The sequence below is a fragment of the Diceros bicornis genome, chromosome 23 (assembly GCF_020826845.1).
Source record: "Diceros bicornis minor isolate mBicDic1 chromosome 23, mDicBic1.mat.cur, whole genome shotgun sequence".
Classification (NCBI taxonomy): Eukaryota; Metazoa; Chordata; class Mammalia; order Perissodactyla; family Rhinocerotidae; genus Diceros; species Diceros bicornis.
The window spans coordinates 31,384,704-31,456,792 of NC_080762.1; the positions used below are offsets into that span (position 1 = coordinate 31,384,704).

The 72,089-nt window shown below is 34.9% G+C and overlaps 1 pseudogene; it reads left to right on the forward strand.

Moving 5' to 3' along the window:
* The first annotated feature begins 29,051 nt into the window (after positions 1–29,051).
* LOC131420617 (zona pellucida sperm-binding protein 4-like) lies at positions 29,052–29,911 on the forward strand (annotated as a pseudogene).
* Positions 29,912–72,089: the final 42,178 nt, after the last annotated feature.

The following is a 72,089-nucleotide window of genomic DNA, read 5'->3' on the forward strand; positions in this document are numbered from 1 at the left end:
TTCTTTTTTAAATACACATTCAATATTATAGATTTCCCTCTAAGCACTGCTTTTACTATATCCTACAGTTTTTGATTATTTGTATTTCCATTTTTATTTAACTCAAAATATTGTTTATTAATTTTGTCTTGAAACTTCTTTGATGCATGTGTTATTTCAAAGTGTCTTGTTTAATCTACAAATATTTTGGGATTTTCCAGATATCTTTCCATAACTGATGGAATTCCATTGTGATTTAATTCCATTGTGACCTGAGAGTATACTTTGTATGATTTCTATTCTAAAATTTGATAATATATTTTTTTTGGATCACCATGTGGTCTATCTTGGTGAATAGTCCATGTGAGCTTAAGAATAAGGTGCAATCTGCAGTTATTTGGACAAAGTACTCTATAGATGTCAATTATTTCCTGTTGATTGATGGCTTTGCTGATTTCAATTATGGCCTTAATGATTTTCTGCCTGCTGTATCTGTGCATTTCTGATAGAGACATGTTGAAATCTATAACTGTATTAGAGAATTTATCCATTAATCCTTGCAGTTCTATCAGTTTTTGCCTCACATATTTTGATCTCTGTTCTTAGGCACATACATGTTATGGATCATTATGTTTCCTTGCAGAATTGGTCACTTTGTCATTAAGTAGTGAAGCTTTTTATTCCTGATAACTCTCCTTACTCTGAAGTCTGCTCTGTCTGAAATTAACATAGCTTCTCCTGCTTTCTTTTGATTAGTATTAGTATGGTATATTTTTCTCCATCCATTTACTTTTAATCTATAAGTGTTTATATTTAAAGTGAGTTTCTTGTAGACAGTGTATAATTGTGTCATGTTTTTTGATCCACTTTAACAATCTCTGTTTTCTAAATCTGCGTTTACCATTGATGTTCAAAGAAATTATTGCCCAAGTTGGATTAATATCTACCCTATTTATTTCTGTTTTCTATTTGATGCCTTTGTTCTTTGTTTCTATTTTTGTCTTCCACTCTTTTTCTGCCTTTTGTGGTTTTGTTTTTTAATTTTTTTGTGTGTGTGTGTGAGGAAGATCAGCCCTGAGCTAACATCCATACCAATCCTCCTCTTTTTTTGCTGAGGAAGACTGGCCCTGGGCTAACATCTGTGCCCTCTTCCTCCACTTTATATGGGACGCTGCCACAGCATGGCCTGACATGCAGTGTGTCAGTGCGCACCTGGGATCCAAACCCCGGGCTGCCAACAGTGGAGCTGCGCACTTAACCGCAATGCCACAGGGCCAGCCCCTGCCTTTTGTGGTTTTAATTGAGCATTTTACATGATTCCATTTTCTCTCTTTTCTTAGTACATCAGTTATACTTCTTTTGTTACTTTTTTTAGTGTTTGCTCTAGATTTTGCAATGTACATTTACAACAAATTCCAGTCCACTTTCAAATAACACTATACTGCTTTAAAGGTAGGGTGAGTACCTTGTAATAACAAAATATAATATATTCATAATTCCTCCCTCCCATCCCTTGACATTTCTGTCATTCATTTCACTTATACGTAAGTGTGCAAGATATATATGTATATATAGAAATATATATATCATAGAAATGAATACCGGGTTGCTATTATTATTTTGAAGAAAGTGATATCTGTTGGGTCAATTAAGCATAGGACAAATAAAAGTTTTTATTTTACTTCACTTATTCCTTCTTTAGTATTCTTCCTCTTTTGTATAGATCTGATTTTGTGACATATCTTTTTCCATCTCTCCAAAGAACTTTTTTTAATTAACATTTTTTGCAAGTCACGTCTACTGGCAATAATTGTCTCAAGTTTTGTTTGTTGGAGAAAGTCTTTATTTCTCCTTCACTTTCAAAGATAATTTTACAGGATGCAGAATTCTAAGTTGGTGGGTTTTTTTCTCTCAACACTTTAAATAATTCACTCCACCCTCTTCTTGCTTGTGTAGTTTCTGAGGAGAAGTCATATGTAATTCTTAGCTTTCCTCCTCTATTAGGAAAGTGTTTTCTTCCTCTGACTTCTTTCAGGATTTTTTTCTTTATCTTTGATTTTCTATAATTTGATAATAATACGCCTAAGTGTAATTTTTTTTGGTATTCATCCTGCTTGGTGTTCTCTGAGCTTTCTGACCTGTGGTTTGGTGTCTGACATTAATTTGGGAGCAATTCTTGCTTATTATTGTTTCCACTATTTCTTCTCTTCCTTTCTCTCCTCCTCCTAATATTTCCACTACACATACATCACACCTTTGTAGTTGCCCCACAATTCTTAAATACTCTGTTCAGTTTTCTTTGTTTTTCAGTTTTAGTGGTTTCTATAAGATATCCTAGGACTCAGAGATTCTTTCTTCAGCCCTATCCAGTCTACTAATAAGCCCGTTAAAGGCATTCTTTATTTCTGTTATAATATTTTTTTTATTTCTAGTATTTTTTGGTTGTTCCTTTGAATTTCCATCTTTCCGTTTACATTGCCCATCTGTTCTTGCATGTCATCTACTTTATTCGTTAAAACTCTTAGCATATTAATCATAGTTGTTTTAAATTCCCAGTCTAATAATTACAATATCCTTGCCATATCTGAGTCTGGTTCTGATGTTTGCTCTGTCTCTTCCATTTGTTTTTTTTTGCCTTTCAGTATTCTTGTAATTTTTTACTTGATACAGGGCATTACATTCTGGGTAAAAGGAACTGCTGTAAGTAGGCCTTTAGTAATGTGGTAGTGAATGAGGCAGTATTTTATAGTTCTATGATTAAGTTCAAATCTTTTAGTGAGCATATTCCTCTAGGCTGTGACCTTCACACATGCTTTCCCCAACCCCACACCTTAGGTAGGACAGGATGGATAGAGTGGGCTAGAGCCGGGTATTTTCCCTCACCCACAGTAAGGCTAGAGCTGACTGGAGTTGGGTACTTCCCTTCCCTCAGCTCAGTGAGGTCTAATAAAACCACAGGTTTATTAGAGCAGGTTATACTCTGGTTAAATAGTTTTTCTTAAGGGCAGACCTTGTTAAGAAGAATAGAATGCTCTAGAATATTACAAAATTGTTCCTTTTCCACTCTCCCTTCTGGAAACACTAAAGAATTTTTCTCCAATATTCACTTTGAGGACTTAGTAGAGATCCAGGAGATAAAACTTAGAAAACTGTGACTTCAGTATATCTATTCATGAATGTGACTTTATCTAGAAACAGAGACTTTGTATATGTATCAAGTTAATATGAGGTCCTACTGATTTTGAGTGGATTCTAAGCCAGTGACTGGTGTCTTTATAGTAGAAAAGAAAGAGAATTTGGGCAGAGACACAAAGGCGACACACACAGAGGGATGAATTTCATGTGACAATAGAGACAGAGATTGGAGTGATACAGCTACAAGCCAAGAAACACCATGGATTGCTGGCAACCACCAAAAGCCAGGGGAGGGAAGAATTATGGAGCAGTTTCTCTGGAGCTCTCAGGCTCCAGAAGTAACCAATGTGTCAATGATTTTTTTTATTTTTTATTTTTTGTGAGGAAAATTGGCTTTGAGCTAACATCTGTGCCAATCTTCCTCCACTTTATATATGAGATACCACCACAGCCTGGCTTGATGAGCAGTGTGTAGGTCCATGCCCAGGATCCGAATCTGTGAACCCCGGGCCACTGAAGTGGAGTGCGTGAACTTAAACACTACACCATCAGGCTGGCCCCAATGCTTTGATTTTTTAATTCTAGTCTCCATGACTCTTAGAGAATAAATCTCTGTTGTTTTCAGTCACATAGTTTCTGGTATTTTGTTATTGCAACTCTTGGAAACTAATACAATGACTCACAGAAATGTCTATTTCCCCTTGTTATGAGTGTTGACATATTTTTTTCTTTTTTTCTTCTGTTCATAGAGTAGACATAAATTCTTATACGTGAAGGTTGTTTCCTTTATTAAACCTATTGTTACATGTTTCCATATTTCTATGTATTGCCACATTAAGTCCACTTCTGAAAAGTATGAGACATACTCATAGGAGAAAGAGACAATTACTTGGTAGTGGCCCACTATAGCCATGCAGTGAGAATGTCTAATAGTGTGGTACACAATGATAGGTTAGCCACCTACCATAAAAGAGACACTGAACGGAAATTTTTTCTTAACTTCTGGGATAGAGATGACCACATGAACTATAGTGAGATGTAAAGGGCACACTGAAGTGAATCCCAAACTGAGGTAAGGTACTCTAGCCAGGACTTCTTGATGGTCAAGTCACTTGAGGGCAAAGGCACTAGAGAATGAGTTCAAAATAGAGAAGAAGGGAATCAAATTTTCACTGTCTTTGAATCAGAATTGGTTAGTTAAAGGCTCCCTTAAAGAACAAAGGCTCTCATGTGGGAATAAAGTGTAACTATTCTTTAGTATATCAATTCTGGTCTGTTCTTATTGGAGTCTTCCAAACAACACCATGACTCCCATGACTCTCCATGGCAGGGAGAAAGTCCCGGCTGAAGTATTTGGTACTAGGGTTATGAAGGCATGCAGTTTTAATAGCTTGGCTCTAGATTAATAAGGACAGGCAAACTTAGGAAGCAAAAAAACTTCATTCCTTAGTTTGAATGCTGGTATATGTTCTGCTACATGGCTAGCTGGGTTACACATAAGGAGAGAACTGTTCTTTTGATTCAGAAAACTCCTTACTTGTAAATTTGCAATTAAGATGAGAAAACAAAGAAAAAGCAAAGTTCTTCTGCCAAATAAATTAACAGAAATGTTAGAGTTTTTCCAGAAGATAAAAGAGAATGCCCATAGAGGAAGAAATTCTAGTGATTTGGAGGGAACCAATGAGAACTTTTCTGTAGAGGAAATAATTCAAGAATGTGTATTCCCTGGTGTCTAATGCTGAATTTTAAGTCGGATACTATTCTGAGCTTTAGTCACCCTCCATTATCCACAAAACTTCAGTAAAATTATGTCATCCTCCAAAACACTACATTACTTGTAACTGGATGAATAAAGGCAGAGAAGAAAGCATTGCCTTAAGCAGACTTCAGGAGATGAGATAATAAGATGGGAACAATAATTAAAGATGTATCAGAAATTTAGATGTTGGTTGACAAGAACAATATTTTTAAATACTCACCACACCACTAATAACTAAGCACTGCATTTACTTGGAAATATTAAGGGGAGGAAGATTCCGGAATGTGGACACTACAATTTTTATTGGATATTAAAGGAAAGGATGCCTTCAGAATACAGGAATATTTGAAGGAAACCAAGTAACTATCTTTTATATAATGATTGTCATGAATTTCAGAGACACAATGGATTTTTAGTATTTTTCAGAATAGCTATTGGCACATAACTGTTAGAAATTTTAGTCCAACACAAGAGAATGATAAATACATAATTTACAATAGTTCAATGTGAAGTATAAAAATATATTTGGGAGAAGAATGATACATTCAATTTTGAATATTTCTGTGTGACTCAGGATACGTGTGCAGTAAAACTATATTGTATTGGACAAATAAACATTGCCGAACCGGGGAAAATTCCAATTAGGGATGACTAGGGCAGGTTTAACATGGAATAGTTATCAAAAGAAAGGATGGGATTAAAAAGGAAAATTTTTCTAATCATCTGAAGATCTTTGTTGAAAAATAGATGTGAATGAAATTTCTAAGAGAAAGAGAAAGGAGATATGATCTGATGACAGATCATCTCCCTTGGAGAAAGCCCATGCCAATCATTGGCAGAGCTACCAAAGTAGAGCTACCAAAAGAAATGAAATCTTGACCCTTAACATGTCAGAGAATCAATATGGTGTTGTTATAAAGCTAAAGAGGGTAAAGTTTAAAGATGATGAGAGTAATCAATCATGATGAAGTTCTGGAAGAACCCAAGGATACAAAAGATTGAGAGTGTGAAGATATGAAGGTAGCAAGTGTGTAAAATTTTTAAAGAAGATGATGCTATTGAAAACACATAGAAATAATAGTATCTTGCAGGGGAAATGGGATCTAGTCTAGGTGTTTCTCTTTGGATTGGTTAAATCTGTATATAATTTTGGGTTCACATGTAAAAGCTAATGCAGAGTTAGAAAATAAAGCAAGAGCTTTCAAATCCCTCTCTGAAGGTTTGAAGTTTGCCAATTCTCTCACTTGGTTTCACTTGAATTTTGTGCCATTCGATAGAATTTTATATGTGTGAGTGTGAGTGTGTATGTGTATATATGTATAGACTAAAGAATAGTATGAAAACTTGAATCAACTGTAGAAGAGGAAAAGCACAAGAATTATTAATGATTTAAAACATAACTTTTGAAAAATGATATTTTTAGATTTGTCCACAACAGTGATAAAAAAAAAATGAGTCATGGTTATCTCTGGGTAAAATGTATCACAATTCTATAAATCACCCTCAAACTCTACCTGCAGATAAAAGTCTTAGGTGACACTTTAGTTTACTTTGCCCTTGACAGTCACTATAAACTTAGGATTTTCAGTCTAGTTTTTGAAGTAACAACATGAGACTTTGCCTATTTTAGGCCTAATAAGAACTATTTATGACTAATTTGTACCTTTGCAAATTGTTCTTTATTATGATGGATTTTTTGACAGTCTAAAGCAGTTTAAAGCAAAAAATATATAGATCAGGCTTTATTCAATAAAAAAGAAGGTATTTGTCATATGCTTTGCTTTTATTCTCTTTGTGGATGTCATAGAGGTCAGGAAAACTAATTAGTGAAAGGTTAGTTCAGTTTTTCACATGGTGGTTTTTCATTAATCTCTTCTAAGCACTCAGATTACTCAATCAAAAGTGTAAAAAAGGTTGTTTTTGAATTCCAGCAATCTAAAACTCTGAGATTAATGGGAATGATTACATCTTAGTTTTCTCTATGCTTTGATTAACAACTACAACACAAAAGGTGTGCCGAAATGCTCAAGTTCTCCTTTCATTCACGTTAATTTTACTGGAAAAGACAAAAGCTACAGGCAGAAAATAAGTTTTTAAGTTTCATAAGAAAATTATAATCAGAATTGTTACATTACGCTTTGGTCTCCTTTTTATCATTGAATTAATACTGATAACTTCTCAAAAAGGCTTTGGAATTTGTGAGGCGGTTTCTATGAAGCTCTAATTCCAATAAATTTCAGAGAGTATGGTAAGAAAATGCTGCACATTTTAAAACCCACTTCTGTATTTTTTCTCGTTCAGATAATTGGAAGTTTATAAGCAGTGTTACTTAGAGTGATAAAGAGTGCTAGCAAAAAGATAAGAAATTTTGTAGTCTATTTTTCCTTTTCCTCATGATATACTTTAAGCAAAGTCATGCAAAATGGCTTCAACTTCTACGGAATCTTCTCTATGTATTAGAAACTATATTTAGAATAACTTCTTGCATTCAATTTTTAAATTTGGCTACATTTCATTGGACTTAATTATTTGTACAAAATTTTCATTTTTTTCTGGAATACATGTAGAGTGTTGTATGTTTATGTATATAAAATAAAAATGCAATAAACAGCAAATGTAATCTAAATACAAGACTTCTTGTTTTATAATCACCCTTGAACAACTGAATTGCTTTCACTACATAGATAATAAAGGACTTTATTCAATGAAACTCTGATTTGAACTGTAAAGTCCATTCTGTACCACACTACTGACTCACATACGCCTATTGAAAAATGGACCCAGATTTCCCACTAAGGGGCATCTTGGAGAAACCTCCTCATTAGGTAAAGTAGAACTTTCCCTCCCCAGGTGTATGAATGTAGGATCATGCTGATTTAAATGAACAGGAATTATAACAAATAACATTGACAAATTAATGGAATTATAACAAATAACATTGACAATAATTCAGATACAAAATAAATGTCACTGAGGTCAGACGCTCCAAGAGGAGCATTGTCAAAATATTTATGAGACTTATTTCCATTTTAATTGGAGTCTGGGATGCATTTCTAGGCAACAGTAGCTGCTGTGTCTGATGGTGGCCCCAGCTGGTGTCTACTCAGTAGCACAGGTCTCCTGTCCCACTGCCTCTGACCTGTGCATTTAACATATAATGAATCTTCTTTATGGATTTGACAAAATCAAAACATTAGAATCTAAATCTATTATTTTTTAAAAGAGGAAATTTTATTACTTTGAACCAAAAAGATGCTTGCTACAATAGGGACACTACACATTTGACGCAGCCAACTGTCAGGCTCTGGCCAGCACTGATCTCTCTTTATTGCTGAAAACTGTTTATGGTCTGCCAACTGCATAACTTTGAGAATACAGAGGTGTGGCCTGAATGTAAGTTGACATATTGGGTATGTAGTCTTAATCATCATGATTCCATTAATTTCTTTCTTCAGGTCATTGCCAGGTATTTTGCAGAATTGAAGCTAATTATCACCCAAGACAGCTCCCAGCTACTTGTTATAGTTCAGTACGATCATGAGATACATTTCTCCCTCCTATTATTAGCAACTGAGTGAGTATGATAATGGTTAGCAACTGACTCACCTTCAGATTAGAGTCAAATTCTAGAATAGCTTATTAGTGTCTCCCAGGAGTATGGAAGCAGAGAACAAAGTCACACCCAAATAACTGCAGGAGAACGATTCATCTCCTTTTAATCTTTCTAAGACATCTCCTCCCTGTCATACAGGGAATTCAGAGAGGCCATTCTAAACATTTAAAGGAAAATATGCCCCATTTGTATATGGATAAACGTGCGTGTACGAATGTATTTCCTAAACAGATAAACTACTAGAAGTGTCTTTTCAAAAGACACTGTCTTGCCTCCCCTTTACTGGAATATTTCCTGGAAAAATAAATGTTTGCATTCAGTCATTCACCAAACATCGACCGAGTTCCAACTTGGTCATCCACACTGTTCTAGGCACTTAAGGATATATCGGTGAATAAAACAGAACAACTTTTTGCTCCCATGCTGCACACATTCTAGTGAGTTGGGGATGGGGTGTGATGGGGACACAGAAAATAACCTAATAAATGAATAAATGCCTGGTGTTTTACATGCTGAAAGTTCTCTGGAGGAAAATAAAATAGAAAAGGGGATTATGGTGTGCACAGGCAGTATTAGAGTGAGTGAATGGGAGATCTCTAACTAGGAGATGAAGTTAGGGGACACGGAGCGTCTTATAAGCTTTAGTCTTTACTTGAGAGAAATGAAAAGTCATTAGAGGGTTTTGAGCACAAAAATATTATTCTATTTTAAGACAACCACTTTAGCTGCTTTGTTGAAATGCACTACAAAAAGGTAAAGAGTAAATCAAATTGTTCAGTTGGAAAATTATTGTGGGTAATTTAGGTCAGAGAGGATGGTAGTTTGGCGGCAATGGAGGTGTTGTGAATCAATCTTATCCTGGATATGCTTTGCAGCATGACAACAGCAGTTTCTTATGCTTTGTTTCAATTTCTCTAGTCACTACAGACTAGTACATTTGTTTTTCTAGTAGAGATCTATGATTGCCTCTACTACTCTCTGTGTTAGTTTTTTATTGCTACAAAACAAATTGTCACAAACTTAGCAACTTAAAACAACACAATTTATTATTTCACAGTTTCTGTAAGTCAGGAGGACCCAAAGTCGGCTAGCTGGCTCTTCTGTTCAAGGTCTCATCAGGCTGAAATCAAAGTGTTGGCCAGCGAGGATTCATCTGGAGGCTTAAAGAGGGAGAGATCTGCTTCTTAGCTCCCTCAAGTTGATGGACAAATTTAGTTTCTGCAGTTGTAGAACTGAAGTCCTTGTTTTCCTGTTGGCTGTCAGCTAAGGACCACTCTTAGCCCTGGGGACCACTGTCAGGTCATTGCCACGTGGTACTCTCCATAGGCAGTTTACAGCATGGATATCTGCTTCTTCAAGGCCAGATGGAAAAGTTTCTCTTTCTTCAAATCTTTCCCTTTAGGAAGGGCTGAGTCCCTTTTAGGTATTTACTTGATTAGGATAGGCCTACCCAGGATAATCTTCCTTTTGAATAACACAAAGACAATGGATTTGGGATATTAGTTACATTTGCAAAACATTTTGTCTTTATTATAAAACATAAACTAATCACAGGCATGAATTATGTCATAGTCATAGTCTCACCCATATTCAAGGGGACTTGTAAACCAGGTGGTGGTAATCTTGGGGCTATCTTAGAATTATGCCTACCACTCTTTCCAAAACAAAAAGCAACCAGTCTCTGAGTATAAATGATGCTATATTACATGATTTCTCCTACTTGGCTTAGGACTTTCAGTTTTTTCGAGATCACTTCCCTTGAATTTATTTCTAATGCTCCCTGTTGCATATATAAATCTATTAATTATTGTTGGGCGTTATTCATAGCCACCAATGTTTAGGAGGGTAGAGATTTAGGAGGCCCAGGCAGGTCCAAACTCTGTCTACACTGCTGCCCAATGCCCCCAAGGGTGTGATACATCAGTGCAGTTATGTAACAGATGTATCCTGGTATTTCTGGCCTTGAGCACTCAAGTGGCAGTGATGTGCTACCATCATCACAGCCACAATTTCTAACTAATGCGGTGATCTCTGGACAAGCTAAGCCCACGTGATATGCCTCTTGGGCCTCAGCAGACATTTAGAAACATGCAACAGAAATGTCTGAACCTACATTATGAGCATGGTTGAAAGTTTTTCTTTTTTTTTGCTTTTAGAAAAATAATTTTATTTGGAATGAAAATATAGAGCACATCCCTTCCGCTTCCTCCGGGGAGAGAGCAGGGGGCTTGGAAGGGGTGGGGAGATGGTCCCTCAGAGTATAAGCTTGCCTTCCTCAAAAATCCTCCACAGTAACAATGACAGAAGCCAAGCAGTGGCTCCAGCCTGGGCCCACAGGATCCAGGCCTGTGGAGGATCTGGGCCACTTGCAAATCAGAAGTCAGTCATGTCTCTCAGTGTCTCTGATTCTTTGACTTTCATCTCTTTCACAAAGTGAATTTATGCCCTGACTACAAGGACACAGATTTATAACAACTGAAATTAAGCTATTTTCTTTTCCTGAAAAAGAAAAACAAAAAGCAATTTATCTCAAAGACAATCTTCACCATCATAACCTGTGATCAAAATCAATATAGTCAAGGTTTATTGGATGATAATGCTAAATAGTTTTGAATTTTATGAAAGGCTATATCAGTCAACATTTTTATTCTTTTACATATTTTCCTCATTTTAGAAGCTTTTCTCCATGTCATTAATATATGCTTCTCTTTATTATACTGTCTAAAGTAGCAGATGTAATGCAAATATAATTCCAGGCCAATTGTCTAAGGAGTAAGATCTGGATTTTAAAAGGACCTCACGAGCTTTCAGATTCACTATATACATAATAGTATACTTTCATGTATACTGTTGCATAGAATACAATTTTCTGGTCACTGGCCTAAAGGCTTAATCAATATGATTTAATTCAATGGCATTTAGTAGTCAAAAAAAATTTTTGTTGTGAGGAAAATTAGCCTTGAGCTAACATTTGTTGCCAATCCTCCTCTTTATTGCTGAGGAAGATTGGCCCTGGGCTAACGACCATGCCCATCTTCCTCTACTTTAGGTGGCGCGCCTGCCACAGTGTGGCTTGATGAGCAGTGTGTATGTCCATGCCCAGGATCCGAAGCTGTGAACCCCGGGCCGCTGAAGCAGAGCGTGTGAACTTAACCACTATGCCACCGGGCCAGCCTCCCTCAAAAATTTTTTGAGAAAGATACTCTTATTAACCTGATTTTACAGATGTAGAAAGAAGGCACATGAAGAATAAATTACCTGGTAAGCCATACATGTAGCTTTTTTTGGAGCAGGGGTGTATGATCCTGATCATTGTACTCTGGTGTTTCTCTGGTCATTGAGAGAATAAGCAACAAACCAGGAGCACTGGATTTAGCAACTCCTGGATTCAAGACACTGTGGGATTAATACTAAGAAGGAGTGAAGGTAGGGCATGAAAAGTCTACAGGAAAAGGGGGAAAACAAAAGCAAAATCCCCTACTGCGTCACTTTTTTGAGGGGGAGGATCTCCCAGAAGCCCTTCTCATCCTTGTTGGGTAGTGTTTCACTTTGTGCTATAAAGAGTTTTCAATAGCCTCTGAGAAAACACAGTGATGGAGATCAGCTCATGCCTTACTTTTTTCTTTATGTATTCGTGATTCCTTAACTACTTTGACCAGAAAATCCCTGGCTGTGACAGGACAAATTTCATTCCAAGAGATAAGTTGAGATATTTTCGCAAGAAAATGTGTTAACTCCTCACATTTTATAAGTTTGTTTTTCTGCTCAGATATTTTTTGTTATTGCTATTTATTGATTTATTTACTATAGGCATGGGTAATATAAAGAAAACAGTTCTATCTGCTTTGTCCCCTGTATGTCTGTGTTATGGTTTTCATTTTGTAGGGCAATAGTAATTACAACTGCCTTATCAACAATTCAATTCAAAGAAACAGACTGTTGTCCACAGGATTCTTATTCTAATCTAGATTCATTATCTTTTTCCCCTCTGGTACAAACCAATTTGTAGTCAGAAGTGATCCTAGAATAATGGTGGAGAGAATCAATAGGAAGTTACAGAACGCTCAAGAAATCTGCTTCCCGGTGTCTTTTGGCAGGATTCAAATGCAGAAAGTTAATAGGAAATAGGAAAATGAGTCTATACTGCTTAATTATTACTTTGTAAAGTAATAAAGTTAGAATTACATTTGTATTCAGTGTGGCTTACTGGTGAGAGTAGTAAGACTAAAAGTATAATCCAGTGACAAAGACCTGAGTACCTAGAAATTCCAATTACCGTTGACTTGCTATGCTTTTCATAGGATGTCACACCACCCCATGATGATGGACGTCTATTGTTTTCTGTGCTTATACGTCATCTTCAGAAATTTCTTTTATTTTATTTAAAAATTTGTTTTTTATTTTTTATTTTTCTTTTTGTGAAAAGACTGGCCCTAAGCTAATATCCATTGCCAATCTTTCTCTTTTTGCTGAGGAAGATTAGCTCTGAGTTAACATCTGTGCCAATCTTGCATCTATATTGTATATGGGATGCAACCACAGCATGGCTTGATGTGTGGTGCGTAGGTCTGCACCCGGGATCTGAACCTGTGAACCCCGGGCTGCAGAAGTGGAGTGCACAAACTTACCCACTATGTCACTGGGCCAGCACAGAAATTTCTTTTTATCAGTTATTCTTCAAATTTTGAGATGGGAAAGTAAGAATTCTACTTTGTATCACCTCGAAATTGCAAAAGCATAGTTAAATAAAGATTAATAATAAAAGCTGAGGTAATTTGAAAAACATGTAGAGCATGGCATGACTAAGTCTATATCTTCTTGTTGTTAAATATATTTTACAGTTTAATTTCACCACATCCCAACCAGTTATTTGCAAATAGTGACCGAACTGCAGTGACAGCCTGATTGATGAAAGATGAGTAACATCAAGACAACACCTTCTGATTTAAAGGTAAATTAAAAGTTGTAGGCACACAGACAGAGGAACAGAACACTATTCCACAACCGATCTTTTCAAAGAGTTCTTGCATTTGTTATATAAATTGTTTTTTAAAGTATACCTCTGAGGTCAAAAAGAAAATAATTATGTTTATCCTCATTTCTCAGAAGAAAAATAAAAGACTGAAACTCAGACAGGTTATAATGCTTATCCAAGATGGCATAAATGTTAAAACTGTGACAAGAGTCCATGTATTCTGATTCCATATCAAGTGCTGATTACACTATACTATGCTTTCACAAATAGGTTAAATTATTCATATGATAGTATACTCAATAAATCATTAAGACATTCAATAAATACTTACTGAATATATGCCAGGGACACTTATAGGTTTTGTGCTTACACAAAAGATATAAGAAACTCCTTACTCTCATGGAACTAACATTCTTCTGGGGGAGATAGGTAATGAACAACTTAAAGTATCTATAACAAAATAGCATGAATTTGTACATGCTAAGATGAAAATAGAACATCACACGAATTGGTTATTATATTTCATACTTTAAAAAACTCCTTTAGCTCATCTCCACTTCTGGCCAGATTCCACTTTTGCTCATTTTTACAGAAAATCTCCCGAAAGTGTTGAATATTGATAGTGGGAAATGATTTTTTCTCATGCCTGATGTTTCTTCTTCTGAAAGGAGCTTTGCTAGTGTAGTTTCTGGATTCTCTCTGCCCTTGTTACTCCACTTCAGGAGAGGTGTTCTGATTGATCTTATTTGGCAAGTACACTCACCATAACTACACTTTTCTTCTACTTGGAGATGAGTGGTGTGCAAGATGCTTATATTCCACTGGTCCTTCAGGATAAGGCCTTCTAGAACAACCTAGGACTGAGTCTGTGTATGATTCTGAGATTCAGTGGGGAAAGTCATCAGGCCAACAGATATAAAACCACATGGTCCACTTTAGCTTTTAGAATTAATGAATATGCTATTTTGGTTCTGTATCCATTATCTCCTTTGTTTTATTTCTCGACTTATTCAAAATCCAAGTGGGAAGGAGAATGCTATTTAGGGGGTCCTAAGAGACCTCAGTGTCTATTTAGTTGTCTTTGTTTCCTTTCATCCCATTCTCTCCATCCTATTCCATTATGGCTTTCATTATCATCAACCCACTAACACTGCTCACAAAACAAAGTCCATGTTGCATTCTAACACGTAATCTTACTCATTGTCTTAGCTTCATGAAACAAGGTTGCTTACTTCCTACCTCTTAAAATACTGTCTCTTTATTTAATTTCTTGGATGCCACATTTACCTGGTTTTCCTTCTACCTCGCTGGACACTATTTCTCAATTTCCTTTGCTGAGCCTTCTTATTCTCTTATTTGAGGTATGGAGTGCACTAGGACTCAGTCTTTGATCATCTTCTCTTCTCTAGATTTACTTTGCAAGCAATGCCATACAGTCACAAGGCTTTAAATACCAACTTTATATGCTGATTACTTCAAATTACCATATTTGACACTGAATCCCTTCTGCATTCTAAAGATGAATCCAAACGTTACTTGATATCCCCATTTGTATCTCTACTATACATCCCAAAGGTAACAAGTTGAAACCCTAACTCTTCCCCACCTCTGCTATTCAAAGCTGATTATACTTTAATGGTTCAATCTCAGTAAATGGCAGACCATCTGCCCAATTGTTTAGACAAAAACCTCTCTTTATATTAAGCCTACATCCAAAAAGCGGAACATATTACCAACTCCACTTTCACAATGCATCCAAACTCTGACCACTTTTCATCACCTCTACTCTGCTATCCTGCTTCCAAGGAACAGCTATCCCTCCATCATTCAACTTTTATTATAGCCTCATCAGTGGTCCATTCTTGCTTCATCAGAGGCTATTCTCCGCACAGTAGCAAGACTAAACCTTCAGAACTATAAACCAAATTACGTCACTTCCCTGTTCAGAGCTTCCCTTGGCTTCCCTTTGTACTCAGAACATCACCAAGACCTTGGCGTCGTCTGTAAGCTGCCATGGCGAACTTTGTGATCTTGTCCCAGGATTACTCTCTGACTGCTTTCTTATGGTCTTGACATTTTTCACTGCTCTCTAGCCACACCGGCCTCCTTTTAGTTTCCTGATTAGGCCAAACATGCCCCATCTCAGGGCCTCTGCAGAGGAGAATGCTCCTTCAGCTTAAAGATTATTCTTTCACTTCACTCAAAGTCTGCTCAGATGTACCTGCCAAAGAAAGATCTATCGATCGATCGATCTATCTATCTATCTATCTATCTATCTATCTATCTATGTATCTATCTATGTATGTATGTATGTATGTATGTATCTATCTATCTATCTATCTATCTATCTATCTATCTATCTATCTATGTATGTATCTATCTATCTATCCATCCATCTATTTGTATCTCCCACTAGAATATAAAATCTGTGCAGGCAAGTGCTTTGTGTTTATTCCTTTCTGTATACCCAGGCTCTAAAACAGTGACTGGCACATAGTAGGTATACAACAAATACTTCTTGAATAAATAAATAAGGGAAATCTCTAATCATGTGAACCATAAAGAAAGTGAAAAGGAATAATAATACAGAAAAAAATGAAAAATAGCCAATTAACAAAGAATAGATTACAGAACTAGTTTTCAAATATTGAAAGCCCAATGTACTATTATATTTAGACACAGAGTGTCAGGAGATTTTTTAGTTTATTCGCAATGATTTGAATTCCATAACGTTTCTACTCTTTTGCTTCTTGCTATAGAGGAAAATACCACTCCCTAAGCTCAGTCCCAAAAGGTTGCCACAACTATCTGCATTGATATAGTTTCTCAACAATTGAAGAGAGAACCTAGATATGCTTATTCCAAGCCTGTGCTCCCTTCAAAGTCTGACCGGTAGTTCTCTGCATCTCATAATAATATAATTTCATCTAATTATTAGACAGTCCTATTAAGAACATTTTACTTACAAGCTATTCAAAGAAATACAAACATCAGAGTAGGGTTAGGTTGAAAATATTATTATAAGGTACTGACGTAATGATAAAACAACAACAACAGAATAACGATAATAGTAATGAGACATAGGGAAGATACTGAGAGAACAAACGTGCTCTGCTTTGTGACCATTGTAATACTGCTAACAAACCAGGTAGTGGAGGGTTTTCTCCTCTTCCATAAAATGACAATATTGCCATCAGGATTGGAGTACACGGTGGCCAGTACTTGAGGCCAAACCTGCCTAAATATGGAAGAGAGCAGAAAACTACGTGGAATTAAGGATAGTGAGGCAGTTTTAGCAACATGGCAGATTGACCAGTGATAAACTTTATGTGGCAAACTCACCTGATGGCCAAGAGGACTGCAAATAGAGGGCGCACATGGCTCTTTGCTTTCTAAAGTATTTTAGAAAGATTTAGGAAGAGGATGAGCTTAAAAACACACATTTGTGAGTATGTTAACACTATTGAATCCTAATATTAGTTGATTGGTTGAGAAAACTTGCATTCAATAACATTGGGTCTTAAGTAGGTTGCCATACTTGCATACATACACATATTGTTTTTTCTTTAACTCTTCACATGTTTTTGGTAAGGTTTCCTTATTCTTCAGATATTCCCACTGTATATGTCAGTCTTCATCCAGCTTCATACTATACCTCAAAATTTATGCTCTGGATGTGTTTACAGTATTATTTGAGAATATTTTGTTTTGCTATAAAAAATAAGAAAAGCAAACATACTAAGATGATAGATGAAACTAGGTACAGAAGAAGCTTGAGAGATGTGCTAGACATAAGTAATGCAAGTAGGGTATATATGTATTGACAATTGACAGAAAGGGATAAAAAGACCAAGAAATAACAAATATTCATGGTACACTTACATGGGGCACATGGAGGACAAGATGATAGCGATGCAGTAAAACACGTGAGTCATATAAGACACTCAATTTATGTCCTTCATTTGTGACCCCCATTCTGGCCACATTGACTCTGGCCCCAAGTGTCCTTTACCCTACAAAAGCCGTAGCTGATCAGCAGGTATGTTTTTGCCCTTGTGTCTCACTCATATAGAAAGTGAGTATTGGCTCCAGGCACCTTCTGTCTGCTAAGCCCTCATTTCAACCTCACCATCAAAGGAGATAGTTGAAGTGTGAGAGAGAGACAGGACATATGAACATGGCTGGTGGAACAAGGATCCAGTAGCAAGCTGCTTCTACCACATGTGTACCCTGTTCTTGGTGTGATAACTTATCCTTTCTCTTTTCCCCTGAATTTTTGCTATACCTTTTTAGTTTATTCAATAAATCTTGTGATTCATGCATCTTAATTTGCTCAGCGAGTCTTTTGTTCCATGACCTCTGGGATAGCCTGGTTGGAAGCAAATGTGGAGGCTACCATTGCATCAGTGTAATTACTCACACGACAGACCCCCTCATATGATAATCAACCAAAATATCTCCTATCATTTGTCATCGTAATATAATAGATTTGTTACTGCGACTTTGATGGTGCCCTCCACAGAACAAGAGTATAAGAAAAATAATGTTAATAGAATGAAATTGATCATTTCAATCACCTAGTAAATTGGTCCAAGGAAGTATTTTTCTTGCAAAAATGAAATGTTTTTGCTTGGACAAGTATATATTTTCTTTGCAATTAAATAACATTCATATTAGAGCATATTTTTATTTAATAGGTTGACTCAAGATCTAGGAAAACTAATAAATCTAGCAGAAGGATAGATTAAGGCATATTGTGAGAGAAAGGCAATCACAAATGGCCCGAGGCCCTCACTACACTAACTGAAGTTACCAACCAACAACAGCTTTTTAAAATACAGAGAGGAAAAGCTTTTGTTCTATCTTGATCTTTGCAAAAAGAAGTTGGAATGACAAAAAAATTCTAAGCGTGCCTGTGTGCATACACATATACATGTGTGCTGCACTCGTATCTATAAATTTTAGCAAAGATTTAGACTAACATTACCCAAAACTACCTATTACTATTTAGCTAAACAAGGTTGAGGGCAGATTGGGAGGATGAATGGTAGTAGTTAGAAAGGGTAGAAATGCCAATTTGATGATAAGAAAGAAGGGAGAACATTTTAGATTGTGATATGCAGATGATTTAAAATACCTAAAAACAGATGGAGATTTTTCTCAATTAATGGCTAGAATTTAAAAAAAAAAAAAAGAAGAAGAAAGAAGAGAACAAGAAAGGATAGGAAAATGGAAAGAAGGAAGGGAAGGAGGATTCAAGCGGCAAGGCACTTCCATCACATGTGTACTATGAGGAAGGAGGAGGAAGGGAGGGAAGGAGGAAAGGAGAGAAGGTGGAGGAAAGGCAAGTAGGAAGGGAAAGACTGAAGCTGCTGTAGACCTCACAGTGACTGCTTTTGACTCTAAGAGTCTGGAGAGAACCGTGGACACATGTTTATTCTTGCTTGAGTGATTAACAAAAGTCTAGCTTGACTCCCTATAAATCATACTTCAATTTATGTTTTTAGCTCAGGCGATAAGATCCAGATAATGTCAAAAACTATTGTATTTTGAATGTTTAAGGGGCTGATTTTGGGGTTAGATTACCCAGGTTCCCTGCTTCTTTCCCTCCTGCCTCTTGCTGTCTGCCTTTGGGCCATTTCACTGCTCATTAACACCTCTACGTCCTGGGTAAGGTGCTAGGGAAGGAGATTAAACCAAAATCCTTCTGTGCCTTGGATAAAAGGAAGAATAGAATAGAAGTTACTAGTAGAAAATTAAATTTGAGGAATAAACGTGAAGTTCAATTATCCTGACTTACTCTTTCTCTATTTCTTTGAGCCACTGAGAAATTCTTGCTTTGCTACTTTATTCAATTTCCTACATGTTTTCTCTAAAACGGATCATCTTAGTAGGGGGACTGAGCATGGGTTAGCAGTTAGACCAAACTGGACTGCCTTCACTGCTTCACTGCTATCAAGTATAAGATGTGTGACCTTGGCAAGTTATATGAACATTCTGATTCTCGGTATTCCCTGTAAAATGCAGACCTGAACATACTGTAGAAAACTAGTTGTCATTTTAACAGCTCTACTAAAGAGATTGAAATATATTAGGACTCAAAACATGTTAGAAACTTGCCTTCCTCTCTTTCCTTCTTTGTCTAAGTAGAAAGAATGAAATTTAATATTTTACTTGTCATTACTTTATTACCTATAAAAAAATTTTTAAGGATAAGATTGTATTTTTGGGACTGCTAGTACTCTATGCTGATATAGCAACTTGAATAAATCTGTGGCATAATCCACCTAAAGGTCTTTTTAAACAAACTACTTTTTGAAGTTCTGTATCATGGGTCAAGGCTGTTTTACACAAGAGACAATGTAAAAGGAAGTTTTCTTTCCAAAGACTAGATAAAAAATGTATTTTCTGTTAAAGAGAAGAAAATGGTTTATGAGTAGCTGGAAAAAATACAATGTATTGTATAAATATTCTATTGAAAAAAATCGTTCAAATTCCGATGCATATTTTTATGGCTGTGTTATATTTATTTTAATTTTGTTAAACAGCAGTTTTGTTCTCTAGTGTTTTAACAACATTATTTAAAACTATTGACCACAAATAAATTTTTATTTGTCATATATAATATTTCTTAGGCAGTTAAATTTATTTTTTCTTGCTGCCATGACAGATTACCATAAACTAAACAGCTTAAAACAACACAAATTATTATTTTACAGTAAGTCAGAAGTCCTACACTTGCTGTCACTGAGCTAAAATTAAGGTTTAATCAGGGCTGCATTCCTTTCTGGACACTCTAGAGGTGAATCAGTTTCCTCAGTCATTCAAGGCATTGGCAGAACACAGTTCCTTGTGGCTGAAGGACTGAGGTTCCTATTAACCTTGCTGGCTGTCAGCTAGAGACTGAGTGCCAACATGCTTAAGCTTCAGAGTGACGCTCCTGCAGGAGTCCTTCTCATGTGTGTTCCTATGGTTATAGCTTTCTGAAAAAAATAATTTGTCATGGCTTCTTTTCTAATTTTAAATAAAATTTCACCTATATACGGAATTTGTATTCATAATTTTATAAATTTTTTATTAAAGAATGCCTAAAAATTGTGTCAAAAATTATGCAACTTTGGAAAGAAAGAAAATAATCTCAAAGTTTTCCTAACTAAAGGAGGATATACCCCTGCCATAATTCATTTGAATTTACATGGCTCTTCTTGTGAGTAAAATAGAAATGCATTGTTGAGATCATTTTTATCAACAATTAAATATTGACTAATCACATAAGGTTATACTGACTATTAAAAATGATGCTATATAAATTATAAATTACTTATAAATTATGTGTCTCCTGATAAACTCTACAGGAATATGCATAATAACTAACTGAAAAATAATAGCTTACTTAATAATTTAATACCATAGCAAAATCTCATTATAAGTAAAAGAAAAGTGGATTGGTGTATGTGCATGTATATTTTCTTCTGTTTAGTGAGAGAAATGAACAATGATTTACAGTTTATATTCCTAAAGCGTACCTCTCTTTTCTGGGTAGAATTACTTTCTTTGTTTCCCTTTTAATGCACAAATAAGGATAGTAATCCAAAGTATTTTAGAAGAAGGGGAAATTACTTTAGAGATTCCACCTTGACTATGTTCCTTGCTTAGTCTGGTAAAGCTGTATCTATCAGGACCTTCCATTTGGAGTTTTATTTTTTTCTTTTCAGAAGGGTTGAAGGTTGATTGTAAACCATTCCACATATTTTCTGTCATTTATTTAAAAAGCACCAACTTAGAATAAGCATACTTTTTATTCTGGGAGAAGAGTATAACCATACGTTTTTTTAATTTTATTGAGGTCATAATAATTTATAACATTGTGAAATTTCAGGTTTATTATTATTTGTCAGTCACCATATATATGTGCCCCTGTACCCCTTATGCCCACCCCCACCCTCTTCCCCTCTGGTCCACTAATCTATTCACTTTGTCCATGTGTTTGTTTATTTTCCACATATGAGTGAAATCATATGGTGTTTGTCTTTGTCTGGCTTATTTCTCTTAACATAATACCCTCAAGGTCCATCCATGTTGTTGCAACTGGGACAAATTTGTCTTTTTTATGGCTGAGTAGTATTCCACTGTATACATATACCACGTTTTCTCTAGCCAGGCATCAGTCGAGGGACACTTGGGTTGCTTCCACTTCTTGGCTATAGCGAATAATGCTGCAATGAACATAGGGGTGCATAAGTCTCTTTGGATTGTTGATTTCAAGTTCTTTGGATAAATACCCAGAAGTGGGATAGCTGGATCATAAAGTATTTCTATTTTTTTTTTTTGAGAAATCTCCATACTGTTTTCCATAGTGGCTGCACCAGTTTGCATTCCCACCAGCAGTGTATGAGAGTTCCCTTCTCTCCACATCCTCTCCAACATTTGTTGTTTTTTGTCTTGATAATTATAGCCATTCTAATGGGTATAAGGTGATATCTCATTGTAGTTTTGATTTGCATTTCCCTAATGATTAGTGATGCTGAATATCTTTTCACTTGCCTGTTGGCCATCTGTCTGTCTTCTTTGGAAAACTGTCTGTTCATATCCTCTGCCCATTTTTTGATCAGATTGGTTGTTTTTTGGTTGTCAAGTTGTACGAGTTCTTTATACTTTTTGAAGATTAACCGCTTGTTGGATATATGATTTGCATTTGTTTTCTCCCAGTTAGCGGATTGTCTATTCATTTTGTTCATGGTTTCCTTTGCTTTGCAGAAGCTGTTTAGTCTGACGTAGTCCCATCTGTTTATTTTTTCTTCTGTTTCCCTTGCCCAAGCAGACATTGTATTTGAAAAAATCCTTCTAAGACCTGTGTCCAAGAGTGTACTGCCTGTATTTTCTTCTAGGAGTTTTATTTTTTCAAGTCTTTGATCCATTTTGAGTTAATTTTTGTGTATGGAGAAAGATAATGGTCTATTTTCGTTCTTTTGCATGTTGTTGTCCAGTTTTCCCAATACCATTTATTGAAGAGATTTTCCTTTATCCGTTGTATATTCTTGGCTCCTTTGTCAAAGATTAGCTGTCTGCAGATGTGAACCATACTTTTTTTCCCCTTCTGGTTGTTGTTGTTTTTGTATTTAGAGGTTTAACTCCTTCATCTCTGGAGGTGATTTGATCACCTGGGAGAAAGAGTGGGAGAGCTAACTCTGGGTTAGTAGATATTGTGACTGGTTATGGCCCAGCACCTCTGAGAGGTCCTTGTATCCTGGGAAATAACTGTCCTACAAAGTAAAACAGCTGGTTTGTTAAAACCTGTCATATTGGAGTAAGGCCCATTTAGATACAAAGTTCCTATACTGAATGTAACTTTAAGATAGTTCCTCCCCTTAAAGTGTACTCCTCCCACCCCCATAGCAGTGGACAGATGAAAAGAGCTCGTCTCACTTGTCATGCTTCAGACCTGACCTTCTTGAGAAGGAGAAGTGGAAGGTAACAGTGATTCATCCCCAAGGACACTGCAATATTTGCTGAGGAGATAAAGCTGTCCCATATCCCTCAGACTGCCCATTCCCCAAAATCAGTGCTTTGGTGCTCAGCTGTATATCCATAATGCCCTCAAATCTATCTCTTCACATTGTGAGGTGACAGGGAATTATGATTTAACACATAAGATTCTGGATATCTTGAGAATCCTTCATGTGAGTGTAACTTTCATGAGTAAGCAGGTCAGAGCAATTCTGAAAATACGCTGTCTGAGGGCTCCAAATATCCTAGCAATAGTAGGTCCTAAGACCTAGCAATTTTGCCCAGAATTGGATGATTTTCAAGGACACAGTATGGAGAGTATCAAGCATCTCTTTGCCATATTAAGCAGAGACAATGTAGGAAACATTTGGAAGAATAATAGAATAACAGGTTGACATTTGGGTGAGTAATTTACCCTTTAAATGATGCAGAGTAGCACATCATATATGTGCACATATGTATATACACATACACACATATATAAATTTAGTTTGAGTTTTACTGTTTTAAAAGAAATGGTTTTCACCTATGGCAAATCATTAAGCAAAATTCGTATAGGATACAACTCAATTTTATTCCACATTATTATAATGGAAATATATAAAATGTCTTTAGACTTTCTCACATGCCATTCTGAAGTTCTTAGTTGACTTTGAATTACTGTGGCATCTTTCTTTGATCACAACTTAAAAATCAACCCAGATTTCCCCCAATGTGATGTAATAGATTACATTTTTCTTCTTGTAACTCATGACCTCAATCACTTAATCATAATTTTAAAATGATATTAGGGGTTATTTTAATACCTGTTTCAAAGATCACCATGAATTTTATTATTATTTAAGAAAAGTTAGCATAATTAAATTGTATAAACCTATATTCATATCAAAATATAGTATGCAGTATTTCAGTTTTCTGTGCTTAAATATGGATTATGAGGCAATAGAAAGCTGGATTCAAGGGAAATATAAAAATATCTTTTTCTCCTTGTTATGTCTACTTTTTATAAAATATTGTGACAACAGAAACATGCTCTATATCAATTCTTTTTTTAAAAAAACTATCTAATTATAATATGCCATGGTGACTGACATGCATTATGTTCAATATTCAGAAAAGCACTGCTATTCCAATAAAAAAAATTATACAGTGCTACCTACCATGACCTTGCAGAATATACTAATAACAGTTTTCTCTTCCAAAATATTTCCACGTGTGACAATTCCTATTTCCTGTGGCATTATAAGAAAAGCTGTCCAATTAGCCATAAATATATCAGTCTACCTATAAAAGTTCACTACCCACATGGCAATTCCATTTGCAATTTTCCTTGGTAAATAGATATTGAATATTCGAAGGAGGAGGTTGTTTCAAAAGTCTAGAAGATGAAAAAAACATTCCTGTTAGGATTCCTTATATTCTGGTGGGCAACCAAATTGTTATTTGGAAAGTTACATTGATATTGTGGTAGTGTCCAAGTACATTACCAAGCAGATTATCCCAGAGACGGTCACAAACCAAATTAAGGAGCAAAGATCTCATGGCTTATTGTATTCCTTTAAAACACAGCAAGCAACAAAGGTGAGGATAAGGGCTTGGCTAACACCTAGAACAGGGTGAAAATGGGGTAGAAAGAACACTTATCTTAATCCTGTATTAACCAATGTTCTTATATTCTGTATCTCTTTCTGCCACATCACACTTCCGCTCTGATCATATGTATACAAGACCAGAGTTATGGATGAACAAGGGGGTTCATCAGACAAAAGACACATAGAGCAGACACATATTCACTTTATCAGAGTGCCTTGGCCAACTCCTCCTTGTCACAGATATATCTCCCCAGATAGCCTGACGAACAGTCATGGTTTTTATTTGTTTCTGGGGAATAATACGTATGGAGCCAGCATGAGATCATACCAGTTGTCATTAGTGGAGGGGAGGGTACCATTTAAGAGTGACATAAGCTACCAACCTGGAGGTAACATGATCTGCCCCTTATATTGAGGTCTTTCCATCCCTTCCCATCTATATATAACATTCTTATTTGCTCTATCCCTTTAATCATATATTCCATTTATTCTATCTTTAATGAGTCTTATAAGTTTCTGACTTACTCTCTGTATTTCATATATCTTACTAATTCTGCCTATATATCACAAGCTACTAAATCATTTAATATCTATAATTAGCATTTTTGGAAGTTTAATGTCACTTTTTGTTTTATTTGTTTTGCTTTTGCCCTGTACAGCATAATTCAATATTTCCAAATAGTACTGCAAGATGTATTATGAAAAAAAATTAGTCTTCAAGAATTACTCGTTAATATCTTGCCAATTGATTCAAACAGTCATTCTAAGCAAACATGACCTTGCATCTGCGACAGCTTAGAAGTAATCTGACCTATGTGGAACAATATCATCCAGGTAGTAACAAATTATTGAACTGGCATAAGATGATTACTGTAAGTATTTCATTACCATGTTAAAAATGTGTGGAGTGCATGAGGCACCAGATTCTGTTCGGGCTGCTTTTTGTTCTGTGTTATAATTTGATGGAAGGATAGCAGAGAAGTGTGCTTTGGGCTTCACTCAACTTCTTCAATAATGACTTTCTCCCTAAGTAAAATGAGCCTATATACAATAGTTGGATTGATTCCCTACAAGCTTCTCTAATGGAATAACAGAAAAAAATATATGTTGCGGTATTAAAGTAAAAAAAAAAAAGGACATCTAAAAGTTGTTAAGTTTGGTTTGGTTCTACTATGTAAGTACTTCAACCCCAATCTTTTTGGCAGTGGACAAACCACTAAATTCTGGACTTATGACCGTGGTCCAAACTTCACCCTATACTAAAGTGCTCAGAATTCCTGACTTATATCATGACTGCTATGATGACTGACCATTTCTCTTACTTTGAATATATGGTTTATCATATGTCACTGTTATCCCAGCTAAAATATTTGAATCTTCTAGAAAAGTCAGTTATTCCTCCAATGATATTACCTAGGTGTTTCCAGGAATTCCCTCTTTTGTTTTGTTTTTCCTCAATCCCATGTTCTTTTCCCTAAGCAGACTCATAATATAATTACCCAACATACTCCAGTCATACAAGAGGAAATTAAGAAAAATTAGATTTAGTCCACATACAGTGACTTATCCATTTAGCTAACTTTAACATTTACAAGATATTGACTCCTCAGAAATACTTTTCTTTCCAAAATTTCTGTTTCTGGATATAGAAATAAATTTGTAGATGATGAAAATTGGAACTTGTTGCTGAGATGATCATTGCTGACTCTAAAGCAGTCTCCAAATTTCAATTACTGGCAGCTGAGAACATATGCTCCTCAATGTATCTCAAGCAACTATCAAATAGAAGAGCAGGAGAATATTTCTCTTTCTAATCATTTTTTCCAGAATTTTATCATTTTTCTTTTAGGATTTGGCCACCATGGAAGATGATTACTTTAATGTGGTAAAGTGGTAACACAGCTATCTAAGGGGTAATCATCAGAACATGCTGGTTGAAAAGCTTGAAATATTTCATGCTAAAAATATATATTTCACGATTGACATTAGATAGAAGATGTCAATAGGTATAATCTTATCTTATCTTATCTGTTCTTGTGTGTTTAATTTTGAGATTGATTTTACAGAAATTCAAAGAAAAGCATGAGCAATCACTTTCATAGAATTATAACTTTTTTTTTGGTGAGGCATATTGTCCCTAGCTAACATCCATTGCCAATCCTCCTCTTTCTGCTTGAGGAAGATTGTCCCTGAGCTAACATCTGTGCCAATCTTATTCTATGTTTTTGTACATAGGACGCCATCACAGCATGGGTTGATGAGCACCGGATCTGAACCTGCGAACCCCAGGCAGCTGAAGGGAGTGTATGAACTTAACCATTATGCCACCGGGCCAGCCTCTATAACTTTTAAATTTGAAAAAGCATTATCTACATTTTGCTAAGTTATTATGTTTTTTAAAAATCTTACCATTCAATTTATTAGCATTTTCAATAATTTGATTTTCATATTTTTATATTAGATATAAGAAAAACCTGTATATGTGGATGCTCACTATTCAGAAATAATGTTTTAATGAACTACATATATTCCTACTGTGGTCCTCAATATTTTTTTGCTCATTTAATAGATATATAATGAGTTTCTAAATCACTTCTAAACTACAGATACACAATAAAAAATACTCTCACCTTTTGAATTACATGCCCTTGTGAATTACATGTCCTTGTGAATAAAGAGTGACAAGAAATGGGAGGGAACACCATTATATAGATGTGATATATGAGGAGAGACATGAATGAAGTAAAGAATTGAACTATACAAACTATGCAACATTTGGGGAAGAGCATCATATTCAAAAAACCAAGCAAGCACAGAGGACCTGAAGAGAAGCGAGGATGGCATTGTTAGAGTAACAGGTGATGATTAGTGTGAACAGAGAAGAGTGAGTGAGATTGGTAGCACTGGGAAATTAGATTGGAGATAGTAGCAGGGGCAAGTTCAAGACCACATGCAGGGAGACAAAGCCAGAGCGATAGGGCGTACTTGGTGAGAATTTGGTGGATATTGTATATTATTTGAAGGAAGAATCAAGAATACTATCTGATAAAGTGGGTATAAGTTACAGAGGAGTCAAGAAGGATTTCTGGATTTTTTGTTTAGCAACTAGCTGAACTGTACCATCACTTCCTGAGAAGGAAAATACCAGGGAAGAGGCAGTTTAGGTGGGGAAAGAAAAAGTTCTACTAGGAACATTTTGAATTTAAGATGCTTATTAGACACCAAAATTGATACATCAAATAGGCAACTGGACATACAAATCTTGAATTTAGATAAGAATATGGGATGGAATTAAAATATGGCAGTCATCATTATGTTACCAGACACATACCCAGGTTCTTTACCCACCACACAAGAGGGGCCGAATAAAACTAGAACACCAGCCTTATGGCAAGGAGAGAGTTTTTATTTCGGGTGACGTCAGCCGGGAGATGAGAGCTCTCAAATTTGTCCTGTCTCTCCGAAAGATGGGAGGCAGGGGGTTTTAAAGGTTGCAAGGGAGAGCATGTGCTGGGGTTTTAGGTGAGGGAGGGGGAGCATGTGGACGTGCTGGTGGGCACCTTCCCACCAGCCTGTGTTTGACCTTGAAGACTGCATTTCTTTCCCTTGACTGTCTCGACTTTTCTTGTTAGTTTTCATCTTCAGCCTGCATTTGGCCTTGTGAGGCTGAATCTTGACGTCTGGACCTTGATTTCCTGGGAAAGACAGCTCACTCATATACTAAGGAGGGGCAGAAAGACCTGGTTAAACAACAGTTGATTATGCTGAATATGCACAGCTGCAGTTAGCAAAGCTTATCTCAAAGTTTTTGTGATCTTCTTCTAGCCCAGGGAAGATTTTTTAACCTCTTCTTGCTCAGTTTCAATTATATTGATGGAACTTTGAAACCTTGGAACTAGATACAATCACCAAGAAGTTAACGTAAATGAAGAGTATAGAAAGTGCTAACCTCTGGTGCACTTCAACAGTTAAAGATGGGGAGAAGAGGATCTGGCAAGAATGACTAAGCATGGTAGGTCAGGTGCTACATATTTCTGTGTTATCTAGAAATGAAGTGAAAAATGTGTTTTACGAAAGAATTGCTGAGTGTGAGAGTAAGGTGAGGATTCAGTATGTCAGGATTGGAAAGATGAAGGTCATTGTTGACCTTGACAAAAACAATTTTGGTGAGTGGTAAGTATAAAACCTAATGGAAGAGAAAAAGTGGTAAAAAAAAAAAAAAAAGACAGAAAGTTCAGAAGAAAAAAATAAAATAAATAAAATAAAATTTTTGAGTCATTTGCCTATAAGAAGGTACAGAAATATGAATCAGAAACTTGGGAAGAGGAGAGTCTATGAAAAACAAGACGGATGTTTTTGTTCCTGTGCTGAAAGCTATTTTACCTAGAGAAGATTTTGGTATGAAGTTAAATTGAATGCAGCTGTCTACTCCTCCTTAGCCCCGTGATGGAGACACACACCTCTGCCCTGTCCCAGTTCCATTTACTATCTATGGTGTCACAATACGAAAATGAGCTGGTTGCAGCTAGAGATGTGAGAACTTGGAGCCATGGTTCTATCACCTGTGACGGTATCTTCAGGCTCCAAATCAGTTGCAACAACTATGTAAGTAGCAACACGCTTCTGGTTAATGTCCCCGTTCTTCCTCTCCCACCACCCCTACCTGAGACCTAGCCTGGATCCCTCAATCTGGAACTTAAGACTGCTGAAGATAAAGACTACGGCTCCTACTACACTGTTAGTGACTACCCAATGGTGAAGTTTTTTTCAGCATCCCATTTACATTGAGGTCTCCCTCCACCACGGAACTGACCCCTACCGAGGGCTGCTCCTATGTCAATGTTGGGAGATGTCCAGTACAAACCCCCTGCATCAGTCACAGCGGCCTATGCTGGTGAAGAGATGCTCCTACAATGGAGAAAATTATCAGACCCAACTGATCCCTGTCCAGAAAACCTTGGATCTGTCATTTCCTTCTCACTGCCAGTACTTTAGCATTTTCACCTTCAGCTTTGAGGACTCCGTGACAAAGCAGGTGTTCAGGAGACCGGTGTATCTGCATGGCAGTGCATCAGTCTGCCAGCTTGCTGGGACATCATCCTGTTTCATAACCTGTCTGGTTGCCAGGAGAAGAAAAATCTCTGGCATCCATTTTCAGAACACTACTGTTAGCATCTCTATCAAGGGTCACATGATTTTTCTCCAAGCCACTAAGGACTCTTCAGAAAAACTCTAAAGAATACTCAAGTTCTCCTGTAGACTCCCAACCTCTGTGGGTGGCAGGCCTTTCTGGGACCTTAATCATTGGAGCCTCATTAGTGTCTTACTTGTCTATCAGGAAACGAAGATGAGTTACCCAGACCTAATATGTTAATAAAACTATTCACCCCTTCTATCTGTCTTTCTGAGTCAAATGGCTGCTGAGATTGAAAGTGAGATTGTAATTTTTTGGTATTGTTGGAAGAAAGAATATTTGCATGAGTTTTACCTTCTTAGACTGATAAAAAGCTTGAGTACCAGGAAAGAGTCTTGAAGTTAGGATATGAACATAGCAGATTCCAGATGGAACTTGCTCCCCAGAAATCCTTGACATTTGGAGAAAGTAAAAAATGACCTCATGGAATTGTTCTTAAGCTTCTTCCTTCTCAAAATAACCACTAAATATTTGGAATTGCTAACTGTCTATCCTATCTTTGAAATTTGGATATTCTGAAGTGATCTGGGAGAATGAGGGCTTCCTGAAAGTGAGTTAGGCCAAGCTACAATCCTGCCAACCAACAGGAGATAGCTTCACCTTCTACCTTGTTGTAGTACCAGCCCACTTGGGGTATTCCAACAATTAGAACTGAGTTCAATGAGCTGAAAATGAAAAGTAACAACTTAACCTGACAAGACTACCAGCCAGAATAAGAACATAAATTTGGCCTTTTAGAGACACTGGGGAAGTCAGAAGACATTTTTATATGAAAATATAAAAAAATAAAATAAAATAAAGAAATATAAGGCTGGAAAAAAAAGAACCTTCCTCCACTTATTCAGAGTTTTTAGGCTTATATTAAATCTCCCGCCCAGCACAGCTTCTGCATCACTGATTGTTTCCAGGTAAAAAGCTGCAGATCATTAGCTTGCGTCATTTTTTTACATCATTTTCCTTATTCTTTCTGTCATTTTATTACCTCATATTTCTCTCTTTATTCTGAGTCCATTTTTCCCCTGAGAGTACAGAGAAGTATATACTTTTATTTGTTTTTTTCTTTTCATTTGATTTATTTATTATATACCCCCTGCTTTCTATCATTTCCTCTCATTTTAGTGTCTGCTCTCCTTTCAAGAATAATGTGGAAAAGGCTGTTTAGAGTAAACTGGAAAACTAGCACTCTATATGGCACACATTGCCCCAAAAACTCTCACAGGAATTCTGCATGTCTTTGATCTTATGTATAGCCGTCCCACTACCTGCGTAACAAATTATCCCAAAATTTAGTGGCCTAAAACAACGATCATGGGGCCAGTCTGGTGGCATAGTGGTTAAGTTTGCATGCTCTGCTTTGGGGGCCTGGGGTTCGCTGATTCAGATCCTGGGTGCTGACCTGTGCACAGCTCATCAAGCCATGCTGTGGCAGCATGCCATATACAACATAGAGGAACATGGGCACTGATGTTAGCTCAGGGCTAATCTTCCTCAGCAAAAAGAGGAAGATTGGCAATGGATGTTAGCTCAGGGTCAATGGTCTTCACCAAAAAAAAAAAAAAAATGACCATTTTATTCTCTCTCATCAGTTGGTGGGTTATGAATTCGAGCAGGCTGACTTTTCCATTCCACATGTTGTCAATAGATGTCACTGAGTGGTTTTCAGCTGGCAGAGGGGCTGGTCTGGAGGATCCAAGGTACTTGGCCTCACATGTTTTGTGCCTTGGCAGAGAGAGTTGGAAGGCTGGGCTCAACTAGGACTCTTGAGCAGAGAACCTACAAGAAGCCTTGCCAGTGTTGTGGTCAGACTTCTTATGTGACAGCTCAGAGATCCCGAGACAGTGAGGCCTGGGTGGAAACTGGAAAGATACTTATGTCCTTGTTTCAAATGTCCCAGAATGTCATTGTTGCTGCATTTGATTGGTCAAATCATTAAGGCCAGTCCAGATTCAAAGGAGGGGAATTAGAGTCTACCTACGAATCGAGGAGTAACAAACAATATATGGCCATCCTTAATATATCACAATGTCACTCCTCAGTTTTTAGTGTTTGCCTCTGCCCACCTGCCCCATCCCTTTCAGGGAGAGCAGGTTATGAAGGTGGGCTTATAACATAGCTCACAGTAAAGCCCTATAAGTCAATTATTGCATTAGGTTATTTAGTGCCTAACTATCACTACTTAGCTTGCGCTTTCTGCAGCTATAAAGCCAAATGTGGCTTTATCTCTTTCATGCACTGAGCCATAAAGCCAAGACATTTCTCAGGGTGAGGAGTCCTAACCAGAGTTTGAAATTATGTGTTTTATTCATGCTGGTTATGAAACTATTTGACTCTCAACTTTAAATCCAAGTATTTAAAAGTATTTATACTTCGCTTTTTGGTGCTGGGGTGGGGACTCTGCAATCTACAACTCTTTGTCATGTGAATTCCTCTTATGCTTTTTCAGTACAGGCAATGGAGGGACACCGAGAGGCAGGAGCAGGAAAGAAGGGACTTGGTAGTTTCGATTTGCCTATTCCTCCTATCAGTGTCACTTCATCAGTCTTGCTTTGTGCTGGCTACAGCAGTGGTTTCCAATTTCTAGCATATTTTGGCTCTTTCTGAAACATCTTCACCACCCACCCCTCCCCCCGGGGGGTTACCAGGACTAGGCTGACTTTCAGCTCTACAAGACCCCTCTGAAGAGGGGCACCAACAGATGAGGCCATCTCCTGAGGAGTTCTCAGCCCTGACTCTGTGGGACCCTTCTTTTGAGTTCCTGAAGTACTAGGTGGCACTCCTTGCTCTGAGGTCTTTGTTATTGTCTACAAGACCCCTCCTGGCCACCCCTGGGTTACCAGAGTAGCTGGCTGGCACTCCGTCTTCACATATCTGATTCCCAAATCTATGTGGATCCTACTCTTGGCTTCTAGGTTCTGAAAACTCTAAACGTTTTTCCCATCTCTAAAAGCAATACCCATTTCCTCATTTATCACCCCTTCCCTACCACATTTCTTCCCATTTTGCTATTTAAATTCTCCATTATCTGCTTAATCAATTTCTTAAATTAAATTATCTCTATTGAAATAGCCAGTGTAATTTCCATTTTTCTTGAACTCTTACTGACACACCATATTTATCCTCCTTCATTCTTCATTCCCTTATTGACTGCCTCAGGAAAATACAAGGTGAAATTCCGGAACATTTGTAGTGGCTTGACTTTCTTCAATCTTTTTAATATCTCAGAAAAAACCTAATTCATGCATAAAGTCCCTTTCTGCTTAGAAGAACTTCAATAGTTTCTTCATCCTGAAACTAAACCCAGCCTAATACAGAAATTGATCTGGAGAAAATAGCAGAAAACTGACTGAGATTAGGGCCTAAGGGAGAACACCTAAGATTAAGTCATTTTTACTCTATAACTATTTCCTTTCTATTGGTAATAATAAAATTTTATAGAAGTACTTGCATAACAGTTTTTTGTCTTTTCAGGAACTTTTCTTTGCCCCTGACCTGGCTGCTTAACTTCATCTGCAGACTAAACTTACTCTAGGTGTCTTCCTTCCTCCCTCATCTAGGTGAGAATTGCATTAAAATTGACCATGCATTAAGTACTATAAAGAGTGTTATTGTACTTTTAGAAAAAAGTTATATAACTCTGCATGAGGGGCTTCAGATAAGGCTTTACAGGTACTAAGGTAACTCATCAAAGGAGTGTGTTGGAATTGCCAGAGTTAAGGGAGTAGAGATGTGTCAGGAGTTAAAATAACTGCGTGTGATTTGTGTGGTGGTGGATGATAATTAGCCCTTGGGTGGTGAACATGATGTAGTCTACACAGAAATCGAGATATAGTGATGTATACCTGAAATGTATATAATGTTATAAACCAATGTTGCTTCAATAAAATTAAATAAATACACAAAAAATAACTGCATGCGAAAACTTGTTGGACCAATTCTTGGTTTATTCACATAGATTTTAATAAGTCTTATATCATTAACTCATGAATTCAGCATTTATTCAGATTTTCTTATCATATTACTCTGATATTGGACTCTAATTCCACCCCCAAAAGTATTTTATTCTTTTTGCTTAAGACTTTATATTGTATCCTTATTGTAGAACCAATATCTCTGTTATTAACTCCTTAACTTAATCTCCTCCTTAACTTAATCTCATTATCTTCCACCCACACCAAATATGGCATTAATTCTATATCCAGATGTTGTGGCTGCATCACTATATCTCCTAGAGGTCCTGTCCATTCAAATGAGTTCCCATGGTATCACAATTATTTCCACATATCTGCCGAAATTTCCAGTTTCCCCCTCTACTTTATCTTCTCCTTGATGGCTCCTCTTGGAAAGTCTCCATGACTTGCATTGGCAAACTTCCTTGATCTTCTTACCAGAATAATTGTGCCTACTGTTCACTGCTGAGACTTTTCTGTATTAAATCACTATAATCTTTGTGTATGAGTATTACTGATCTAATCTAGATTAAAAAGAGGAGTGAATAAAGCTCATTATAATTTTTCATTTCTCGGTGGGACTAAAATATAAGGAGCATAGTTAGAGAAATAACGAGAAACAGCTGAAGGATAAAAATTTCTGGGTACTGTGGGAGGAAAATAGGAGAAAAATGGGGATTCAATATGAAACCTACAGGGCTATTAATGGCAGTGCATAAAAAAAGCTGCTTGTGAATTTTATTACTTGGACAAAAAGAAAGACTGACGAAATAAAAGTCTTCAAGTTACTATTTTCTAAGAGGCAGCTATTTGGGACAGAGGTTTTCTAATCTCCTATATGAATATAAGTTATGGTCGTATTACAGAGGCCACAGTTTTAGCACCACTTACAAATTCTTCCGGATATCACGTTTAAGATGGAATCATTAAATTGTCCTTGTTAAGTCTACCTGGATTGCATGCACAGTATAACTATGTTGACCTGGCAATGAGAAGAGACTAAGTCAAGCTCAGGTACCATTATTCCAAATCCCCTGGTACTTTTCTCACTAAATCCCACACCTTAATATAGGGATTGGAGGCACAGCACATATTATAGTATATTCAAGGTGAGAGAAAGAATAAAAGTACTATTCAGATACATTCCAGTTTTAAATTTCATAAGACAAATACCTTTAGTACAGTTTTGTTTCAATATCTCAATTCACTTATTATTCAATTCACTATGCAGTGATATGAAATAGAAAAAAAATAAGTTAATATCGTCTACTGATCTGGCTTCCCCACTAGAGACTAGCTTTCTTACGAATTCAGTCGTCTTCCTTTTACCAGATAAATTTGTGCAGCCACTCAGTCTTTTACGCTAATTGAAAAAATGCTGATTTTGTGCACTGATGGACTACAAAACTTCACTGGAGATTTTCTATGATCATAAGTACATTTGATCATTTTAAACAGAGCTCAGGGACTAGATAGCAGGGAAACTAATTCATCTCTGTTTCGAAGGTCTGTTCCCAGCATAGAGGCATTTTCTAATTCTACTCATTACGTCTTCTGAGAAAAAGAATTTGAAGTATTTTATCAGAGTTTTAATGAGGAAAAATTCACTTAATGAAGTCTAAAATCTATATGTGATTTTTGGATATTATAATTAGAATGGGCAGATATATTCAGTGAATAAAATAAAATAAAATAAAATAAAAATAAGTTATCTTATTTTTATTTAAATTGGATGCCAAAATTAATTTTTAAGAGTCTGCAATTCATACCTTCATATCTCACCAACTTATGGGTACGAATGCTGCTAGTATGATCTTAACATCAGCAGTAGATTTTTTTGTCTCCACAGCTTTAGTGTAGCCTGCAGATCCATCCTCTTTGCCACTTAAAGGAGCCCCACTGTCACTAACTAAAGACATTAACGATTTTCTGACACTCCTAAAGCAGATAATACTTAAGAAGTTTTGCCCCAAAATACAAGACTTGGTTGGGAATAATTGCTTTTCTCCAAACACTGTATTTCCTTGTATCTTGAAGCATTATTAATGTTTTCATTAAACAATGACTTTGCGACAGGCTTTACATTTTAGATGCTGGGAGCTTAATGATGAACAAGAAAAAAAAGGAAGGACTCTGCTCTCGTGAACTACACATCTGTAGAAGATGATGAGAGATGAATAATAAATAAGGTAACAAAATGAAATAAAAAAAGAAACATAAAATGAATAATAAATAAGGAAACACAAATAAGGAAATTGTAAATGAGATAAGAAAGTGAATAGGTGGGTGTGGTAGAGAATGACAGGGGTAGATGCTTCTTTATACAGAGGGATCAGGGAAGGCTTTCCTGAGAAAATAACATGACCTGAAACCCAAGGAATGAAGAGAAGCTAGTCACAAAAAAACAAAACAAAGCCAAACAAAAAGAGAACTAAGCAAGCAAACAAGAAAACCAGAGAAAAAGTGGCTAAGATAGAAGGAACAACTAATGCAAACCTTTTAAAGAGTGAATAAACGGGTGGAATTAAAAACACACAAAAAACATAAAGGGGATGATGGAACTGTAACCACAACCTGCTACCTTGCCACAGTGTCTTTCTCTAATCTACCAAAAACAAACAAACTTCTGCTTTCTTACCCTTGTAGGACATTTGGTCCTACCCAAAATGTCCACAGAGACATTTGGTCCATGATTAGTTAAATAATACAAATATTCAACTTCATTATACTTTTATTTACATTATTTTTGTTGTAATTCATGGTCAATTTTGGATTTCACATTTTTTCTTGTTCTTCCTCTTGATGAAGTTCGGCAGGGTTACTCTTAAGTTGATGAGCAATTGCTCTCAGGTATATATTGACCTGATTATTAACTTTTTATTTGTCATATCTGTTAACAATTTCAGTCATATCAACTTAATTTTGTTAGTACCATCGAGAAGTTGGTGGTTGTATTTGAGTGTGACCACCAAGAACCTGAGTGATAACTTGTTTATTTCTTTGCTGTTTATCTTTTAACACTTCAATAAATCTCCAAATTAAAAGAAGATGCACTACCACCAGCTTTTGAAATTTGCCATGCCAGCCTTCCACTGCATTGTTCTTCCTGTGATCACCGTTCAGTACTGATGTATAGACATTCCAAGTTTCTGGTGGAAATCTTGGAGCTTCTGGTCATCTTCTGCCTCTACCAGGCCTTCCGTGGATGTGCACTCTTTCAACATAATCCCTTAGTTCCTCTAAATTTTCTTCTGCATTCTCCACAATGTACTCATAAGTTTCATTTACGTGTTCCAAAAGCACAAATGGAAGTTCAAACGACATGGATGCACTCTTACAGGTGTTAATTTCTGTTGTCATATACTTGAATGTTAGACCCAAAGAAGATAATTTTTGCCACAGTGATTGTGTAAAGTGAAACAAGTATCCTTTTACTTGTGCATTTGGTATGAGTAGTCAAATTACATTCATATTTGCAATCTTGAAATCGTTATACACAGTGAAGGGGTAATGCCAAGATTTCTTTCCCACTCAAATGCAAGTACTTTCTCATATACATATCTGTAAGTGTCTTTTCACCTTTTCATTGTGAATGCATAAATCAATGGTATAGTATAACCCTATACTACACCGTGCACAGTAAATAAATGAGTGAACTGTGTTGGTGCTGTCTTGAAGGTACCATTGCTGAATAACGTGGTACTGGCACTTAAACATTGAATACCATTGTAAGTTGTGTAAAGAAGAATTCTTTTGTCATCTTGGGCACTGGAATCATGCATAAAAAATAGTTCTCCGTGTCTGGTCACTTTATACTCCTCTTGAATTTCAATTCCATGCAATGAAGTTGAGTTTGGAGGTCGATGTCTGTTTTGAATTCTATTTAATTGCCTCTTTAATGAGTTTCTTTCTGGTAACATTAACAGGACCTCTTCATCATGAGTATCATGGAAAGTTCTTCGATGTACCTGTGATGGTGTTGCATTTGGTTCTTCTTCGGCCTGTCATTTCAACCTATTCAGAGTTTTCCTTACTTATCTTTCAACACAAACCTTATGCTAATGTTTTCCTGTCTCGTATGAATGATTGTAATGTCATCCAAATCCTGATGAGTTGTACATCAGGCATGCTCCTCTCTTCACAGCACCAGCACCTTTTACTTCTATCTCTGGTAAAGGAATGAAAATGGTAACAAAAACCATTATAATGTAACATTGGCTTTTCTTGTTGTGAGTATACTATTTCTGCCATATTCCACTGACAATTTTCAAATAAAGATATCATATCACCTAGCAACAGAAGAAGGTTTTTGTTTTTGCTTTTATTTTTCTTTCATAGCCTTCTGACCAGTGGTCACTGGTTTGCTGGTAGGCTAGACCTTACTAATGTCTTACGGATTCAACATCCCTTTAGGCTAGGCCGGATCAGCCAGTAGGTAGACACCAGCTGAGGGCATGGGGGTCCACACTGATTGACAGGTGTGGGAGTCACACCCACTAAAACCTCTCTAAATAGCATCAGAGGCTTCCTGCAGTCTACCTCAGTCTACCTCTATAGGACGTTGATTCAAGGGAAACATCGCCCATTAACCCTGGGCAATGGGATAGTTGTAGGGGGGTTAATTAGATGCCCAATATTCCCCTCATGGTGGCTATTACACCCCACTGCTATGTGGTAGGAGAATCACACCCATTCTCACTCCTCCCGAACAAATGAGACGTTCTGCAAAATGTTTACCTCAACACATTCACCGTGCATTTTACACAGAACCTGAACCCAGCTCCTCCTTTCAAACTCTTCCCTTATTGAATGACCTAGCCACATTTAACCAACTTCCCAGTGACATATTAATAAACTATACACCGCGAGATCCCATCTTCAAATTAACAACCTCTGTGCATTTCTCTAACTGTAGGACTCTTCCTCAGTACACAGTTAACATAAATCCTGCTCTTCTGCAAGTTTCAAATGCTGACCCACCTAACTAACCTCATGTGCCATTACCAGCTAAGCTACCAAGGCAAGAAAGGTTATTATTGGCCACAATACAATTATCGGACCAATAAAACATGTCAGTATTTTTTGTGTATTAGTCCTGTAAACCAAAAGTATAAATAAATGTTATGGGTTATTTGAACCCAGGGATGTGTCTACTTGTGAACATTTTTGATAGGACCAAATATCAAGGACCATTTGGCATGGACCAAGTATGCTCATGGATGTTTTCAATAGGACCAAAATTTCAAGGACCTTTTGGTGTGGACCAAAGTCTCCACGGATGTCTTGGACAGGACCAAATGTCTGCTCATCCTTTCTTACCCCTTTTAAAAATAGAATCTTACCTGATGTATAGGTATCTGCCATGGTCCCATTAGAACATAGAAACCAGAGCAAATAATTCAGGAGAGTATAATAAAAAGATAAATTTTCAGACATGTGGGAAAATTTAAGGAACCCAATAAAGGATGTTGAGGCAAACAGACTAGCAATAATTAAAGGTCGTTATCACCCCTAAGACTAACGAGAGAAAGTCAGGAAATCAAGCTCTTGAAATCCAGGGAGATGTGGAACCATTGAGTAGTGGCCAACAGAAAAATAAATTAGTCAATGAGAGCTTCAACCACTGCCTAAATGTGGCCCAGAGCAAAGATAAAGAGAGGAAGAACTATCCCAATCTCTCTTTGTCTCTCACCTTCCCTCCTCCCTGTTAGTATCTTCCATTAGCTGAACATAACAGCACACTAGCTAACCTAGGAGCGTGAGAAATGCAATGTCTTGGGGGTAAGCCTCTGGGGCATAGAGCAGTAATGGAAGAACTGAGAATGCCTCTGAGGTATGGGAAGTGCTAACTGAAAAGAAGGAGCACAGTGTGCAGATAGATACTTGTGAGTAAGGGAAAGAAACATATGTCCTAAAAAAGCAGTGTCTGAGAACCAAATTCAGGCAAGCAAATTTTCCTTTTACACATAAATAAAATTCAACAAAAAAGAGGCCAAATAATTGTCCTTGGTTTGGAAATATGTAAGGGAAATACTTCCTTCTAAAACTTAAAATTATAAAACCACCTTATTGATTGAAATTAGCCATTTGTCTAAATCCAGCCCTAAGAGACAATTTGCAGCATTGTTAAGGGATAGTTTAGTTTTCCTCTGGGGAAAAAAATTGGTAGGTAGATAACAAAAAAAGTTTGTGGCAACCGTACATGAAGTTTACTTGATGATTGATTAATGGTTATTATTTTGAGACTGAAAGAAAATCTGTAACTGTGATAACTTTGAGCACTCTTAGGGCAAAGTATGCCTCCACCTGATTGATTGAACCGGGATATTATAGCTTAATAATAGAAGTCATTAGGTCTTTTCACTCTCTCTGATTTCAATAAACAAATTTCTCATTCATTAATTCAGTTTTGTTTCAGGTTCCTGCTAAGATACTGAAATAGAATGCATTGTTGGTTCATTCTGTCAAGGTCCTAGAGAACTACAGGAGTGATGGTGGTGGGGATAAAGATAAGTAGGAAGTAGTGAGTGGAGAGTTCTTTCTAACTAGTATAAGTAGACCGGTAGTACTAAACTTGAACAAGAGGCTTCTGGATTAATTGTGGGAGAAAAAAATATGGAAAGGGCTACTCCTGTTCTACTCTTGCTTCTCTACCATCTTTACTTGGGACAATCAATGTTGTCTTCCATATCTGCAGATGTTCAAACTTATGACGCAGGTGACCTAATAAGTAAAATCAGGGCGGTGCAAAATGTCTTCAAATATGAAGAATTGAGAGGAACAGGGAGGGGTTTTGACTTGCCAAACACAGTGATTTCCACATCCTTCTCTCTCTAGACTACTAGGGTAGATGGACTAAAGTCTATGGAGTGAAGCTTCCACTGAATAGAAGTAGAAAGCTTCATAAAATATGTGTACTAATTGTCTTCAGAAATTGGACAAAGGTGGTACAGAACTGTGATCCCTGACAGAAGAAGGAAAACAAATGAGGTGAACCTCAAGATGACATTATCTTTCTTTCTGGAAGAATTTCCAGACCAAAGAGCAAAGAAAGAATGGACTTCATTAAAATCAAAACTTCATTAAAATCAAAAACTTCTGTGCTATGAAAGACAGTGTCAAGAAAATGAGAAGGCAAGTCACAGACTAGGAGAAAATATTTGTGAAAGTCACAGCTGATAAAGGACTGTTATAAAAAGAACTCTTAAAAACTCAACAATAAAAAAATAAACACCACAATTACATCAACTCAAAAGTTTCTGCACAAAAAAGAAAAAATTATTCAAATGAAAAGACTACCTACAGAATTGGAGAATACTTTTGCAAACCATTTTGGTTAATATCCAAAATATGTAAAGAACTCATACAATTTAATAACAAAAAACAATCTGATTAAAACAACAAGCAGAAGAACTAAGTAGACATTTTTATAGAGGACATCAAAATGGCCAACAGGCACATGAAAACATGTTCAACATTACTAATTGTCAGGGAAATGCAGATCAAAACCACAATGAGATGTCACCTCACACCCGTTAGAATGGCTATCATCAAGAAGACAAAAGACAACAGGTGCTAGTGGATGTGGTGAAAAGGGAACACTTATACACCATTGGTGGGAATGTAAATTGGTCCAACCACTACTGAAAACAATATGGAGATTACTCAAAAAAGTAAATATAGATTTGCCATAAGATCCAGCAATTCCACTGCTGGATATATATCCAAAAGAAAAAAAGAAAGTATTTGGAAGAGATATAAGCACTCCCATGTTTATTGCAGCATTATTCACAATAGTCAAGATACTGAAACAACCTAAATGCCCAACAGTGGATGAATGGATAAAAAAGACATGACATACATATACAATGGAATATTATTCAGCCATGAGAAAGGAGAATATCCTATCATTTGTGACAACATGGATGGACCTTGAGCACATTATGTTAAGTGAGATAAGTAAGACAAGGACAAGTACTGTATGATATCACTTATATGTGGAATCTAAAAATGTCAAACTCATAAAAAATGGAGAGTAAAATGGTGGTTACCAGGGGATGAGTGGTAGGGGGATAAGATTGATGTTGCTTAAGGGTACAAACTTGCAAGGAGTAGTAAATAAGCCATAGTAATCTAAAGCACAGTCTAATGAATATAGAAAACAATATTGTATTATAATTACATAATGTGATAAATATCACTATGGCAATCATATTACAATATATAAATGTTTCAAAGTAACATATTGTTCACCTTACATTTACACAATATTATATGTCAAATATATTCAATAAAAAAAATAGGCCAAAGGCCTCAGCAGAGACCTCACCAAATAAGATATACAGTTGGCAAATAAGCATATGAAAAAATGCTTCACATCATAGGGGAAATGCAAATTAAAACAACAATGAGATACCATCACACACTTACTAGAAAGGCTGAAATCAGAAACACTGACAATACTAGATGCTGGCAAGGATGTGGAGCAATGGGAACTCTCAGTCACTGCTGGTGGGAATGCAAAATGCTAATGCCACTTTGGAAGACAGTTTGATGGTATGATCCAGCAATCACACTCCCTGATATTTTACCCAAAGGAGCTGAAAATTTATGTTCACACAAAAACCTGCATACCTGTGTTTAAAGCAGCCTTTGTCATAATTGTCAAACCTTGGAAGCAAGTAAGATGTTCTTCAGTAGGTGAATGGGTAAATAACCTGTGGTACATCCAGACAATGGAATATTATTTAGTGCTAAAAAGAAATGAGCTATCAAGCCATGAAAAGACATGGAAGGACCTTAAATGCATATTACTAAGTGAAAAAATTCAATCTGAAAAGGCCACATACTATATGATTTCAACTCTATAGCATTCTGGAAAAAGTACAACTATGGAGACAGTAAAAAGATCATTGGTTGCCTGGGGTTGGTGGAGGAGGAGGGATAAATAGAAGGAGCACAGAAGATTTTTTAGGACAGTGAAACTGTTATGTATGATACTGTAGTGATGGATACATGTCATTATAAATTTGTCCAAACCCAAAGAATATACAACACCAAGAGTGAACCATAATATAAACTACAGACCTTGGGTGACTATGGTGTATCAATGTAGGTTTATCATCTGTAACAACATACCACTTTTGTGGGAGATGTTGATATGGGGAGGCTATGTATGTGTAAAGACAGAATATGAGAAATCTCTCTACCTCCCTCTCAATTTTGATGAACCTTAAACTGCTCTAAAAAAAATAAATTCTTAAAAAAACAATCTAATAATATTTTCCCTGCTAATTTCAGACTTGCTAGGGACTTGGATTCCTTTCTTCTTTATGATTTATCCCTTTTGGAATGTGAATGTCTGTCCTATGCCTGTCCCACCATTGTATTTTGGAAGCACATAAGTTGTCTAGTTTCACAGGTTCACAGCTCAGGATGAGTCATATTTCAAGTCTCACCCATATCTAATTTAGACGATATTTATATGAGATTTTGGACTAAGACTTGATGATAGAATGAAATAAGACTTTTGGTGACTTTTGGGATAGAGAGAATGTATTTTCAATATGAGAATAACATAAATTTTGGAACGTTAGAGGGTGGAATGTTGTGGCTGAATTGTGTCCCCCTATAATTTTTATGTTGCATTCCTAAACCACAGCACCTCAGAATGTGACTGTTTTTGGAGACAGAGTCTTTACATTGGTAATAAAGTTAAAATGAAGTTATTAGGTTGGGCTATAATCCAATATGACTTGTGTCCTTATAAGAAGAAGAAATTTAGATACAGACAAGAACAAAGAGAGGACAACATAAAGACAGAGAGAAGACAACCATTTACAAGCCAAGGAGAGAGGCCTGGAATAATCCTTCCCTCATTATCCTTAGTAGGAACCAGCTCTGCTAACATCTTGATCTCAGACTCTGGCTTACAGAATTTTGAGAAAACAAATGTCCATTGTTTAAGCCTTCAGTCTGTGGTACTTTGTTACGGCATCCCTAACAAACTAATATACACCCCAAGATTTTTAATCAAGAAGGCTATTAAGAAGTAGACAGCTGTCACCCAAGAAGTAAAGAATGAGATCTGCATGAGACAAAATTGTAATATTTTCATCTTCATGCTTTTCTTCTTTATCTTTCTGACTCTTTTGACTAAGATTTCTAGAATAACTGAGGCATTTTATTGCTTAGTTGTGAAATTGATGATGTCCCTAGTTTTAATACTGCTTTTTCATCCTGCTGTTCTTTTGTATGAGTACAACACTTGGCTATTGTTTGCTCAGAATTGACTGCACCACACAACTTAACCAAGCAACTGTTGGGATTTTACTTCTTGAGGGCCAACTAAGCTTGTTTTGATATCATTTTCTTATAAGAAATCACTTTCTTATCTGAGTAGCTGAAATCAACCACAAAGTGACTTTTTATATGGCGATCATAGCCACAGGCCAGACAGTCAGAAAACTAATATCCTTGTATCTAGTCTACAAGTTATTAGATTAGGGATGGGATCACTTCTATTGGTTTAAGTTTAGCAATATTGGGTCTCTGTTTGGATATCAGCAGCAAACTGTAATCATAATCTTTCACTTAATATTTGTCTGTATTGTATTATTCAAATGTGTGTTCTCCAGAATCTTTATTGTTGCTATACAGGCACTGTCTTATCAGTGATGCAACAAACTGTCTTCCAAAGAAGAACAGAAAATGTGACACTTACAAAGGTTGGAACAGTACTGTCAAAAACTCAATATGTGACTCTGACATATCAAACATTGATCATATTATGTGATGGAAATGATCCACCAGTCAGCTTAGTCTAAAGAATGACTGAAAAGGGACTGAGAATTTCTACCAACATGTTAAACAATTTTGGGGCCAATCATATTCTCTGTCTGTGCTAAACAATCCTGAAACCCAAAAAACTTTCCTGCTTCTGTGCTAAACAATACTTGTAGCTGGTGAAATAACTTAGCTACTTGTTCCAGGCAATATTTGTTTCTGGAAGATGGGACTATGAAAGAAAAATAAATTAGCTCATTTGCCCATATGAACATTTTGCTTATTAAGACTTTTCCACTAATGCGAAGATATTTTATCATAAATTCTGATCAATTCCTACTAGTGCTCTATCTAGGATGATCTGTTTTGAAATCGCTGAACCTAGGTCATAAAACTGTAGGCATTGTGTCATAAGTTGTGATAATGAGACAAAACTATTATTTGCTCGATGTGTTCTCCATGAAGATAGTAAGTCTAATGAACTCAGCTTTGCTTAATCAGCTGGTCAAGGATTTGGGTCAATATTTTTTAGAGCAATAAAGAATTTTGAACAATTTTAAGCAGGTTTATTATATTCAAATCTGCATTTAGAAAATATTACTCTGAATGAAAGGTGCAGAGGCCAATGAAGAGGTTTAAGCTTCTAAACTTTTATTCTAAAACATTTCACTGCTCATAATTATTTTTCATGTAGACTTTCTTATGTTAAAATAATAAATTTTTAGATAGTATTTCTGGACTTGCTTGATAATTTATATATCATTATAAAGCGATGAATATATTACATTACAGAGAAACGGTAAGATTTTTATGAAGTTACTGTGACTCAAGGCTATTAGAGCTGAGGAACAGATCTCAATTTCTAATGACTAAAAGTAGGAGTTATCTAAGTGAAAGGCCCTGGAGAAATCAGCCAGCCTGTTTTTCATCTGTTAGCAACAATGTTAGGGTCAGTCAATCCAGTCACCCAGTTTTAAAGATAAAATATTGACATGAAAAACAATCAAATTATTTAACGGAAAAATGCTCCTCCTTATTGCTTGATGAATGATGTTATATAATTCACTAGTCAAGAGTTCTCATTAAATTCACACTCATTTCAATGTATATGCAATTTATACTGCATTCATGAGCATTCTAAGTCCATTCTTATATATCGAACTATGATTCTAACACCAACCAGCTTGTATTCATGTTCAGAACTTACGATTCCTGGGAACATTTTTCCTAGAATCGTCCAGCCCCTAAGGCTACTGATCTGGTGAGAAATCTGACTGCATTTCTCCATCTATTTTCAGCTAATGTGTTGGATTTGACCTTTGCTTTGCTCTGTAATTTTGTTTCTCTGTTGTTTCTTATAACGAGTATGTCTGTGACAATAAATCTCTCCTTGAATGTAGTTCTTGAATTAACTTTATGATTTATAATAGAGTAGCTTGTTTATCACAAGCATTTTGATACTTCCAAATGATTATCTTAATGTTCTTAATCATTAACTTCAGTTTTATTTAAGTTACATGTAATGGCATATTATTTAAATCTTTTGTGATTTATTTTTATGTGTATACATGAGATTTTGAATTTGGAAGCTATGGAAACGTGTCAATCATGATACAAATACTAGATGCTTTGTTACCAATTTCACTACAATATGGATTTCCATTCTTCAGATAAATTGTACTGTATAATGTAAATCCTTTTGAAGAAATTCTCTCTTGAATCATGGTGATACAGTGGACGTATTTGTGTAGCTATGAATAAACCTATGCTTCATTTCTAGGTTACTGTGCTACTCTTTGATTTCTAAAGGCTTCCCTCCCCTTGGGCCTAAATCAACCTATTTTTTGACCTACCCTCAAACCATTAAAGTTCCATTCACACCCATTTCCAAAATTAAAGGATTTTTTAAAGATCAATTCCACTGAAAATTTTGCTTCTAATGTATTATTTGAAGATAATATGGAGCCAACCTTAGTGATGTCTGTGGACTTTATATGAAGGATGTTTCTTCAACATTTCAAGACAGCCTTAGAAAGATTAATTAAAACCTGAGTGCTCTGCATTCGGGGTATTTCTAATAGGCAAAAGTAGTATCCGAACTCACTTACAGCCTGAGATAAACAATTCAGGGGAAGGCGGTAAACCTAATCTAGATCAACATCACAACTTTGATTTTCACTGTTGGAGCCACAACAAATCTGGTGTAATATGGGCTCTGGTGTCTATACCAAGGGATAAATTGACCTTCCTCCTAGACAGGCACACTCCAAACTGCATAATCTAATGATCCTTCTACTGCTAGGTGGCAGGTTTAGACTCATTTGGAGTCATCTCAGCCTTTTGCTTGAAATTATATGGGATGATTGGGGTGGGGGAGAGAAAGGTTGCGTGTCAGCAGAGAGGGATATAGTGGCCTCTGGTAAGATTAGTTTAGTAAAACAGAAAACACGTTTATAAATTTTAGACATCGTGCAGCAAATATACCTGGCTCCTCTCTATCTACGTCTTCTTTAAAAGTCATGCAAAGCCATGCTACTTAATTTGACCAATGAAGTATCAGTGTACAGCAGAAGCTTAAGAGCCCGTGCTAAGCACCCACCCTCCTTTCCCTGCATTAACAATGTGTCAAGATAGAATCTGAGTCTGCATCCCTGCACTATTTATGTATTTTGAATGAAAGATTCACGTGCGTTTTTTAAGCCATTGAGATGTGTGGATATTTTATTGCTGAAGTCTAGCTCAGCCCATCTTTAGGATACAAATGTTTGCTGAGTCCCATTCATTTTTATGATGATCTGTAAAACTATCTTAGAGTGTCAGTGACTTGACAAAACAATTGAGTATTCAAAGAGTAGAATCCTGTCTGTACTATATCTCTCCTTTGTTCATTGCTAGATTTTTAGAAAAAGTTATATTAGTTTTCAGCCTTCTGATTTTCCTTTTACTTCTCAGACAACTGAAATCCAGGTTGTACTATGATTTCCAAAATGAACCTTTAACTAAGCTGCTTAACAGACTTTTTACTGACAAAAGTAATCAACATTTTTCAAACCTCATTTTATTCCTGTTTTCTCCAATATTTGATTCTTCCTCTTTCGATTCTCTCTTCTTTGGTTTCCAGGAATAACTTATCTTCAGACAATCACATACGTCCTTGGACTCTTGTCCTCCATTTCTTGATGGCTTTCCTCTCCTTGCCAATTTTCTAAATACTAATATTTCTCAGGATTTCATACTCAGCAGCCTCTCTCATCAAACACTGCTTTTAGGCAACGTTACTCACCCCATGTTCTTCAACCTTCCCCTGAAGACTATTACTTCAGCTTTCACATTTTCTATAAACTTCAGATTAGAATCTCAGATTAGAATTTCTCACCACCTAAAGGATGTTGTGTTCTGAGACAACTTACTTTTATCACACCTCCTCTTTTCCCCCTTTATTCATACAATTGCTGAAGCCCCAAATATGGGTTTAATTCTGTATTCCATCACCCATCCAGTGTCCCCCAGTTGTTCCCTATTTCCTCCTATCCCAAAGTTCACAAAAACATATCATTTGTACTTGGTTATAGGTCTTGAATCTGTTCCCTCCTTATGATCATCATGGCTTTGCATTTATGTAGGACTTTATCCATTATTTTGGATAAATCCATTATTTTGCCTCCACACCGGATCAGTACATCAGGTTCCATCATTCTTCGCCTTCCTCCATGAGGCAAAGGATAACTCTATAATTAAAACTTGATCATCTCTTTCTTACTTATACTATTTCCAAGACTCCTCAATCAAATTCTTAAACTTTTTCTTGAATCCGTACCTTACAGAGACATGTAAACAAAATGTAGAAAGAAATAAACTTATTTGCTGATGAGGATGCAGTGTCTTTTTTTCCAACCTCTTGTTCCAACTCCATTCCTACCATACACCAGAAATGACTCACTTGGAATCCTGAGGGCTCATTGGAATTAAATTTTGAAAGGAATACTAAAAACAATACTAATGCTAACAACAATAACAATACCACATAAAGCGCAACTTAGACGGCCCGTTGCTCTTCATGGTCCAGCTTTTCTTTACTTTATTACCTTGTCTTTACTACACGGCATATATTGCACTTATTTTTAGTTTCATTTATTATTTGGTCAGCATGAAGCACTCTTCCCCCTGGTCTTCCTGGTTTACTCTTGCTAGAATTAATTAAAATTAGTTGAAAGCTTTTCTCTTGGATCCACACTAGAGGTTATTGTATATACATCCCCTCTCCTTCCCATTATTCTTTCCATGTGGTTGTTTTTAAATAGATTGATCAAACTCTTAGTTCAATATCAAAGGCTGCAGTATTCAAAGCCTTCCCTGGAATTTTTGAAGTTGGTTCTAAAGAGAACAAAGAGTGTATCTTCTTATTCTTTAAGATTAAAAACACTTGAGCTGTTAGTTTTCCATCGTTTTCTGGGAAACCTTCTGCAATAAAAGAAAATAAATTAACATATAGAGAAATGAATGATGGAAAGGGAATTGTGGAAGCACTTGAGTCCTTGTTTTAGTGGTTCCTGGGGTTTAGCTACATCCTTGCCCTTCCCATGGATTGAGTGTTCAACCTCTCCTTCTATCACGTAAACTGCCCCAGTATCCCTAAAATAAATACCATTCTTGTGTTAGCTAATTTGAACTGGGTTTCTGTCACTTACATCTAAAAAATTTTCACTTCTACACACATAACCACAAAAAGTGGTAATATATTTCAGAAAGTTAAAAATTTCCCTAGATGCTACTCAAAGATTCCAACTTGAGCAACTATGCTAGACAAAGTTCATCTATCTTTCCTCTGTGTGCCCATAGTTCTTCATTCAGAAGACATCTGTGGGTCAATCACAACACTTTAACTTGGTTTATAGTTTGTCATCATTCTCCCCCATACCTGGACCCTTGATTGGAAGGAATCATATTCTATTCATCTTTGTTTCTCTAATTCTCTTTATTTTATGATTATTATTTAATGTTTGACTGTAGAAGACAGTAGAGCAAATTTAACTTGTGTGATGATCTAAAGATTATTCTAGACTTTTGAAAGTTAAAAAGAACATTAGAGGTCAGGTAATTTTGTACCCTAACCTATATAAATATCTATTCTTGAAAGCCCTTGACAGCTGATCATCCACCCCTGTTTAGATATGGGATTGATTCATGAGATAGCTTGTTCTATCAATGAATGACTCTAGTTGATGTAAATTGACACAAAATTTCAATTTCAATTTTTAATTTCCATAATCACAGAAAATACTCTTTTAAGTAACTATATTTGTCAGGTAGGGCTGCCATAACAAAATACCACAGACTGGGTGGCTTAAACAACAGAATTTTTTTTTCTCACGGCTCTAGAGGCTGAGAGTCCAAGATTAAGGTGTTGTCAGGGTTGGTTTCTTCTGAGGTCTGTTTCCCTGGTTTGCAGATGGCCACCTTCTCTCTGTGTCCTCACATGGTCTTTTCTTCGTGCATGCACACCCACGGTGTCTCTCTTCTTAGAAAGACATCAGTCATATTGGATTTGTGTCTCACTCTTCTGACTTCATTTAACCTTAATTACCTCTCTAAAGTCCCCATCTCCAAATCTCTGTCACATTGGGGATTGGGAGTTAACAAATGAATTTGGTGGGGCACACAATTCAGACCATAAGAGTAACAAAAAATGTATGTTTAGTTTACTTCCTGCTCACATAATTAGGAAGCCATATTGACATTTTAATTTTGAACAATGATACTGAAAAATTATCATATGGTTTATAAATTTCACATTGGTGTTTTTAATTCAATCTATTACTATTAGTGAACCATTTCATGTTCTGAATAATTTATAAATATCTTGATTAACCAGAACTAGTGGCAAAATTATTGTTTCCTTTATCACTTTTGTCATAATACATTTCTTTCACTCATCTTTAGGAAGCATGATCCATTTCCTATACTAATTTCATGAACTATAAGTAAAGTAAGGCAGAAGAGCAATTTCTCTGAAGAGTCACTTCAATTTTTATTAACGGAAAACTAGCCAGTGTACAAAGTACAACTGCTTAAATTTCCACTGAAATCATTTTGGTTATAAATTACACAGAATGTTTGTTTGAAGTGGAATATGCGTATTTCATCTTATTCTGAATGACAGTGACCGTATGCAACTGTTCAACCACATAAATTATATGAGACATGAATACACTAGCATGGCCAATTTAATGGCGTATGGTTAGGATCATATTGCTTTCATTTTTTAACTTAAATGTTTGTATCATAACTAAAATGAATTTCATAATAATCTGAGTTTATCTGAATATATAAGTAATGATCTCTTGACACTCATTTTATAGTGATTAAGTTAATGCTTATTGTATATATTTTTAAAAGTTCTTCATAGGATGAACATAAGAAATTTAGGGCTAACTGTTTTAATTTAATTAATAAGGTAATTATAATGCCTCACTGCTTATAATACTTACCATGTCCCCACAATTTAATAACCACTCCTATATCTTTATATCTTAGTAATAGTAGTAATTTTTACTTGAGTGCTGTCTATACAAGGACAGAAACATGAATTGAATGATTTTTCTCCCAAAACCTATTGAATGACTACCTCTTGTATCGTCTCAGAGTCAGAAATAAGCAAGGGTATCAAAACAACAGTTTGTATGGTAAAGAACTGTCATATAGAAAAAGGGAAATAGACATTTCCTAAATTTTCAAAAAGTGATGTATATTTACCAGATGAAAATTTCAGGAAAGCAGGATGCTTTGTGATTATGTAAAAGTTCATTTGAGTTACATATTGCTGTATACTCTCTCTTCTATAGCGACTTTTTACTGTTTTGGTAAAAAGAAACTTTTTCACTATTTAGGTAAATAAAGTTGAATATCAGAAGTGGGATCTATAGCCAATATACAGAATGAGATTTTCTTTTTAATTGATTAGTACAAATTAGAATATTGGGTATTAAGCCTAATGGTTTAAAAATAATGCAGGAAGTCTATGTTACATGATTAATTGTAGAACTTCTTTTTCATATAAAAATTCTATTAAATAAGGACAACCCTTGGCAACATATTGTAATGAACACCCTAACGGATTCTTGAGCAACAAAGAATCTCCATCCTGTCGCACTCAGCTCTGTAATCTTGGCAATCTCAACTTCTTAGAGTTACAGGCAGGTTTCCTGAGTGGAACCCTCTACCCTGGAGACGGGAAGGAAGACAAGGAGATGAAAGTATTAAAAAGGCTTCAGGTCCCTACACCTCTCAGGGGTTTACTTACTTAGACAAAAATTGCTGGTGGTGGCAGTGCTTTCCTCTAGTTGAGGCACTGGGGACTGTGGTGGAGACTGAGACGTCTTTCTGAGGCCTTCCCGTCCCACACATCCTTATGAAAAAATGAAAATTCATGCAGAGGTCAGGGAAGTATATGTATTTTTGGAGATCTTCTGGCTGCTTTAGATCAAATGGATGCACTCCCTGTTTCAATAAAGTAGTCAAGAATTTCTTTTCAATTTTTTTAGATATCTTCCAGATACAGTATTTTTCAATGAGCCCACATTGTACATATATAACAATATAAGTTTAGGAGTTTTGAAGGATTTTTACTATAGATTATATGTATCTTGTGGCTTCAAAAAGTTTGGAAACTGTTACAGTAGAGAAAGAGCAATATTGTAGTTATTTTATTAAGGCAAACATCCAAGCTATTTCTGAAAAATATCCTCACATATGTAGAGACACTGGGTTAACTGAAAGGAGAAAAAAATAAACATTCATAAGGAAATCTGTACTGTGGAAACATCATGGTGAATATATACAAGCAAAAGAAAAATCAAACATGTAGGTTAACTCATCTATTTTTTCTAATTCTATAATTCCTTTTGATTATATAAAACTAAATTTTTTTTTCTGAAGGGAAATCTAACATAACATTACACTCAAACATGTTTCCCTTCTTGACGATAAATTTGACTGCACAAATATAGACATGGATCTATTGTTTCTATAGCATAAATATTTTTATGTACTGTGTTCATGTTATGTGCTGATCAAGGGCCCAGTACATATGTCAAATACATGTTCTAGAAAAGCAGCTTTCCTTTCCCAATAAGAAATATGCATGTGGTATTTTAAAGTTAAATTAATAAAAGCAAAAATTAAATGAACATGATGAGTGATTATTTTTAAGTATGTTTCCTATACATTTCTAGATATGAATTTCTATATTTTCTTTTCTTAAGTGTTAAGCTGGTTGATGTCTATCATTAACATAGACACTTGTTAGTCTTGTATGAAAATTCATTGACTACATATTTTTCTAACTTAAATTCCATTTGGATTAAAAAAATATATTTTCTCAAGTGAATTTAATCACGATATAGATTTTTGTTTTTATTATGTGATAATCTAAACTCATTGCACAACATGTACTGTAAAGCAAATAGAAGAAAAACTCAGATAAGTAATTTTCCTATAAGATACTATGTTGTATAACTTCTGAATATGTTTACACCTGATAGTTTAAGAGAATTAGATTTTGGGGAGCATCTAAAAGTTTAAATATTTAAATCTTACATTTAAATATTTATATTTAAATATTGCATATATGCATATGATATGTGTGTATGTTATATTTTATATATATATTATGTAAAAAACAAAACTCATATAAAGAAGAAACAAAAATAAGTTATTCAAAATATTTTTCATTGCTTTTAGTGTCATTAAAAATTCTTTTGTGAAGATTTATTCTTTTTGACATTTTTCTTTGAATATCTTAGGATTAACTGGACTCTAAAATGTGATTCTAAATGAAATTCTATATAATAACACTTCTATGATCATAATTTGAGAAATAGCAATAGAATATTTTCCTAAATTAACTGATGTGTTCAAACTTGTCTATAAGCACCTATGCAAATCCAAGCCAATAGTAACCGTTCTAATAAAATTAGTTTTTTTAATAAAAAAGACAAGGATTAATGAAAGAGTGAAAAAAGGTTTTATATTTCTGAAATGTATTATTTATCCTTACTTCAAACATTGCTTTCTGTAATCAGAATCTCCTGGGGGTCAATAATATAATGAATAATAGTCATTAGTATCAGCCTGCATTTATATGTGCTGACACATTTTCCATGTCACTGGTAATCTGCTAGTATTTTGCAACACAATGAAAACCTATTTGGTTAGAAAATTACAGAGGCACAGAAAAGTAGATTATCATCTTTCTGGGCAGCCTTTATTTATAAGGCAATTCCTTTAGTAGTATTTCTCATTTGATTAGTTTAATGTAAGAGTAGAAGTATAAATATTTAAGCACATTATGAAAACAAGATGGTAGGTAATTATTAGTAAGCCTTTTATTTTTATTATTAACTTTTCCTAAAAGGTAACCATTAACAGTAATTTTTGAAGGATACAGAGAGACTCAGGTTAATAGTGCATGGTACTTTCTGCTTTACCAAGGGAAATCAAACCAAAACAGTGTTGCTGTATAAGGAAAACATACATTTGAAGTCAGTCAAACTATCTTCCTTCATTAACCTGGGAACTCTGAGTGGAAAGAAAACAGTGTATGGTTAATGAAATATGAGCAGTTTTGAAACACTGTGCAAATCAGAAACATAGGTCATTTTTTAAGGAAGATTGCATATTAATATTCAAATTTCTCACATAGCTGTAACAAATCAGGATTTTTATTGTTGTTATTATATATCATCTAGTTTGCTCTTCACAATGATCCTATGAACATCTTTGGTCTATTTGAAGAACTGTGAGAGGGATTATGTAATCAGAAGGATTACAGTTACAGAGTTTTCTGAGAGCTAGTCCGGTGTTCTTTTCCTCATGCCAGGATTAGAACTTCCACACCTTCCACAAAAAGGTGATAATAGCTTTACTTGGATACAACGCCAAGAAAAAAAAGATGTAAATGTGAACAAAAGTCAGCATTTCTGGGGTAAATCAGAATGAAGTAGACTAGGAACCCAGAAATGGCAGGCTTGTTCCCTTAGCCATTTTTGTCTATTTTCTCTGGACACAATTTATAGATACAAAATACTTTTATTGTTTTAAAAATCAGGAAGATGAGATAGACATGCCTTTTGATCCCAGTGGAAAAGTATCCTCTAGTCTTTTATTGCATTCTCTTCATAAAACTCTATAATGTGTAGTATAATCACCTTTTCTTATACTAGTGGGAAAAATAAATAATATAGATGAAATGTCCAGTCTTAACTTCATGTAAATAGTGTTACAAATCGTCTTAATAGTTCCAGAACTGGGGCAAAAATAGAGAATTATGAACTTCTGAATTTAGTTTGACTTGTGTATGCGAAGTGCAGACCTTCAAAAATTCTTCAAAGATCTGAATTTCATTATTTTTGAATTGAATATTTCAATAAATAATTAACTCTACGGGTGTGGCAAGATGCAGCTCTCTTTTCTTGAAGCAGGCTCACAATACTGAATATATAAAGAAAAGTTTCTTAAATGAAGGAGTGAGAAAATAAATGACATTTAATCTACCAGTATCTGGAACAAACAATGCACTGGCTGACCTCTGTAGGAACTTCCAACTCAGTTATATGAGGGGCATTTATTCCTACTTTAAAGCATACATATTTAGAGTGGGAGAGAAAAGAGGAAGACACAATTTGTCAGAGGGCAAGCCAAAAGTAAGGTACAGCTTTGAAACTACTGGATGGGGAAAACCTTCAAAAGTAATTCCACCTTCATCAAAAAGAAAAAAACAATCGAGTATAGACATTTTTCTGTGGACTTATCTATATGTCAAATGATTTTATGAGAACTGAAAAAATAAAGGTTTTCATGAAGATGCATGATAGAAACCAAAAATTCTGCCTTTTAATTTTTACTCAAAAGTCCTCTTAAAATCAGTTTCCAGTGAGGAACTGTCATGAAGGAGTAAAGTCATAGAAATCTCAAACTACTAACTTCTCATCATATACAACTTAATAAATTTGTAATATTATTAAATATGGCAAAACAGCAAATGGCTTGATAAATGGCTCCTGACACTTATTTAAATATTAAAAATGCATATTTAACATAATATGGCAAGGTGACCACTGTTTATTGAAACTATGCCATGGAACAATATTTTCCATAATTAAATTATATAGCTAGTTAGCACCGGTGAGCGATAACAGAGAAATTTATGTGGCCTGGCCTTATTTATGGTCCATCTTGTGTTTTTGTAATACAAATTTTCCATGTTTTGTTATCATGTTGTAAAACCTAATTTAGGTTCATCTTTCATGTTGTTGAATAGATATTTCCACACATCCCACGTAACACGTTGATCAGAATTCAACTATGATGTAAAATATTACCATTAGAGTCATATGTGAATATATTGAAATGGCATATACATAAAATATTTTCATATTGCTTTCAAAATCAGTTAAAATGCAACTATAATCTCTTTTAATGTTGCTACTTGTCATAGGTGAAAGGCAGATCTATTTATTTCCATGGTTATGCACATATGTAAACACATGAGAAATGAGTCTAAAATTAAAACAAACAGCTTTCATATGCTCCTTCTTGATGTCTATTTCATAGTCATCTTTTCTTGCCCCTCTCCTTTCTTCTCTTTAAATTTCATGTAGTTAAGTCTACTCAGTGCCTTATTTCTTATTTAAATTTGGAGCACCTTTCTTCGTATTTGTGACTTTCTCTTCCAGTTTTTAAAGTAATTATATTACACAATATTTTATACACACGCACAATATAGGTACATATGTATATATGTATATCCACGTGAGGCCATCACTCAATCTAAGAACTAGAATATTACAAATATTGCTGAAATTATCCATGTGCTCCTCTCTAATTTCATGCCCCACCCTCCTCCTTCTGAAATCCAATCATAAACACTATCCTGCGTTTTTTAAAACTATCATTTGCTTTCATTTATTAAATTAGGTTTTACCATATTTATATATGACTGTTGCTTTGAATTTATATAAATGGAATCATGTTGTATGATGATTAGAGGCAGCTTTTTTCACTCAACATCGTGTATATAAAATTAACCTGTGTTATTACCCATGTATTTCTGGTTCATTGATTTTCATCTATATATATTTTACTTTTTAATATTTCCAATCTTCTCACATTGGCTACTTGGTTGTTTTCTGTAGTGGATTGAATAATGTCCCCTCAAAATTCACATCTACCTGGAATCTCAGAATGTGACCTTATTTGCAAATAGGTTTTTTGCACATGTAACTAGTTAAGGATCCTGAGGGGAAATTCTCCAGGTTTAGGGAGGACCCTAAACCCAATGACTATTGTCCTTATAAGAAGAGGAGAGGATGCAGAGACAAGAGGAAAAAAGGCATGTCAAGACAGAGGTAGAGACCGGCGTTATGCTGCCACAAACCAGGGAACACCAGGAACCACCAGGAACTGGAAGGTGCAAAAGATTCTCCCTTAAAGCTTTTGGAGTGACCGCAGCCTGCCCGCACCATGATTTCAGACTTCTGAGTTCCAGAACTGTGACAGAATCAATGTCTCTTGTTTTCATTCCTCATTCTATCCTCTATGTCTCTTTATCACTATTTTATATTGTCCACTTTTCTGAGTCTCTGAGTTTCATCCTGGTAACACCTTCAGGTTTGTCTTCCTGCGGTTCTAATCCTTTCTTCAGAGGTGTTTCGTCTGTTGGTGAACCCATTCACTGAGTTGTAAATTTCAATAATTTCATATATTGTTTATTTTTCTTCAATCTTCCATGCATTTTTATACTCTCTTTTTCTTGGCCATTTTTCATATTCTGTTTTATTCCTTTAAGTCTTACATGGTCATTTTATATTCTGCACCTAATAATTTATACATCTAAATTCCTTGGGGATCTATATCTGTTTCTTAACTCTCCTTGCCCTCCAGTGTTGGTTTGTGTTATATAATTTGTGTACCAAAGGGCAATGCTAGATTTTTAATTTTGCATAAGTATTCTGCATAGATTTTAGTTTATCTCACCAGTGTGTGGCCATACTCTTGCAGATTTTAGTGACGATATTTATTTACCTATTACATTACAAAAGGAACCTTGATAGTCCATTCTCTCTTTCTTTCTCTGTCCTTCTTTATTTATGTATGTATTTATTTGCTTGCAGAAGGAACCCTAAGAATAACTACTCCAGCAAACTATAAGAATCCTAATGGTTGCTGTTTATGTGATTGACTTTTCTTAATGAACCGTGGGATTTTTATGTATGTTATGTTATACATATCTTAGCTTAAAAATATATTAATATGAACATTTATATGGATAAAGATATATTTTATGGATGTTGCTTCAATTTAGCTCAGTAGTTTCTCCAGACTTAGCAAACTCTGACGTATGAATACATTGAATTATAAATGACTTATATTTCTTTTGTTTTATTGCATCTTTGAATTGTTTTAATGGATTATGTCCCAGCTGGATATTAGCATATTGATATACTGGTAGGGTGTCATCAATTTTTTTTTTCTATACCCTTTTACCAACCTCTCTCTATTTCCTTCACCCCCAGCCCCTGGCAACCAGGTTTGTTCTATCTGTTTTTATGAGTTTGACTTTTATTATTACTTTTTTTTATATTACACATAGAAGTGATACCATGCAGTATTTGTCTTTCTTTGTCTGATTTATTTCACTTAGCATAATGCCATCCAAGTTCACCCATGTAGCGGCAAATGACAGAATTTCCTTCATTTTCAAGGCTGAAAAATATTCAATTGCATTTATATACCTCTTTTTCTTGATCCATTCATGCATCGACCTTCTGGTTGTTCCAATACCTTGGCTATTGGGTATAAAGCTGCTATGAACATGGGAGTACAGATATCTCTTTAAGACAATGATTTTGTTTCTGTTGGATATCTACCCAGAGTGGGATTGCTAGATCACACAGTAGTTGCACTTTTAATTTTGGGGGGAACCTCCCTACTCTTCTCCACAGTGGCTACATCAATTGACATTCCCACCAACAGTGCACATAGTTCCTTTTTCTCCACATCCTTGTCAACACTTGTTATTTCTTGTCTTTTTGATAACAGATGTCCTAACAGTTTTAAGGTGATATCTCATTGTGGTTTTACTTTGCATTTCCCTGATGATTAAGGATGTTGAGCACCGTTTTGTGTACCTGTTAACCATCTGTATGCCTTCTTTGGAAAAATGTCTATTTAGGTACTTTGCCCATTTTTAAATTGGGTTATTTATTACTTTTCTATTGAGTTCCTTGTATATTTTGGATATTAACCTCTTATCAGATATGCGGTTTGCAAATATTTTCCCCCATTCCATAGGTTGCCTTTTCATTTTGTTAATGGTTTCTTTTGCTGTACAGAAGCTTTTTAGCTTGATGTAGTCCCACTTGATTTTTGCTTTGATGCCTTTGCTTTTGGTGTCAAATCCAAAATATCATTACCAAGAACAATGTCAAAGAGCTTATCCCCTGATGTTTTCTTCAAGGAGTTTTACAGTTTCAAGTCTTATGTTCAAGTTTTAATAAATTTTGTGTTGATTTTTGTGGATGGTATAAGATAGGTATCCACTTTCATTCTTTTACATGTGGCTGTCTGGTTTTTCCAGTACCGGTTATTGAAGACTATCCTTTCCCCATTGTAAATTTTGGCTCCTTTGTCAAAATTAACAAATTATATGTGCTTGGGTTTATTTCTGTATTTTCTATTCTGTTCCATTGATCTATATGTTTGTTTTTATGTCAATACCATACTGTTTTGATTTCTATATCTTTGTAAGATAGTTTGAAATCAGAAAGTGTGATGCATCCAGCTTTGTTCTTCTTTCTTAAAATTGCTTTGGCTATTTTCCATACATATATTTAGGACATATATTTTTTTCTATTTCTGTGAAAAATGCCATTGGAATTTTGATAAAGAATGCATTGAATCCGTAGATTGCTTTAAGCAGTATGGATATCTCAACAATAGTAATTCTTCCAATCCATGAACACAGAACATCTTTTCACTTATTTGTGTCCTCTTTAATTCCTTTCATCTATGTCTTTTAGTTTTCATTGTACAGATCTTTCACCTCCTTGGTTAAGTTTATTCCTAAGTATTTCATTGTTTTTGATGCTATTGTAAATGGGATTGTTTACTTAATTTCTTTCTGATAATTCATTTTTGATGTATAGAAACACAATTCATTTTTGTATATTGATTTTGAATCCTGCAACGTTACTGAAATCATTTATTACTTCTAATATTTTTTGGTGGAGTCTTTAGGGTTTTCTATATATAATATCCTGTCATCTGCAAATACAGACAAATTTACTTCTTCCTTTCCCATTTGGATGCTTTTTATTTATTTTTCTTGCCTAGTTGCTCTGGCCGGGAATTCCAGTACTATGCTGAATAAAAGTGGTGAAAATAGACATTCTTGTCTTATCCCTAATCTTAGAGGTAAAACTTTCATCATTTCACCATTGAGTCTGATGTTAGCTGTGTGTTTGTCATACATGGCCTTTATTATGTTGAGGTATGTTCCCTTTATATCCACAGTTTTATTATCAAAGATGTTGAACTTTGTCAAACGCTTTTCTGCATCACATGATTTTTATCCTTCATTTTTTCTAGTATAGTATATCATATTGATTGATTTGCAGATGTTGGACTATCCTTGCATCCCTGGAATAAATGCTACTTGATCATGGTATCTGATTCCCCTCCCTCCTTTTTTGTATTTTTAGATTTTGTTTTGCAAATATGTTGTTGAGAATTTTTGCATCTCTGTTCATAAGAGATATTGGCCTATAATTTTCTTTTCTTGTAGTGTCCTTTTCTGGCTTTGGTATCAGCATAATGCTGACCTCATAAAATGAGTTTGGAAGAGTTCCCTCTTCTTCTATTTTTTAGAAGAGTTTGAGAAGGATTGGTATTAATTCCCCTTTGAATGTCTGGTAGATTTTATCAGTGAAGCCATCTGGTCCTGGACTTTTATGTTAGGAGGTTTTTGATTACTCATTCAATCTCCTTACTAGTAATTAGTCTGTTCAGATTTTCTATTTCTGTATTACTCAGGCTTCTTAGGTTGTATATTTCTAAGAATTTATCCATTTCTTCTAGGATGTACAATTTGTTGCATATAATTATTCACAGTACTCTCTTATGATCCTTGTATTTCTATAGTATGTATCAGTTGTAATATCTCTTCCTTCATTTATAAATTTATTTATTTGAGTCCTCTTTTTTTCCCCTTGGTAAGTCTAGCTAAAGGTTTGCCTATTTTGTTTATTTTTTCAAAAAAACAGCTTTTAGTGTCATTGATCTTTTCCATTGTCTTTTTGGTCTCTATTTTATTTAACTCCACTCTGATCTTTGTCATTTCCTTCCTTCTGCTAACTTTGGGCTTAGTTTGTTCTTCTCTTTCTAGTTCCTTGAGTGTAGAGTTAGGTTGTTTGAGATCCTTCTTTTTTCTTAATCTAGGCACTTATCGCTAGAAACTTCTCTCTTAGAAATGCTTTTGCTTCATTCCATAAGGAAACATTGGATTTAAACTACACATTAGACCAGGTGGACCAGCAGACATATACAGAATAATCCATGTAGCAGCAACAGAATATGCATTCTTCTCAAGCACACATAAAACATTCTCCAGGGTAGATCATGTTAGGTCACAAACTGTCCTAATAAATTTGAGAAGATTGATATCACAGCAAGCATATTTTCTGACAACAATGGTGTGAAACCTGAAATCAATTACAAGAAGAATTCTGGAAAATTTACAAATACGTGGAGATTAAACAATATGCTACTGAATAACCAATGGGTCAAAGAAGAAAGCAAAAGAGAAATCAAAAAATATCTTGAGATTTATGTTTCTCAGTCACTTCTACCCTTTTGTAAATCTCTAGGTATTATAGCTGTAAAACAACTGTCTTTTCCTCCTCTGCATCTTTGTTGAGGTAAAGTGAAGTGGATTTCCTCCACTCTGAGATGCAAATCAGAATTCATTTTGCAATAGAAATAAGTTTGTGAATGATTGTTAGCTCCATAGAATAACTAAATAAGTTATGTTGTATTTAGAGTAATTTTATGGACAACCATGGGCACTTAGCACCAATTTATAAAATCATTTTCTAGCGAAAATATTTTCCAAGCTATAAATGTATTTTTGGAAATAGAATAAATATATTTGAAAATAGAGTTTATTGAGCACTTATGAATGCAATGGATTTACTTATTATTGTATATAGTCCTAACTATTTATAATCTATACTTTAATGTAAAAACATAAAATAATATTAATAGTTTTAGTTCTGCTTAATTGTCAATAATTTTTGGTTATATAAGAAATGAAGAGTATAAACACTTTATATTTTGCTAGTAAATATACTGTACATCAATGTACATTTACCCTTTTATATTCATGATACTGTAATAAACATTAATTTTTTAATAAACTATAATAATGCATCAAGCCCTGTTACAGCAACTGAAATATACATAAGCTAAATTAAAATGTTTTTCCCACTGAAATTTTATATTAAAAAATTACCTTTTCATATTTAAAAATAACCAGGGATTCAGAATAAAAACAGGTATTCTAGACTTTCAGCTATTAAATAATTAATTTTAATCAATATGTTTCTGTGTGTCATATAACTGAAATTCTGTTTATATAAAATAGTGACCCCTGATGGCAGCTGTATGTCTAATTTTATTTACTTAGATTTGTATATTTATCATATTGTGCAATATCTTTTTTACATATATTACCAAATTCCATATAAAAAATGATTTTGTGTGGTAGGATTTATTTCCATAAAACATAAAACAAAATTTATGTTTAAATTTTTAAGCTTAAAAGTCATTTCCCAAGGACTCATAGCTGCTAAGCGGAAGATCTAGGCACTGAACCCATAGTTTCTGAAACCAAACTTATTCATTTGGCCTCCATTTGCTAACTATAAACCTTGTCACTTTATTAAATAATTTTTATATATTATTCCTAGAAATGTACTACACAAGTACATTAAACAGTATTTAAAACAAGCCTAAAATTTTAGTAATCTCTAGAGATTTTGCTTTTTACTTTGACAAAATTACTACCTTAAATATAGATGTAGGTAATGAGAATATATTTTTCTTCAACCTATTAATTATTATTACTATTTGGTAATTGTATCATAGAAATTCTGTCTCAACAGAATTTCAGTTTCATTTAGCAAAGTCCACACAGTACATACTCTTTTCCAACTTGTCAGGATATATTAATGTGCACTCTTGATTTTATAGTGAATGGCGATAGCATAGCAGACATATACCTTTTATCAAAAACAGCTATTGTCTTTCAAAGATCTGAAGAGTAAGTACTGAGAAGACTATTTGTATCATTGGTGCCCCCAAGGTGAATGATAAATGGACTCAGCTATATTCATTATTGATATTATTCTGCTACTGAATATTTTATTCTTTAACTGTTCTCCCAAATGATGAGTAGGAAAAAAAATGTAGTTTACCTTTTTAAAATTCCATCTTAATTTTTTTTTTTTTTTTGTTATATAGAAATGGATGACACTAGTGATGGGTTAAAATGAAAGAGCTCTGGTTTCCAAGGTAACCAATCTAAATTAGCAGCAGCCCTACAGAACTTCATGTTCAGAATATAATGTAAAAGGTTCAATCTGTAGTTCAGAAATGAAAGCCAAAAATCATTATATTTTAGGATTGGTTTGGAAACATTTTTAAATTTCAAAAGTTTAGGCTGATAATTTTAATTTGGATCAAGCAGTAATATTTCTTTCTCTAAGAAAAAAACATTTTCTGATGAAATTTCAGATTGAGACAGAAATGCCACTGGTTTCTCTCAATAATTTCGTTATCTACACAACAGAATATGAAATAAGCATACAATAATTCTTCGATTAAATATTCTGATGGAGAACTAACACTAACTTGTCCCTAAAGATCCTGTGAACTTCACTTATTCTCATGCAGGTATTTATTCATTCCTTCATTTATTCTATCTATTGATATAGTAATCTAAACATCCATCCATCTATCCATACATCCTTCCATCCATCCATCCTTCCATCTATCCTTCCATCCATCCATCTACGTATTACATATATTTATCTTCTCTTGTCCTCCTACATTTTAATGGCAGAATCACAGAGGTAGTAAATGAATGGGTCTGAGGTGTGATCTCATGCATTATCATTCCAGAGTCTGACCTCTTAGCCTCTACGATATAATGCCTCACAGAAGAGAGTGCAGAAGAGTGAATGATGGTAAGAATTTACAGAGAAGGCAGGCAGGAATGATCCAGTAGACTTGTTATTTACTAAGGCATTGTTGCAGAGGAAAGCTTTAAAATTTCTTAAACACCTAGTATTAAGATAAATGCAGAGAGAAAGGTCAAATAGATGAAAACAGTGGGCAATTAATTAAAACTATAGAATTGAAACTCTAGTAGTTTCCAAGGGCAATGATGGTCAAAAGCAAGTTTACATTTGTATAATTTACATTTAATAAATCAGAGTGTGTGTGTGCGCGCGTATGTGTAACTGAGAACTGAGAGACTTAGCCAGCTATGCACAAAAAAGTTCATTCATATAATGACTGAGGTATTCTCACAAAAACTTTTTAATGTCAAACATCCAAGTCAGCAATAATTAACAAGGAATCAGTGAAAATAAAGTGCATTAATTTGGATGAGACATATTGAACTTATGTTCATCGAACTGTCCCATAGGTTTTTGTCACGTGGGAGGGACCCATTCCACTATCTATTTGTAGGCAGTGGGAGTGGAAAGGGATGGACAGTTAAATAGTTAATGCCTTGATTTGGTGTAACTAGCTAAATACAGTCTTGTTATTCTGAAATCCACATGATTGCCTTGCGGACCACTTTGGCTGGGTTAATCAGTCATCAAGAGAAATGTTGATAAGAGAAATAAAGTACCTAGAGCCTATAGCCTAAGGAGGACAAGAGAGCTTTTCCTGTATATCAAACCACGGTTAGTATCCCTTTGGAGACAGAAATATTTTTTTCTGTATGTCCACGATACGAAGAGTTGAGCTTCTCTCTGAAAAGACATTAATTTCTGAGGAAAGAAAAAATGTTTTTTTAATCTGAAGGCCAAAGCCTCCCTACAGTACTGCCAGCAGGATCCATTACATAAAATTGTCCTAAAGTGAGATCCTTTAATTTCTGAATTCTCATGGCTAGAGTACATGTAAAACACATTTATGCCAAATTTCTCTCTCTGTTAAATAGCAATAGGCAGGAAAAACAAAATGGTTATTTAGTGTCATGGGGGCTTTATTCATCTTTATATACCTAGAACATGGATAATGGTGGGCATAAAACGATTATCTACTGAATTCCTGAGATAGATAAATAATATTTAGAGGTCATCATCTTGTCCAAATCCACATAACTGTTCTACCTATAAATTGATATACTCTGAACTGTAAGAGATGCAAAATAGTTTAAGATGATTTCTGCCTTAATGAGAATTAGGAAATCTCATAAGTGCAATAATGCTAATCTACAAATCTTATATTAGAAACTACAGTTCAATTTGTGAGTTTCTTCCTCAATACTCCTAATAAAAAAAAAATCTCTGGCCCTTGGCTGATGTATTCCAATTTTGTGGTAAAGTAAGGCAGTCCATTCCATATTTGGAATACTGATTGGCAGAGAGTTCTTATCTGAGTGAAATTCTACTTGTTAGAATTGGTCAATTCTTCAAGTTTCCTCTGGTAATCTTCTAAGTTTCATCCAATGTCATTTGCATTTTAAATTTTCTCTTTCTGCCTGTCCTTTATTTTCTAAATGTAGACACGCCTGAAACTTTGGTTAAAATATATTCTCTTCTAGGAATTTTCCTGTCTATCTATCTCATCCTTTCACAGCAAAACTAGGCTAAATTGCTCTATATTTTCTTAAGATTATGAGTGTGTTTTTATCCACACACGTAAGTGTCTGTGCTAACCACTAAAACACATGCAAAGGGAATAACAAAGAATTTAGAGAAAGAAGGTGGGTATAAATAAGTTGGCAATAATACAAGGCAGTATTTGTTATTTGTTATTCTTGAAATCACAAAGACGACTTTTGTATGCCTTATTCAAGTTTTTTGTCAGCTTTAAATTGGCTAATTACCATATCCTAAACACAAAAGTTAATTCTTAAATAATTATGAAAATTCTGATTCTTATTCCATCACATTTCATAGTTTTCCCTTTTCTAACACTTACAGAGACCCACACATGATATTTCTTTCTCCTACTGCATATATTACAGTGGTAAAATAATTGAAACAAGTTCAAATAGATACTACATACAACATTTTAATTATTAGTTAATCAAATTTGACCCTTTAATAATAAGGAAGAATATTTAGCAATGCAAATGTGTGAAGAACCCTAAACATCCAGCTGCAAAATTTGACTACTAAAAAATTTACTTTTAATATTTCTGAAATAATATCATTATGCAATGTAATTAAGATGCAGACTTCATTTTAATTTCTTATGAAATATTTATTCAAAGCTATCATGAATACCCTGTAACTATCTTAAAGCTAATTATTACATTTATTATTCATTGATGTATTAATTCTTAGTAGACTTAATAGATAATCAAATGGAAAAATATTTTTGATGGAGAAAGACTTGAAAATTGCCAAAATTCAACTCAACATAGTAGCCTCTAGTGAATAAAGCTTTTGAGGAGGAGGGACAGGAGACGATCAGTGAGTACTAAGCAAGATATAATAGGGTTAATAATAATAATTTTATTAAAAAATATATTTTAAATCTGTGAATAATGTAAGAATTAATTCTACAAAATATTGGTTGATTTTAAGCATTTTAAATTATTTTATTCTTTTGTAATAAAATTACGTTCATAAAATTTAAAAATTGACAATACGTGTTGACAAGGGTGTGGAAATGGAACTCTCATACATTGTTGGTGGGAGTGTAAAATAGTACCACTGTGAAGAATTAACTGTCTTATAATATTAATTGTACATCTACAATATAACTTATCAATTCTACTAGTAGGTATTTTAAAAAGAGAAATTAGAATATATGTCCCCACAAAATCTTGTACAGGAGAGTTCTTAACATCCTAATTTATGAAAGCCCCAAACTGGAAACAACCCAAATGCCCATCAACAGGTTAGTGAAAAAACAAATTGTGATACATCTGTATAATGGAATCCTATTCAGCAATAAAAATAAACTATTGATATAGGCAAAAAGAGGAATTAATTTCAAAAACATTATATGGATTGAGCTGGCCTGCTTGCCTAGCAGTTAAGTTCATGCGATTCGTTTCTGCGGCCCAGAGTGTGCCAGTTTGGATCCTGGGCTTGGACCTACTCAATGCTCATCAAGCCATGCTGAGGCGGTGTCCCATATGGAAGACCTACAACTCTACACAACTATGTACTGGGGCTTTGGGGAGAAAAAAGAAAAAGAGGAAGATTGGCAACAGATGTTAGCGCAGGGTCAATCTTCCTTAAAACAAAACAAAACAAAACATTATATTGAGAAAAAGGAGATGCCACAGGATCAAGGTAGCAGTGAGAGGCTCAGATTGACTGTAAGAGGCATGAGGGACTATTCTGGGTGATGGAAACATTCTGTATCTTTTTTTGGTAGTTACATGGCATATATAGTTATCAAATCTCATGAAAGTAAACAAAAGTCCTGTGCATTGTATGTTATACAAATCATACTTCAACTAAAATTTGCAGTGAAAAAGTTTCTTAATTGGACTTTCAAATCAGATTTCACACAAAATATAAAATGTTCATTTCTATATAAAGAAATATTTTTTAGATTAAACATACATCTGAAAATTTCTTGTAGAGTGATTCTTCTCCAAAAATGCAAAAATATTAAGTTGAAAAATATTTTTTCAATTAAGATATCTACTTTAAATAAGACCAATAAACTCCTGTGTAAAACTAAAAGGAAAATATTGAAATATAGCGCTCTGATTTTAATTCTTCAGTTGCATGTTAGATTTTATCTGTATAAAAGTGGAATTATAATTTTGCTCTATAATTTTCCTCTTTACCAAAATGTATGTGGTACTCCAGGCTATGATCAAAAATTATTCTCCATGAAGTATATTTCATTTATTGGAAAGTTGACTACTTCGTAAAATGTCAAGTTTGTCATAATATGAACAATATTTGAAGAAAATTTAGTAAATCAAACAAATAGAAATAGAAATGTAGACAGCCATTACTGCCCAATTAATTTAGTTGGCTTCTGAAAGAAAGAGGACTTTGGTTAAAAAAAAAAAAAAAAAATCAGTCCTCTAGCCTTGAGAAACTAGTGTACCATTTATTATGCATAAAGTAGATCCAAAATAAAAATTATATTAACTTTTACAGTATAGAGAGTCATGGGAGATTACAGAAAGGGAGGCTATACTTTCCAACTAGGGGATTAAGATATAGAAGAAAGTCTATCTAGGTGATCCTTGACTGACCCGTGGTCAAATATAATATTTAGAAAATTTATGATTATCTCTTTTAATGTGGAAAATAAATGGAATTAGCAAATTGTCTGTTGCCTTTTGTTCTTACGCAAATCAAAATAAGATCGTTTTATAGTACATAAATTTTACATACTGCAATGAGAAATTTAACATCATGTTTGCCATATTCCTCTGAGAAGTCTCTTTTGATTTAAAAAATTGAGATTACTTTCAGTTTCTGTTTCTCTTGAAAATAAAGGAAGTGTCTATTGAAATGTCTCAATGAAATAATGAAGACTGGATCAAATTTTACCACAGATCACCATTTTTTTTCCACCAGAAGGTAACAAATACAGTCACAACTCTTATCTCCTCCAAAGTCATAAGGCTTGGCAGTAGTCGTCGAACAAATCTCCTTCTGTTTACCATCATCCTTCCCTGAGAAGAGCAAGTTAGTCACACAGTATCAGTAAGCCTCCAGCTTTCAGGATAATAATGATAATACTTATATGGCACTTTGTTTGTGTTTGGTACTAAGCCCTTTATAACTATTAACTAATTTATTCTTCCAACATTCCTAAGTGCAAGTTATTATTGTTATCAGAGATGTTGAGTGACCTGCCCACGGTCACTTGATTAGTAAGTGCTGGATCCAGGCTTCCAACCCAGGATGACGGGCTCCAGGCTCCACACTCTGGTCTCTACACTATACCTTCTCTGTTGAGTGGTGAAAGGAAAGCAGTGCATGTGAAAAGTAAGTTTGATTTGGCATTAACTTGACAAAGAGTTATAGAATAATAGAATAATTTTTTTACTAACCGCTGCTCTTCTATACATTTAATCTCATAGCTTTTAAAAATGTAATCAGGTAGGCTTGATCCAGAGCAGGAGTCATTACTGATTTAGATAAAGTTCTAAAGCATCCCCTTTTGCTTTGGCCACTCTCATTTTTTACTATTTCTCTGGATATCCCATTATTGAGCTCACTTTCCCTGGCTTCAGGCTGTTCATTCCTGCTATTTGGGTTCCCTTGTGGTTGAACAAGGCTAAGAAAGTTTTTACTTTTCTAGTATTAGTGTTGATACTTTATTTATGTTTAAGATTTGGAGAACTGCCTTCAAAAAGCAGTCCACTAGTGTATAACCACCCAAAGGAAAAGTGCTGTCATCTGGTGTAGAACATTTGCTCCAGCACCTAGCATCGTGCCTAGTACATAAAAGGCCCTCAATAAATGATATAAAATGAATCTATAAAATAAATGTATGAATCAATTCATTAGTTAAATGGTTTTCTCAGTTTAGAGTCAATGTTTTAATCATAGTGATTATCTAATACCAATTAGCTGCCTATTGGTCATCTTAAAAACAGTGAACTATTTCCTTAAAAAATATTTGTTTGCAATCACAGTCATCTGCCACTTTTCTTCTCTTTCATGTATCATGAAAAAAATTCCCCCAAATTTACCCCTACTAGCTTGATAAAGTAATAACTAGGAAAACTTGAAATAAGGTTCATGTTTAGAGGTTATTTTGTGCAGTTTTTGTTAAAAAAATAGATTTATTGAGATATGCTTGGCTATAACAAACTGTGAATATTTAAATATACAGTTTGAGAAATATTTATGCATGCATAGCTCATGAAAACAACTCCCACAATCAAGATTATGTAAGGATTTTTTTTGACAATTTATAAAAATGTTAATGGATACCTGTCTCAAGTCAGTATCACATTGGACAGCATTGTTAAGTATTCTACATTTAGGCAGTGTGCATTTCCTCCTACTCTTAATTATCCACCTTAAAGTCGTTTCCTATCCGTGACAAATTTGTGTGTGTGTATGTCTGTGTGTGTGTGTGTGAGAGAGTGTGTGTGTGTGTAAAAGATTAAAAGGGGGTAAGGCTAACTAGCACATACATGCGTACCATACTTCAGAAGTTTGGTCAAACATAATTTCTTTCTTTAGAAAGTTTTTTAAAATTATTCGTCTAACAATATTGCATTGGTTTGTGGTCTATATTAATTTGTTTTATTTTAGTTTTCATCTGCTCCTATATATATAGAGGCTCTAGTGCTGGTAGTTCTTTTGGTCCATTTTGGAATGTTTTAATGTTTGGATTTCAGAAGGAAATTGTCCATCCCCACTGAAGTCCAATTAGGAAAAGATTTAACACCTTTTTATTCAAAAGTAAAACATTTCACAAAACTTCCTTCAAAAAATGATAGGTGTAGACCATCACAGTCTGGCCATTTCTTTATACTAAATCATCAATTAGATGCAAAAAAATCCTCCACCTCATAATAAAAAAGGGAGAAAATAATCACAGAATTTGACTAATTTATATGTAACTGAAACAACTTTATTGGAGCCATTTTTCTTGATTTGTATGTCACAAATAGTAAATAAAAGAACTAATGAATATATTTAAAAGATATAGCAGTGAATCTAATGTATGTCTTTTATCTATTACTCCAATAACAAACTCTAATGTATTAGATATTCTCTGAAGGATGGATAAATTTAATATAATTAAATCTTAATGGGAAAAACTTAAAAACATATATATTTTAAGCAGAAACTGACACTCCTTACAAAATTTCCAAATGCATTCAATGTAGATAAAACATAAAAAACAATCTGCTTATGTATTTGTGTCCTGGCTTAAACTCTTTTTCAACTATCTTCTTTGCTTGTCTCCCTATTGTTATTGCCAACACATGAAAATAAATAGTTTTAGTTCTTGATGGTTCCTCCATCTGTTTCTTATTCTCAGCATATTATCCTAATCCTTTCTTTGTAATTTCATTATTATTTTCTAAAGCCAGTTGTGATAGGAGACATAGCATTTTGGATTCAGGTGGGGAAAAGATTAACTGGAATACAGAGAAACCTTTCATGTGGATAATCTGAGAGAGCACGGGAAGAGGAAACAAAGATAGGGCATCTAAATGTGACTGTGACAGTCATATTTAAAGTTATCCTGATTACTACAGTGTATTTAAACCAGGGCAAAGATTTTTATTTGTTCAACACATTTATTATAAATAGCTTTGCAGAAGTTTGTTTATCCAAGACAGTGTCTAAAAGTTTTGTTTCATTTAAATATATTAGGGAAATGAAGAAGAATGAAACTTAAGGGAGAAATTACATAGGGCTATTAGGAAGCCATATTTGAGCATAAACTGAGTATGAATTAAATAAATAAGGGCTTTATTTTTAATTTCGGAAGGATTCTAGAGGGTTTCTCTAAGTTTTACGGTGTCAAGCAGCAGGGAACTCTGAACTACACCAATTAGATGAAAATTTTTTTTAATTAATTCATTTAAAGCTTTATGTGTAAATAGACTTATTCTTATGTATGAGTATGCCCTGCATTCATAACAGGTTACCCAAAGTGAGATGAAACTGGAAAATATGTTGTGGTAAGCTGTGAATATGATAGAAGGGATCTACAAAGAGGTTAATAAATGTGGGTCATCAATACTGAGAGGTGATATGGTTGCCCTCCTCTTCAGAATGGTGTTAAGATAACAACTGCAGCAATAATGATAATAGTCATAAAAATACTAATTAATATTTATGAATCATTAGCTACATGCTAGAAACTTTCCTGTTTCATGTGCATTAACTCTCTTTTTTTTCATGTTTTTTGAGATATAATTGACATAGATTATTGTATCAGCTTACGGTGTACAACGTAATGATTTGATATATGTACGTGCTGTGAAATGATTATCACAATAAATTTAGTTAACATCCATCACCTCACATAGGTACAAATTTTGTGTGTGTGTAATGAGAACTTTTAAGATCTACTTTCTCAGCAGCTTTTGAACATACAATACAGTATTGCAAACTATAATCACCATTTTGTACATTACGTCCTCAGAACTTATTTAGCTTATAACTGGAAGTTTTGTAGTATCTTTTGATCACCTTCACCCATTTGCCCCACTCCCCATTCCCGGCCCTGACAACCACCAATCTGTTCTCTGTTTCTATGAGTTTTGTTTTTTTAGAATTTACATGGAAATGAGATCATACTGTATTTGTCTTTCTCTGTCTGACTTATTTCACTTAGCATAAT